This window comes from Bombina bombina, chromosome 3, assembly GCF_027579735.1.
Source record: "Bombina bombina isolate aBomBom1 chromosome 3, aBomBom1.pri, whole genome shotgun sequence".
Lineage (NCBI taxonomy): Eukaryota > Metazoa > Chordata > Amphibia > Anura > Bombinatoridae > Bombina > Bombina bombina.
The window spans coordinates 1,281,849,968-1,281,922,056 of record NC_069501.1 but is presented as its reverse complement, the minus strand read 5'-3'; positions in this window follow the sequence as shown (position 1 = coordinate 1,281,922,056).

Sequence of the window (72,089 nt, the reverse complement as noted above, 5' to 3'; positions counted from 1 at the left end):
GTACTGTTCTCTATAGTATAGTATATAACTAAAGATGCATGTGCTGGTCTCTACAGTATAGTATATAACTGATTATGTATGTGCTGGTCTCTATAGTATAGTATATAACTGAAGATGTATGTGCTGGTCTCTATAGTATAGTATATAACTGAAGATGTATGTGCTGGTCTCTATAGTATAGTATATAACTGAAGATGTATGTGCTGGTCTCTATAGTATAGTATATAACTGAAGATGTATGTGCTGGTCTCTATAGTATAGTATATAACTGAAGATGTATGTGCTGGTCTCTATAGTATAGTATATAACTGAAGATGTATGTGCTGGTCTCTATAGTATAGTATATAACTGAAGATATATGTGCTGGTCTCTATAGTATAGTATATAACTGATTATGTATGTGCTGGTCTCTATAGTATAGTATATAACTGATTATGTATGTGCTGGTCTCTATAGTATAGTATATAACTGAAGATATATGTGCTGGTCTCTATAGTATAGTATATAACTGATTATGTATGTGCTGGTCCCTATAGTATAGTATATAACTGATTATGTATGTGCTGGTCTCTATAGTATAGTATATAACTGAAGATGTATGTGCTGGTCTCTATAGTATAGTATATAACTGATTATGTATGTGCTGGTCTCTATAGTATAGTATATAACTGAAGATGTATGTGCTGGTCTCTATAGTATAGTATATAACTGATTATGTATGTGCTGGTCTCTATAGTATAGTATATAACTGAAGATGTATGTGCTGGTCTCTATAGTATAGTATATAACTGAAGATGTATGTGCTGGTCTCTAAAGTATAGTATATAACTGATTATGTATGTGCTGGTCTCTATAGTATAGTATATAACAGGAGATGTATGTACTGGTCTCTATAGTATAGTATATAACTGATTATGTATGTGCTGGTCTCTATAGTATAATATATAACTGATTATGTATGTGCTGGTCCCTATAATATAGCATATAACTGATTATGTATGTGCTGGTCTCTATAGTATAGTATATAACTGAAGATGTATGTGCTGGTCTCTATAGTATAGTATATAACTGAAGATGTATGTGCTGGTCTCTATAGTATAGTATATAAATGAAGATGTATGTGCTGGTCTCTATAGTATAGTATATAACTGAAGATGTATGTGCTGGTCTCTATAGTATAGTATATAACTGATTATGTATGTGCTGGTCTCTATAGTATAGTATATAACTGATTATGTATGTGCTGGTCTCTATAGTATAGTATATAACTGATTATGTATGTGCTGGTCTCTATAGTATAGTATATAACTGATTATGTATGTACTGGTCTCGATAGTATAGTATATAACTGATTATGATATAAAGAGTAAATAGAAAGGAGCGCCAAAAATAGGCAGGGTCTAATATGAATGATGCTAGATCCTAGGTTGGTATAGCATATGCTGGGTGTTTAGAAAAGTCTCTATGTGTGTGTATCATAAGAACAAATCTAGAAGTTGGGTATGGTGTGTATAATACAAAATATTTATTACAATTAGCACAAAAAATCGTATAAAATATCGCACAGTAAAACAAATGTTATATAGTTAAAACAATTAAATACAATTTCACAGAATAAAAAAGACAGTTAGGTACATGGATCCATGTGGCCAAAGTCCTAAATTAGTATGGCCTAAAACAATCTAAAAACAAATATGGCTGTCTGAATGTGGAATATTTCTAATCCTCACTAATAGTATAATGGTGAGGTCGTATTGATAAGTGGTCTCTCTAGTGTAATTTGCACAGTAATTTGTGGTGCAAGTACAGAAATGCCAATCTAACATCACATGGGTTGGAAAAAGGGGGGTTGGTGTGATGTACAAATGAGTGAACTTCGTGATGAAATAAATATACAAAGTTACATAAAAAATATATATAAAAACGGTCTCAAATGAGATTCACAAAAGTATTGGGGTGAGCACTTAGAATAAACACAAATACGAATGTGATCCACAAAAACATATGTGCATATAAAAATAAAGCAAATCTCAAAAAAAAACTTCCTTACACAAGTGAAAATGTTAAGAAAGACTCTTGTGAACAACGAGTGTGTGCAAATGGATTGGTGTGATCTATAAAAACATATTGGAAGGTGTAAACGTCCCTGAAATTCAGTCCATATGATGAAATGATCCTTTGAAGATCCTTAGTTTGGAATCCTAAAAATACATATATGGAAGTCCTAAAAATGTATTGAAGATCCAAATGTGAGAATATGAAAAATATAAAAAATAAAAATATAAAATATGAAAATTGTGTGAAAGTGTGGTCGTGTAGAAAAAATGATGAATTGAAAGGTGAAAAAATGATGAAAAAGTAAAAACAAAAAAATTAAAAATAATGATACTCTGGAAATTCCTCAAGACCTATAAGGAAAAAAATACTGACATAGTGTGATACTGTTTAGGTATTTTAGAATTAATAGGAATATAACTCACCATCTATTTTGTCCACGCGTTTCGGCCTGCCAAGGAGGCCTTTCTCAAGAAAGTCTTGAGAAAGTCTTGAGAAAGGCCTCCTTGGCAGGCCGAAACGCGTTGACAAAATAGATGGTGAGTTATATTCCTATTAATTCTAAAATACCTAAACAGTATCACACTATGTCAGTATTTTTTTCCTTATAGGTCTTGAGGAATTTCCAGAGTATCATTATTTTTAATTTTTTTGTTTTTACTTTTTCATCATTTTTTCACCTTTCAATTCATCATTTTTTCTACACGACCACACTTTCACACAATTTTCATATTTTATATTTTTATTTTTTATATTTTTCATATTCTCACATTTGGATCTTCAATACATTTTTAGGACTTCCATATATGTATTTTTAGGATTCCAAACTAAGGATCTTCAAAGGATCATTTCATCATATGGACTGAATTTCAGGGACGTTTACACCTTCCAATATGTTTTTATAGATCACACCAATCCATTTGCACACACTCGTTGTTCACAAGAGTCTTTCTTAACATTTTCACTTGTGTAAGGAAGTTTTTTTTTTGAGATTTGCTTTATTTTTATATACACATATGTTTTTGTGGATCACATTCGTATTTGTGTTTATTCTAAGTGCTCACCCCAATACTTTTGTGAATCTCATTTGAGACCGTTTTTATATATATTTTTTATGTAACTTTGTATATTTATTTCACCACGAAGTTCACTCATTTGTACATCACACCAACCCCCCTTTTTCCAACCCATGTGATGTTAGATTGGCATTTCTGTACTTGCACCACAAATTACTGTGCAAATTACACTAGAGAGACCACTTATCAATACGACCTCACCATTATACTATTAGTGAGGATTAGAAATATTCCACATTCAGACAGCCATATTTGTTTTTAGATTGTTTTAGGCCATACTAATTTAGGACTTTGGCCACATGGATCCATGTACCTAACTGTCTTTTTTATTCTGTGAAATTGTATTTAATTGTTTTAACTATATAACATTTGTTTTACTGTGCGATATTTTATACGATTTTTTGTGCTAATTGTAATAAATATTTTGTGTTATACACACCATACCCAACTTCTAGATTTGTTCTTATGATACACACACATAGAGACTTTTCTAAACACCCAGCATATGCTATACCAACCTAGGATCTAGCATCATTCATATTAGACCCTGCCTATTTTTGGCGCTCCTTTCTATTTACTCTTTATATCCTATTAACCTAGTGGGTACTTGGGGGACCCACTACAGACAGGAGCAAGAGGTCACCAAACGCAGCGCTGTAAGATATCAATATTTCTATAACTGATTATGTATGTACTGGTCTCTATAGTATAGTATATAACTGAAGATGTATGTGCTGGTCTCTATAGTACAGTATATAACTGATTATGTATGTGCTGGTCTCTATAGTATAGTATATGACAGGAGATGTATGTACTGGTCTCTATAGTATAGTATATAACTGAAGATATATGTGCTGGTCTCTATAGTATAATATATAACTGAAGATGTATGTGCTGGTCTCTATAGTATAGTATATAACTGAAGATGTATGTACTTGTCTCTAAAGTACAGGTATACACCTCTCATACAGCGGGTTAGGGACCGGAACCCCGCTGTAAATTGGAAACCGCCTTAAAGTGAAACAATGCGGTTTTAGCTTTCTTTTCACTTGCCACTGTATTTAAAAACTTTAAAACATGTTTGAACTTATATATATTAAGTGTGCAATAGCACTAAGTTTAGTTTAATACTAACACAGTACAGTATTCAATAAATACTGTACCTGTAAAATAGTGACAATGACTGTAGTAAAATGTGCCAGTCTATAACACTGAGACACAGATTGCACTGAAATGCTGTAAACAGAGTGAACTGTGCATAACAAAATGGTGCCAGTCACTTTTCTCACAATCTCACAATGATTACAGCACTATTTCAAAATCCTTGGAGGTTGAACTTCAGCTCCACAAAGCGCTGTATTATCGAAGCGCTGTAAAGTGAAGCGCTGTAAAGTCAGGTATACCTGTATAGTATATAACTGATTATGTATGTGCTGGTCTATATAGTATAGTATATAACTGAAGATGTATGTGCTGGTCTATATAGTATAGTATATAACTGATTATGTATGTGCTGGTCCCTATAGTATAGTATATAACTGATTATGTATGTACTGGTCTCTATAGTATAGTATATAACTGAAGATATATGTGCTGGTCTATATAGTATAGTATATAACTGATTATGTATGTACTGGTCTCTATAGTATAGTATATAACTGAAGGTGTATGTGCTGGTCTATATAGTATAGTATATAACTGATTATGTATGTACTGGTCTATATAGTATAGTATATAACTGATTATGTATGTGCTGGTCTATATAGTATAGTATATAACTGAAGATGTATGTGCTGGTCTATATAGTATAGTATATAACTGATTATGTATGTACTGGTCTCTATAGTATAGTATATAACTGAAGGTGTATGTGCTGGTCTATATAGTATAGTATATAACTGAAGATGTATGTACTGGTCTCTATAGTATAGTATATAACTGAAGGTGTATGTGCTGGTCTATATAGTATAGTATATAACTGAAGATGTATGTGCTGGTCTATATAGTATAGTATATAACTGAAGATGTATGTACTGGTCTCTATAGTATAGTATATAACTGAAGATGTATGCACTGGTCTCTATAGTTTAGTATATAACTTAAGATGCATGTGCTGGTCTCTATAGTATAGTATATAACTAAAGATGTATGTAGTGGTCTCTATAGTATAGTATATAACTGAAGATGTATGTACTGGTCTCTATAGTATAGTATATAACTGAAGATGTATGCGCTGGTCTCTATAGTTTAGTATATAACTTAAGATGCATGTGCTGGTCTCTATAGTATAGTATATAACGGATTATGTATGTTTTATCGAAGCGCTGTAAAGTGAAGCGCTGTAAAGTCAGGTATACCTGTATAGTATATAACTGATTATGTATGTGCTGGTCTCTATAGTATAGTATACAACTGAAGATATATGTGCTGGTCTCTATAGTATAGTATATAACTGAAGATGTATGTGCTGGTCTCTATAGTACAGTATATAACTGGAGATATATGTGCTGGTCTCTATAGTATAGTATATAACTGATTATGTATGTGCTGGTCTCTATAGTATAGTATATAACTGATTATGTATGTGCTGGTCTCTATAGTATAGTATATAACTGATTATGTATGTGCTGGTCTCTATAGTATAGTATATAACTGATTATGTATGTGCTGGTCTCTATAGTATAGTATATAACTAAAGATGTATGTGCTGGTCTCTATTGTATAGTATATAACTGATTATGTATGTGCTGGAATCTATAGTATAGTATATAACTGATTATGTATGTACTGGTCTCTATAGTAAAGTATATAACTAAAGATGTATGTGCTGGTCTCTATAGTATAGTATATAACTGAAGATGTATGTGCTGGTCTCTATAGTATAGTTTATAACAGGAGATGTATGTACTGGTCTCATTAGTATAGTATATAACTGATTATGTATGTGCTGGTCTCTATAGTATAGTATATAACTGATTATGTATGTGCTGGTCTCTATAGTATAGTATATAACTGATTATGTATGTGCTGGTCTCTATAGTATAGTATATAACTGAAGATATATGTGCTGGTCTCTATAGTATAGTATATAACTGAAGATGTATGTGCTGGTCTCTATAGTATAGTATATAACTAAAGATGTATGTGCTGGTCTCTATAGTATAGTATATAACTGATTATGTATGTGCTGGTCTCTATAGTATAGTATATAACTGATTATGTATGTGCTGGTCTCTATAGTATAGTATATATCTGAAGATGTATGTGCTGGTCTCTATAGTATAGTATATAACTGATTATGTATGTGCTGGTCTCTATAGTATAGTATATAACTGAAGATGTATGTGCTGGTCTCTATAGTATAGTATATAACTGATTATGTATGTGCTGGTCTCTATAGTATAGTATATAACTGAAGATGTATGTGCTGGTCTCTATAGTATAGTATATAACTGAAGGTGTATGTGTTGGTCTCTATAGTATAGTATATAACTAAAGATGTATGTGCTGGTCTCTATAGTATAGTATATAACTGAAGATATATGTACTGGTCTCTATAGTATAGTATATAACTAAAGATGTTTGTGCTGGTCTCTATAGTATAGTATATAACTGATTATGTATGTGCTGGTCTCTATAGTATAGTATATAACTGATTATGTATGTGCTGGTCTCTATAGTATAGTATATAACTGAAGATATATGTACTGGTCTCTATAGTATAGTATATAACTGAAGATGTTTGTGCTGGTCTCTATAGTATAGTATATAACTGATTATGTATGTACTGGTCTCTATAGTATAGTATATAACTGATTATGTATGTGCTGGTCTCTATAGTATAGTATATAACTGAAGGTGCATGTGCTGGTCTCTACAGTATAGTATATAACTGAAGATGTATGTGCTGGTCTCTATAGTATAGTATATAACTGAAGATGTTTGTGCTGGTCTCTATAGTATAGTATATAACTGATTATGTATGTACTGGTCTCTATAGTATAGTATATAACTGATTATGTATGTGCTGGAATCTATAGTATAGTATATAACTGAAGATGTATGTGCTGGTCTCTATAGTATAGTATATAACTGAAGATGTATGTGCTGGTCTCTATAGTATAGTATATAACTGAAGATGTATGTGCTGGAATCTATAGTATAGTATATAACTGAAGATGTATGTGCTGGAATCTATAGTATAGTATATAACTGAAGATGTATGTGCTGGAATCTATAGTATAGTATATAACTGATTATGTATGTGCTGGAATCTATAGTATAGTATATAACTGAAGATGTATGTGCTGGTCTCTATAGTATAGTATATAACTGAAGATGTATGTGCTGGTCTCTATAGTATAGTATATAACTGATTATGTATGTGCTGGTCTCTATAGTATAGTATATAACTGATTATGTATGTACTGGTCTCTATAGTATAGTATATAACTGATTATGTATGTTCTGGTCTCTATAGTATAGTATATAACTAAAGATGTATGTGCTGGTCTCTATAGTATAGTATATAACTGATTATGTATGTGCTGGTCTCTATAGTATAGTATATAACTGATTATGTATGTGCTGGTCTCTATAGTATAGTATATAACTGATTATGTATGTGCTGGTCTCTATAGTATAGTATATAACTGAAGATGTATGTGCTGGTCTCTATAGTATAGTATATAACTGAAGATGTATGTACTGGTCTCTATAGTATAGTATATAACTGATTATGTATGTGCTGGTCTCTATAGTATAGTATATAACTGAAGGTGTATGTACTGGTCTCTATAGTAAAGTATATAACTGAAGATGTTTGTGCTGGTCTCTATAGTATAGTATATAACTGATTATGTATTGTTACGGTTGCCTCCAGGCTGGCTGGAAGTTGGACCGTAGAAAAGGATGCTCCTAGCGCTCACCAAAGGAGCAGCAGCACCGTAGACTCTATAACTGCTGCGTAGCCACCATAAGTAATGCAGACTCTATGAACCACCGCTGCTGGGCTGGTATGTCGCCGTCTGCTCTGCGCCCTGGACCTATGACCAGGCTCCAGTAGGTGAACCTCTTCCTTCTGTAGCAATCCCTGTAGCTAAGGGAGTATTAAGAGCTTAGAAATCCCTGTAGTGATTATAGCTGAAGCTGTCCCCTACAAACATGAGTCAAAGCTGCAAGTTAGAGGGACAGAAATAGGTCTGATGTGCTGGAGCACACAGCCTGCTTTTTATTGATTAGACAATGGGAAAGTTTATCACTAAACTTAATTAGAGCTGATCCCAGCAAACTTGTATTTAGAATGCTTCTTGAAGCTGAACAAAGTTATCTCTGTAGTTCTGACCGAAGGGTCTGTCACATAGCACTTAATGGCACACAATGAAACTGAACCAAGTGGGAGAAAGCCAGGGACAAGTCATTTCACAGGTCTGGGGACATAGTCTTAAAGGGGCATTGTTCACCAAAGTCACAATATGTCCCCAGACGGTTCTTAAAGGGCCACACACACCCAACAAAAGTCAATATGTCCTCAGGGGCACAATCTTCCAGGGGCCATAGTCATGTGGAAGGGGGCTGGCAAATAGGCTTCTCCAAAATCCAGGGAAGCAGGGCAATTTTCCATTTAAAGGGCCAGTTACAAACAGCAGTTTGTAACATATCTCCCCTTTTGGAGGGAGACTAACCAGGCACCTGACCTTCTGCCGGTCAGTGCCTAAGTTAGTCTCGCAACCCACCCACAAATAATCGTTAGCAGCAAAGTAGCCCCCCCACAATACGTAGTACTGGCCTGTAAGTTCCAGGTTGTAGGATGAAAGTGTAGCATCCTCGGCCTTCCTGGCGCAGCTGGGCAAATAGCTGATGGTACTTGGGGGGCAGAGGCCAGCGGCACTCTGCCCTGGTGCCAGCGCTTCTGCTGGGGTGAGGGGTTTGCAGGCCAGTTCTGTAACAAGGACAAGGTCTGTAGGGCAGAGGCCAGCAGCGCTCTGTCCTGATGCCAGCTCTTCTGCTGGGGGAATTGGGGCATAGTCCTGCCCGGTGGCAAAGGGAACGTGGGGGTCAGTGGGGGTTAACATCTCCACTGTTAACCCTGGGCCCAAGTTAGGAGTTAGCTGGGGAGGGGGAGATTGGCTTACCTCCTCCTCCTGATACTCCGGCGGCCGTTGGGAAGGGAGGTCGATGCTCTCCGCTTCCTGTGGAACATGCTGCGGCTGGGGAGAGAGACCGGTTGTCTCCTCTCCCTGGAAGGCACACTCCGGCTGGGGAGGGAGGTCGATGCTCTCCCCTCCCTGTAGCTGGGTCTGTCGCTGGGGATCTGGGCCGCCTGCCCAGCATCCCTGTAGGGCCGGTAGAGAGACTGCGGTCCCATCTCCACCTGCCTGCTGGGGGTCCTCCCAGGACCAGTCTATGAGGCCTGCTGCCTCTGGTATCTCTGGTTGGGGTTGGGGAAGGAGACCGGTTGTCTCTTCCCTCTGCACAGTATACTGCCGCTGGGGAGGGAGGTCGCTGCTCTCCTCTCCCTGTGGAACATGCTGCGGCTGGGGAGAGAGACCAGGTGTCCATACCCTCAAACTCCACAGTTGGCGCTCAAAGGCTCGTGCCGCTTCGTTCTCAGTAGCCAATTCCCGGATGAGGCGACTGACTACCTCCTGTGCAGGGTCTGGACCATATCGGACTAGCCGCCTCTTTACCTCTGGAACGAAATCAGCGCCCTCATAGCGACGGATCAGGTTGAGGTGCTCTTCACAGGGTTCTGACCAGTGTCTTGTCAGCTCCATGCTGCTGTAGGTAGGGACGCTGCGCAGTGGCTAGCGTTGCCCTCAATTACTCTCCTACGATACCAGTGCTGTTGTAGTGCTGCTCCTTGCGCTAGGACGCGATCCCACCGCTGCCGCCAAATGTTACGGTTGCCTCCAGGCTGGCTGGAAGTTGGACCGTAGAAAAGGATGCTCCTAGCGCTCACCAAAGGAGCAGCAGCACCGTAGACTCTATAACTGTTGCGTAGCCACCATAAGTAATGCAGACTCTATGAACCACCGCTGCTGGGCTGGTATCTCGCCGTCTGCTCTGCGCCCTGGACCTATGACCAGGCTCCAGTAGGTGAACCTCTTCCTTCTGTAGCAATCCCTGTAGCTAAGGGAGTATGAAGAGCATAGCAATCCCTGTAGTGATTATAGCTGAAGCTGTCCCCTACAAACATGAGTCAAAGCTGCAAGTTAGAGGGTCAGAAATAGGTCTCTTGTGCTGGAGCACACAGCCTGCTTTTTATTGAGGTTACATGCAAACAGGACACTCTCAGGGGGAGGCATAAAATCCCCCATCACACATTTGATATTAGATAGAGAGACACTCCCTTTGACAGGCCACAACATTACTTCAGCAGATAACATTTTACACACAATAAAACAATGCAGTCCACCTTATCACTACTAGAAGTCTGATTAGACAATGGGAAAGTTTATCACTAAACTTAATTAGAGCTGATCCCAGCAAACTTGTATTTAGAATGCTTCTTAAAGCTGAACAAAGTTATCTCTGTAGTTCTGACCGAAGGGTCTGTCACATAGCACTTAATGGCACACAATGAAACTGAACCAAGTAGGAGAAAGCCAGGGACAAGTCATTTCACAGGTCTTGGGACATAGTCTTAAAGGGGCATTGTTCACCAAAGTCACAATATGTCCCCAGACGGTTCTTAAAGGGCCACACACACCCAACAAAAGTCAATATGTCCTCAGGGGCACAATCTTCCAGGGGCCATAGTCATGTGGAAGGGGGCTGGCAAATAGGCTTCTCCAAAATCCAGGGAAGCAGGGCAATTTTCCATTTAAAGGGCCAGTTACAAACAGCAGTTTGTAACATGTATGTACTGGTCTCTATAGTATAGTATATAACTGATTATGTATGTGCTGGTCTCTATAGTATAGTATATAACTGAAGATGTATGTGCTGTTCTCTATAGTATAGTATATAACAGGAGATGTATGTACTGGTCTCTATAGTATAGTATATAACTGATTATGTATGTACTGGTCTCTATAGTATAGTATATAACTGATTATGTATGTGCTGGTCTCTATAGTATAGTATATAACTGATTATGTATGTTCTGGTCTCTATAGTATAGTATATAACTGATTATGTATGTGCTGGTCTCTATAGTATAGTATATAACTGATTATGTATGTGTTGGTCTCTATAGTATAGTATATAACTGATTATGTATGTGCTGGTCTCTATAGTATAGTATATAACTGAAGATATATGTGCTGGTCTCTATAGTATAGTATATAACTGATTATGTATGTGCTGGACTCTATAGTATAGTATATAACTGATTATGTATGTGCTGGTCTCTATAGTATAGTATATAACTGATTATGTATGTGCTGGTCTCTATAGTATAGTATATAACTGATTATGTATGTGCTGGTCTCTATAGTATAGTATATAACTGAAGATATATGTGCTGGTCTCTATAGTATAGTATATAACTGAAGATGTATGTGCTGGTCTCTATAATATAGTATATAACTGAAGATGCATGTGCTGGTCTCTATAGTATAGTATATAATTGAAGATGTATGTGCTGGTCTCTATAGTATAGTATATAACTAAAGATGTATGTGCTGGTCTCTATAGTATACTATATAACTGATTATGTATGTACTGGTCTCTATAGTATAGTATATAACTGAAGATGTATGTGCTGGTCTCTATAGTATAGTATATAACTGATTATGTATGTTCTGGTCTCTATAGTATAGTATATAACTGAAGATGTATGTGCTGGTCTCTAAAGTATAGTATATAACTGATTATGTATGTGCTGGTCTCTATAGTATAGTATATAACTGAAGATGTATGTGCTGGTCTCTAAAGTATAGTATATAACTGAAGATGTATGTGCTGGTCTCTATAGTATAGTATATAACTGATTATGTATGCGCTGGTCTCTATAGTATAGTATATAACTGAAGATGCATGTGCTGGTCTCTATAGTATAGTATATAACTGATTATGTATGCGCTGGTCTCTATAGTATAGTATATAACTGATTATGTATGTGCTGGTCCCTATAGTATAGCATATAACTGATTATGTATGTGCTGGTCTCTATAGTATAGTATATAACTGAAGATGTATGTGCTGGTCTCTATAGTATAGTATATAACTGATTATGTATGTGCTGGTCTCTATAGTATAGTATATAACTGATTATGTATGTGCTGGTCTCTATAGTATAGTATATAACTGATTATGTATGTGCTGGTCTCTATAGTATAGTATATAACTGATTATGTATGTGCTGGTCTCTATAGTATAGTATATAACTGAAGATGTATGTGCTGGTCTCTATAGTATAGTATATAACTGATTATGTATGTGCTGGTCTCTATAGTATAGTATATAACTGAAGGTGTATGCGATGGTCTCTATAGTATAGTATATAACTGAAGGTGTATGTACTGGTCTCTATAGTACAGTATATAACTGAAGGTGTATGCGATGGTCTCTATAGTATAGTATATAACTGAAGATGTATGTGCTGGTCTCTATAGTATAGTATATAACTGAAGATGTTTGTGCTAGTCTCTATAGTATAGTATATAACGGAAGATGTATGTGCTGGTCTCTATAGTATAGTATATAACTGAAGATGTATGTGCTGGTCTCTATAGTATAGTATATAACTGAAGATGTATGTGCTGGTCTCTATAGTATAGTATATAACTGAAGATGTATGTGCTGGTCTCTATAGTATAGTATATAACTGAAGATGTATGTGCTGGTCTCTATAGTATAGTATATAACTGATTATGTATGTGCTGGTCTCTATAGTATAGTATATAACTGAAGATGTATGTGCTGGTCTCTATAGTATAGTATATAACTGAAGATGTATGTGCTGGTCTCTAAAGTATAGTATATAACTGATTATGTATGTGCTGGTCTCTACAGGGAGTGCAGAATTATTAGGCAAGTTGTATTTTTGAGGATTAATTTTATTATTGAACAACAACCATGTTCTCAATGAACCCAAAAAACTCATTAATATCAAAGCTGAATAGTTTTGGAAGTAGTTTTTAGTTTGTTTTTAGTTATAGCTATTTTAGGGGGATATCTGTGTGTGCAGGTGACTATTACTGTGCATAATTATTAGGCAACTTAACAAAAAACAAATATATACCCATTTCAATTATTTATTTTTACCAGTGAAACCAATATAACATCTCAACATTCACAAATATACATTTCTGACATTCAAAAACAAAACAAAAACAAATCAGTGACCAATATAGCCACCTTTCTTTGCAAGGACACTCAAAAGCCTGCCATCCATGGATTCTGTCAGTGTTTTGATCTGTTCACCATCAACATTGCGTGCAGCAGCAACCACAGCCTCCCAGACACTGTTCAGAGAGGTGTACTGTTTTCCCTCCTTGTAAATCTCACATTTGATGATGGACCACAGGTTCTCAATGGGGTTCAGATCAGGTGAACAAGGAGGTCATGTCATTAGATTTTCTTCTTTTATACCCTTTCTTGCCAGCCACGCTGTGGAGTACTTGGACGCGTGTGATGGAGCATTGTCCTGCATGAAAATCATGTTTTTCTTGAAGGATGCAGACTTCTTCCTGTACCACTGCTTGAAGAAGGTGTCTTCCAGAAACTGGCAGTAGGACTGGGAGTTGAGCTTGACTCCATCCTCAACCCGAAAAGGCCCCACAAGCTCATCTTTGATGATACCAGCCCAAACCAGTACTCCACCTCCACCTTGCTGGCGTCTGAGTCGGACTGGAGCTCTCTGCCCTTTACCAATCCAGCCACGGGCCCATCCATCTGGCCCATCAAGACTCACGCTCATTTCATCAGTCCATAAAACCTTAGAAAAATCAGTCTTGAGATATTTCTTGGCCCAGTCTTGACGTTTCAGCTTGTGTGTCTTGTTCAGTGGTGGTCGTCTTTCAGCCTTTCTTACCTTGGCCATGTCTCTGAGTATTGCACACCTTGTGCTTTTGGGCACTCCAGTGATGTTGCAGCTCTGAAATATGGCCAAACTGGTGGCAAGTGGCATCTTGGCAGCTGCACGCTTGACTTTTCTCAGTTCATGGGCAGTTATTTTGCGCCTTGGTTTTTCCACACGCTTCTTGCGACCCTGTTGACTATTTTGAATGAAACGCTTGATTGTTCAATGATCACGCTTCAGAAGCTTTGCAATTTTAAGAGTGCTGCATCCCTCTGCAAGATATCTCACTATTTTTGACTTTTCTGAGCCTGTCAAGTCCTTCTTTTGACCCATTTTGCCAAAGGAAAGGAAGTTGCCTAATAATTATGCACACCTGATATAGGGTGTTGATGTCATTAGACCACACCCCTTCTCATTACAGAGATGCACATCACCTAATATGCTTAATTGGTAGTAGGCTTTCGAGCCTATACAGCTTGGAGTAAGACAACATGCATAAAGAGGATGATGTGGTCAAAATACTCATTTGCCTAATCATTCTGCACTCCCTGTATAGTATAGTATATAACTGATTATGTATGTGCTGGTCTCTATAGTATAATATATAACTGATTATGTATGTGCTGGTCCCTATAGTATAGCATATAACTGATTATGTATGTGCTGGTCTCTATAGTATAGTATAAAACTGAAGATGTATGTGCTGGTCTCTATAGTATAGTATATAACTGATTATGTATGTGCTGGTCTCTATAGTATAGTATATAACTGATTATGTATGTGCTGGTCTCTATAGTATAGTATATAACTGATTATGTATGTACTGGTCTCTATAGTATAGTATATAACTGATTATGTATGTACTGGTCTCTATAGTATAGTATATAACAGGAGATGTATGTACTGGTCTCTATAGTATAATATATAACTGAAGATGTATGTGCTGGTCTCTATAGTATAGTATATAACTGAAGATGTATGTGCTGGTCTCTATAATATAGTATATAACTGAAGATGCATGTGCTGGTCTCTATAGTATAGTATATAACTGAAGATGTATGTGCTGGTCTCTATAGTATAGTATATAACTGAAGATATATGTGCTGGTCTCTATAGTATAATATATAACTGAAGATGTATGTGCTGGTCTCTATAGTATAGTATATAACTGAAGATGTATGTACTGGTCTCTAAAGTACAGGTATACACCTCTCATACAGCGGGTTAGGGACCGGAACCCCGCTGTAAATTGGAAACCGCCTTAAAGTGAAACAATGCGGTTTTAGCTTTCTTTTCACTTGCCACTGTATTTAAAAACTTTAAAACATGTTTGAACTTATATATATTAAGTGTGCAATAGCACTAAGTTTAGTTTAATACTAACACAGTACAGTATTCAATAAATACTGTACCTGTAAAATAGTGACAATGACTGTAGTAAAATGTGCCAGTCTATAACACTGAGACACAGATTGCACTGAAATGCTGTAAACAGAGTGAACTGTGCATAACAAAATGGTGCCAGTCACTTTTCTCACAATCTCACAATGATTACAGCACTATTTCAAAATCCTTGGAGGTTGAACTTCAGCTCCACAAAGCGCTGTATTATCGAAGCGCTGTAAAGTGAAGCGCTGTAAAAACAGGTATACCTGTTGTTACAGAAGCATTAGTTATTTTGTTGTGAAGAAACTTATTTCCCAGCAGCAATGCCTGAACCAGCCAAGCCAGCGCCTAAGAAGGGCTCCAAGAAAACTGTAACAAGTATCATTTCATAAAGGGTTAACTCTGTTCAGTTTTGAGAAAACTATTTTCTGAGGCAGGTTTCCTAGCATATTGTGTACTGTAATTAAGTTTGTGATAAGCATTCACTGCTAGGTGATAAGAAGGACTCAATTGTTTTCTTGTGTGTACTTGTTATCTGCGGTGGCCTGTCCAAGGGCTTTGTCTAAATGTGTGATGGGGGATTTTATGCTTCCCCCCCTGGGAGTGCCCTGTGTGCATGTAACCTAAATAAAAAGCAGGCTGGGCATCCCAGTCCTCAGTTCTTGGTTGTCCCTCAATCGCAGCGTTGACTCGTTTTTGTGGGCAGAAGGGTATCCTAGCTGTACTACAGCTAAGGGGGATTATTCTACATTTGCGAGACTCATATAGAATACTATGGAAAGCAGTTTCTCCCCTCTTCAGCAATAGGAATCCAGGCTACTAAGCGGTCCATCTCTCAGCGAGACTAAGGGTAACCGTAACATTTGGCGGCAGCGGTGGGATTTTTCCTGGATTTCCTAGGAGAGGTACAGAACGGATGGAGAGCGCTTACGAAAAATTGAAGCGTACAACCCTAAAGGATTTACTTGAAAGCAGAGGGGGGTACGCCAGCAACCGGCCGAGGAGAGAGCTGATCGCAGAATTGACCGAACTGGATCAGAGCTTCACAATGGCGGAAACACCGACCACGATTAGTGACGAAAAAACCAGGATTGTTCGGGAGAGGCTCTCACTGTACGGGCCGAACCCCTCCATGGAATTGGTACAGCAGTTGATGGCGGAAGCGGACAAGGATATACGAGAGACTCGAGCCCACGAACTCAACCTAGCGAACGCACACCGCAATGCTGAAGCCCCGCAGGTAATCATCCCTGTCGAAAATGCTGGGAGGCCCAAGATACCCTATGCGGCATTTCGACCCTTCCTAGAGAGCGAGACAGGGATTGATGAATATTTGGCGGACTTCGAAAGGCAATGTGCCCTGCACCAGATTCCCAACAGGGAGTGGCCCACGATATTGTCTGGGAAACTATCCGGGCGAGCCCTGGAAGCCTTTCGTACTCTGGGTGCTGAGGAAGTGACACAGTATGAGCTAGTTAAGGAGACACTGTTGCGACGGTACGCAGTAACTCCGGACGCGTATCGCCGACAGTTTCGGGGCACGAAAAAGAAGCCTAACGATACCCATATGGAATGGGCGCACCGAATGCGGAGAGCGGCAAATCACTGGATGAGCGGAAGTAAAGCGGTGACTGGTGAGGAAATTTTACAATTGTTTCTCTTAGAACATTTTTATAATGGCATGGAACAGCAAGGGAAGGAATGGCTGCGAGACAGGCGACCTTCTACCTTAGAAGAAGCAGCCAAATTGGCCGATGAACATTATGACTCCCGTCTTCACGAACCCAGAGAGGTTTACCGTGCACCCCCTCGTGCTGAATTCCGAGCCCCGGTGCCCGCAGGGCCCGCCCGACACTCAGGACCACCCAATAACAGCTCTGAGCGTCCCAGACCGACTTGCCACCGATGCAAGCAACCAGGGCATTTCATGGCTAGCTGCCCCCTTAATACGCACCAGACACCCAGGAATTACAATTACCCCTCTGGGGCATATCGTCCGGCCCGGACCCTCTGTGTTAACCAAGAGGCCCCTATGGAGGAATATTTGGGGCCGCTTCACGAGGCGGACCCTGTATATGCTGCCTCAGATAACCGCCAGCACCATCGGCAGAAGGTATGGCTCGAGGGGCGATCTATCGAGGGATTGAGAGACACAGGGGCTACTATCACGCTCGTACAGAGTCATTTGGTGCCGGAGCACAAGCGATCTGGACAGACTGTGGCCGTTAGAGTGGCGGGGGGGGGATGTGTACAAAATTCCAACAGCTAAAGTGCATCTTGATTGGGGAGCGGGAAAGGGGGCTGTGAACGTGGGCATAATGGATAATTTACCTGCCGAAGTACTACTGGGCAATGATTTGGGCCCCATGACTTCTGCCTATGCTCCAGTATGCAACAATGAGGCGGACCCAGTGACTACACGGGCCCAAGCCCGGACGGAGCGAGAACTCTCACCAGTGCGGGAGACACAGGTAAGACCTACCCCGACATTGCCTGACATGTTAGGCCCCATACCCTGGGACACCCCAGATGCTTTCGAGACAGAGTCTAAGACTGACCCGACCTTACAAAAGTACCGGGAACGAGCAGAGACCGGAGGGGGCGGGGCAGATAATGAAACATTCTTATGGGAAAAAGGGAAACTATACCGCTGGACAGAGAAAAGGGGACAGCGTAGGCGACAGCTGGTAGTGCCCCACAAATACCGTCAAGAAATCCTCAAGATAGGCCATGACATCCCCTTAGCAGGCCACCTAGCTGTAACCCGTACCCTACACCGCATTACTCACACGTTCTTTTGGCCAGGGGTACACGCTGACGTTAGAACTTACTGTAACACCTGCGATGTGTGTCAACGAGTAGGAAGGCGAGGCGATCACCCTAAAGCCCATCTAGTAAATATGCCCATTGTAGAGGAACCCTTCAGCCGGGTTGCTATTGACCTAGTGGGACCACTGGCTACCCCTAGTCCCTCCGGTAAGCGCTACATTCTTACCGTAGTGGACTACGCTACCAGGTACCCAGAGGCTGTCGCCCTATCCAACATACAAGCGGATACGGTAGCGAATGCACTAGTACAGGTGTTCTCCCGGGTAGGATTTCCAAAAGAAATCCTATCCGACCGAGGCACCCAATTTACGGCTGAATTGACCCAACAACTCTGGCAGGTTTGCAAAATTAAGTCCCTCCTGAGCTCCCCATACCACCCCCAGACGAACGGGCTGTGTGAGAGGTTCAATGGGACCCTCAAGCAAATGCTCAAGACGTTCACTCAGGAATACCGAGACTGGGAACGCTTCCTGCCGCACCTCCTTTTTGCTTATCGGGAGGTGCCCCAGGAAACGACAGGGTTCTCTCCCTTCGAGTTGCTCTACGGAAGAAAGGTACGGGGACCCCTAAACCTGATCCGGGAGCACTGGGAGGGAGAGATGGAGACTGACGGTGTCCCCATTGTGCCATACGTGCTGGAACTCAGGGACCGAATGGAGCAATTAGCCAAATCCGTGCGGGCTAATCTCCAGTCGGCCCAGAGAAGACAGAAAGTATGGTACGATCGGGGGGCCCGAAAGAGAATCATTACCATAGGACAAAAGGTGTTAGTACTTAAGCCGGTGAAGACAGACAAATTGCAGGCGTCCTGGCAGGGCCCCTACCAGATCGTAGAGAAAAGGGGAGACACCACTTATGTGATAGCTAGCTGCCACGACAACAATCTTAGAAAGACATTCCATGTAAACATGCTCAAGGAATATTTTGAGCGACCAGAGAACGTGACGGCCGTATGTTGTTCCCCTCAGGAAGGCCCCGACAGTCTACCCATTCCAGACCTATTAGAAAAGAGTCTCCCCACAGGTATAGTGGCTCAGGTTCAGATAGGAGACCGACTTAGCCCCACTGAAAGGGAGCAGCTCAACCAACTCCTACAGTCCAAACACCTCACCTTCTCCCCGAAGCCAGGGTACACTACTTTAACCACCCACCAGGTAGATACTCCGGGACAAGCTCCCTTGCGCCAGGCTCCGTACCGAATCCCCGAAGCAGTTAGGATAGGAATGAAGAAGGAGATCGATGAGATGCTCCAACTCAGGGTAATTGAGCCCTCCGATAGTCCCTGGGCCTCCCCAGTTGTCTTGGTGCCCAAGAAAGATGGGACCACCCGGTTCTGCGTAGACTATCGGAGGCTCAATGAAAAGACTGTGACGGACGCTTACCCTATGCCCAGGGTAGACGAGCTACTCGATCGTATAGCCAGGGGAAATTACCTGACCACTATTGACCTCTGCAAAGGTTACTGGCAGATTCCCCTGGCCCCGGAGGCTATCCCCAAGTCGGCATTCGTCACCCCATTCGGCTTATATCAGTTTAGGGTAATGCCATTTGGGATGAAGAATGCCCCAGCTACATTCCAGCGCTTGGTGGATAGGCTCCTGGATGGCTTCCAGAGTTTTGCTTGCGCCTACCTGGACGACATAGCGATCCACAGTGAGTCATGGGATGACCACTTAGCTCACATAGGAATGGTTCTGGATCAGATCCGGGCTGCTGGCCTGACTCTGAAGCCAGAAAAATGCCACTTTGGGATGGCCGAGGTACAGTACCTGGGTCACCGGGTGGGGTGTGGAAAGCAGCGACCAGAGCCGGCCAAGATAGAAGCTGTCACCAATTGGCCCACCCCCATCACTAAGACTCAGGTCCTAGCCTTCCTGGGCACGGCAGGGTACTATAGACAGTTCGTACCAGACTACAGCACACTTGCCAAACCCCTGACTGACTTGACCAAGAAGAACTTACCTCGACAGGTCCTGTGGTCTCCCCACTGTGAAACGGCTTTCCAGGCTCTCAAAAATGCTCTAATTAACGCTCCTGTCTTGGCGGCTCCAGCCCTTAACAAACGTTTTATCGTCCACACAGATGCTTCCATGTTCGGGCTGGGAGCCGTCCTCAGCCAAGTAGGCGAAGATGGAGGGGAGCATCCAGTTGCCTACATCAGCCGGAAGCTCCTGCCCCGCGAAGTCAGCTATGCAGCGGTCGAAAAGGAGTGTTTGGCTTTGGTGTGGGCATTAAAGAAATTGACTCCCTATTTATATGGGCAGGAGTTCACTCTGGTCACCGACCATAACCCGTTGGTGTGGCTGAACCGGGTCTCTGGAGATAATGGCAGGCTATTACGTTGGAGTTTATCGTTGCAACCCTTCAATTTCACCATTACTTACAGACCTGGGAAACAGAATGGCAACGCCGACGGGTTGTCCAGACAAACCGACCTCAGCCCCGCATAACCAGCGGTCTGGACAGCCTTAGTCTGCCCCGAAAAGGGGTCAGACCGTGTCTGCCAGAGTGTTCCACAGAAAGGGAGCACTGTTACAGAAGCATTAGTTATTTTGTTGTGAAGAAACTTATTTCCCAGCAGCAATGCCTGAACCAGCCAAGCCAGCGCCTAAGAAGGGCTCCAAGAAAACTGTAACAAGTATCATTTCATAAAGGGTTAACTCTGTTCAGTTTTGAGAAAACTATTTTCTGAGGCAGGTTTCCTAGCATATTGTGTTCTGTAATTAAGTTTGTGATAAGCATTCACTGCTAGGTGATAAGAAGGACTCAATTGTTTTCTTGTGTGTACTTGTTATCTGCGGTGGCCTGTCCAAGGGCTTTGTCTAAATGTGTGATGGGGGATTTTATGCTTCCCCCCCTGGGAGTGCCCTGTGTGCATGTAACCTAAATAAAAAGCAGGCTGGGCATCCCAGTCCTCAGTTCTTGGTTGTCCCTCAATCGCAGCGTTGACTCGTTTTTGTGGGCAGAAGGGTATCTTAGCTGTACTACAGCTAAGGGGGATTATTCTACATTTGCGAGACTCATATAGAATACTATGGAAAGCAGTTTCTCCCCTCTTCAGCAATAGGAATCCAGGCTACTAAGCGGTCCATCTCTCAGCGAGACTAAGGGTAACCGTAACACCTGTATAGTATATAACTGATTATGTATGTGCTGGTCTATATAGTATAGTATATAACTGAAGATGTATGTGCTGGTCTATATAGTATAGTATATAACTGATTATGTATGTGCTGGTCCCTATAGTATAGTATATAACTGATTATGTATGTGCTGGTCTATATAGTATAGTATATAACTGAAGATGTATGTACTGGTCTCTATAGTATAGTATATAACTGATTATGTATGTACTGGTCTCTATAGTATAGTATATAACTGATTATGTGTGTGCTGGTCTCTATAGTATAGTATATAACTGAAGATGTATGTGCTGGTCTATATAGTATAGTATATAACTGAAGATGTATGTACTGGTCTCTATAGTATAGTATATAACTGAAGATGTATGCACTGGTCTCTATAGTTTAGTATATAACTTAAGATGCATGTGCTGGTCTCTATAGTATAGTATATAACTAAAGATGTATGTACTGGTCTCTATAGTATAGTATATAACTGAAGATGTATGTACTGGTCTCTATAGTATAGTATATAACTGAAGATGTATGCGCTGGTCTCTATAGTATAGTATATAACTGAAGATATATGTGCTGGTCTCTATAGTATAGTATATAACTGAAGATGTATGTGCTGGTCTCTATAGTACAGTATATAACTGAAGATATATGTGCTGGTCTCTATAGTATAGTATATAACTGATTATGTATGTGCTGGTCTCTATAGTATAGTATATAACTGATTATGTATGTGCTGGTCTCTATAGTATAGTATATAACTGAAGATATATGTGCTGGTTTCTATAGTATAATATATAACTGAAGATGTATGTGCTGGTCTCTATAATATAGTATATAACTGAAGATGCATGTGCTGGTCTCTATAGTATAGTATATAACTGAAGATGTATGTGCTGGTCTCTATAGTATAGTATATAACTAAAGATGTATGTGCTGGTCTCTATAGTATAATATATAACTGATTATGTATGTGCTGGAATCTATAGTATGGTATATAACTGATTATGTATGTACTGGTCTCTATAGTATAGTATATAACTGAAGCTGTATGTGCTGGTATCTATAGTATAGTATATAACAGGAGATGTATGTACTGGTCTCTATAGTATAGTATATAACTGATTATGTATGTGCTGGTCTCTATAGTATAGTATATAACTGATTATGTATGTGCTGGTCTCTATAGTATAGTTTATAACTGATTATGTATGTGCTGGTCTCTATAGTATAGTATATAACTGAAGATATATGTGCTGGTCTCTATAGTATAGTATATAACTGAAGATGTATGTGCTGGTCTCTATAATATAGTATATAACTGAAGATGTATGTGCTGGTCTCTATAGTATAGTATATAACTAAAGATGTATGTGCTGGTCTCTATAGTATAGTATATAACTGATTATGTATGTGCTGGATTCTATAGTATAGTATATAACTGATTATGTATGTGCTGGTCTCTATAGTATAGTATATAACTGATTATGTATGTACTGGTCTCTATAGTATAGTATATAACTGAAGATGTATGTGCTGGTCTCTATAGTATAGTATATAACTGAAGGTGTATGTACTGGTCTCTATAGTATAGTATATAACTGAAGATGTTTGTGCTGGTCTCTATAGTATAGTATATAACTGATTATGTATGTACTGGTTTCTATAGTATAGTATATAACTGATTATGTATGTGCTGGTCTCTATAGTATAGTATATAACTGAAGATGTATGTGTTGTTCTCTATAGTATAGTATATAACAGGAGATGTATGTACTGGTCTCTATAGTATAGTATATAACTGATTATGTATGTACTGGTCTCTATAGTATAGTATATAACTGATTATGTATGTGCTGGTCTCTATAGTATAGTATATAACTGATTATGTATGTTCTGGTCTCTATAGTATAGTATATAACTGATTATGTATGTGCTGGTCTCTATAGTATAGTATATAACTGATTATGTATGTGTTGGTCTCTATAGTATAGTATATAACTGATTATGTATGTGCTGGTCTCTATAGTATAGTATATATCTGAAGATATATGTGCTGGTCTCTATAGTATAGTATATAACTGAAGATGTATGTGCTGGTCTCTATAGTATAGTATATAACTGATTATGTATGTGCTGGTCTCTATAGTATAGTATATAACTGATTATGTATGTGCTGGTCTCTATAGTATAGTATATAACTGATTATGTATGTGCTGGTCTCTATAGTATAGTATATAACTGAAGATGTATGTGCTGGTCTCTATAGTATAGTATATAACTGAAGGTGTATGTACTGGTCTCTATAGTATAGTATATAACTGAAGATGTTTGTGCTGGTCTCTATAGTATAGTATATAATTGATTATGTATGTACTGGTCTCTATAGTATAGTATATAACTGATTATGTATGTGCTGGTCTCTATAGTATAGTATATAACTGATTATGTATGTTCTGGTCTCTATAGTATAGTATATAACTGATTATGTATGTGCTGGTCTCTATAGTATAGTATATAACTGATTATGTATGTGCTGGTCTCTATAGTATAGTATATAACTGAAGATATATGTGCTGGTCTCTATAGTATAGTATATAACTGAAGATGTATGTGCTGGTCTCTATAGTATAGTATATAACTGATTATGTATGTGCTGGTCTCTATAGTATAGTATATAACTGATTATGTATGTGCTGGTCTCTATAGTATAGTATATAACTGATTATGTATGTGCTGGTCTCTATAGTATAGTATATAACTGAAGATATATGTACTGGTCTCTATAGTATAGTATATAACTGAAGATGTATGTGCTGGTCTCTATAATATAGTATATAACTGAAGATGCATGTGCTGGTCTCTATAGTATAGTATATAACTGAAGATGTATGTGCTGGTCTCTATAGTATAGTATATAACTGATTATGTATGTACTGGTCTCTATAGTATAGTATATAACTGATTATGTATGTACTGGTCTCTATAGTATAGTATATAACAGGAGATGTATGTGCTGGTCTCTATAGTATAGTATATAACTGAAGGTGTATGTGCTGGTCTCTATAATATAGTATATAACTGAAGATGCATGTGCTGGTCTCTATAGTATAGTATATAACTGAAGATGTATGTGCTGGTCTCTATAGTATAGTATATAACTAAAGATGTATGTGCTGGTCTCTATAGTATAATATATAACTGAAGATGTATGTGCTGGTCTCTATAGTATAGTATATAACTGAAGATGTATGTACTTGTCTCTAAAGTACAGGTATACACCTCTCATACAGCGGGTTAGGGACCGGAACCCCGCTGTAAATTGGAAACCGCCTTAAAGTGAAACAATGCGGTTTTAGCTTTCTTTTCACTTGCCACTGTATTTAAAAACTTTAAAACATGTTTGAACTTATATATATTAAGTGTGCAATAGCACTAAGTTTAGTTTAATACTAACACAGTACAGTATTCAATAAATACTGTACCTGTAAAATAGTGACAATGACTGTAGTAAAATGTGCCAGTCTATAACACTGAGACACAGATTGCACTGAAATGCTGTAAACAGAGTGAACTGTGCATAACAAAATGGTGCCAGTCACTTTTCTCACAATCTCACAATGATTACAGCACTATTTCAAAATCCTTGGAGGTTGAACTTCAGCTCCACAAAGCGCTGTATTATCGAAGCGCTGTAAAGTGAAGCGCTGTAAAGTCAGGTATACCTGTATAGTATATAACTGATTATGTATGTGCTGGTCTCTATAGTATAGTATATAACTGAAGATATATGTGCTGGTCTATATAGTATAGTATATAACTGATTATGTATGTACTGGTCTCTATAGTATAGTATATAACTGAAGGTGTATGTGCTGGTCTATATAGTATAGTATATAACTGATTATGTATGTGCTGGTCCCTATAGTATAGTATATAACTGATTATGTATGTGCTGGTCCCTATAGTATAGTATATAACTGAAGATGTATGTGCTGGTCTCTATAGTATAGTATATAACTGAAGATGTATGTGCTGGTCTATATAGTATAGTATATAACTGAAGATGTATGTGCTGGTCTCTATAGTATAGTATATAACTGATTATGTATGTGCTGGTCCCTATAGTATAGTATATAACTGAAGATGTATGTGCTGGTCTCTATAGTATAGTATATAACTGAAGATGTATGTGCTGGTCTATATAGTATAGTATATAACTGAAGATGTATGTGCTGGTCTCTATAGTATAGTATATAACTGATTATGTATGTACTGGTCTCTATAGTATAGTATATAACTGAAGGTGTATGTGCTGGTCTATATAGTATAGTATATAACTGAAGATGTATGTACTGGTCTCTATAGTATAGTATATAACTGATTATGTATGTGCTGGTCTCTATAGTATAGTATATAACTGATTATGTATGTGCTGGTCTATATAGTATAGTATATAACTGAAGATGTATGTGCTGGTCTATATAGTATAGTATATAACTGATTATGTATGTGCTGGTCTCTATAGTATAGTATATAACAGGAGATGTATGTACTGGTCTCTATAATATAGTATATAACTGAAGATGTATGTGCTGGTCTCTATAGTATAGTATATAACTGATTATGTATGTGCTGGTTTCTATAGTATAGTATATAACTGAAGATGTATGTGCTGGTCTCTATAGTATAGTATATAACTGAAGATGTATGTGCTGGTCTCTAAAGTATAGTATATAACTGATTATGTATGTGCTGGTCTCTATAGTATAGTATATAACTGATTATGTATGTGCTGGTCTCTATAGTATAATATATAACTGATTATGTATGTGCTGGTCCCTATAGTATAGTATATAACTGATTATGTATGTGCTGGTCTCTATAGTATAGTATATAACTGAAGATGTATGTGCTGGTCTCTATAGTATAGTATATAACTGAAGATGTATGTGCTGGTCTCTATAGTATAGTATATAACTGATTATGTATGTGCTGGTCTCTATAGTATAGTATATAACTGATTATGTATGTGCTGGTCTCTATAGTATAGTATATAACTGATTATGTATGTGCTGGTCTCTATAGTATAGTATATAACTGATTATGTATGTACTGGTCTCTATAATATAGTATATAACTGATTATGTATGTGCTGGTCTCTATAGTATAGTATATAACTGATTATGTATGTGCTGGTCTCTATAGTATAGTATATAACTGATTATGTATGTACTGGTCTCTATAGTATAGTATATAACTGATTATGTATGTGCTTGTCTCTATAGTATAGTATATAACTGATTATGTATGTGCTGGTCCCTATAGTATAGCATATAACTGATTATGTATGTGCTGGTCTCTATAGTATAGCATATAACTGAAGATGTATGTGCTGGTCTCTATAGTATAGTATATAACTGATTATGTATGTGCTGGTCTCTATAGTATAGCATATAACTGAAGATGTATGTACTGGTCTCTATAGTATAGTATATAACTAAAGATGTATGTGCTGGACTCTATAGTATAGTATATAACTGATTATGTATGTGCTGGTCTCTATAGTATAGTATATAACTGATTATGTATGTGCTGGTCTCTATAGTATAGTATATAACTGATTATGTATGTACTGGTCTCTATATTATAGTATATAACTGAAGGTGTATGTGCTGGTCTCTATAGTATAGTATATAACTGATTATGTATGTACTGGTCTCTATAGTATAGTATATAACTGATTATGTATGTACTGGTCTCTATAGTATAGTATATAACAGGAGATGTATGTGCTGGTCTCTATAGTATAGTATATAACTGAAGATGTATGTGCTGGTCTCTATAATATAGTATATAACTGAAGATGCATGTGCTGGTCTCTATAGTATAGTATATAACTGAAGATGTATGTGCTGGTCTCTATAGTAAAGTATATAACTAAAGATGTATGTGCTGGTCTCTATAGTATAATATATAACTGAAGATGTATGTGCTGGTCTCTATAGTATAGTATATAACTGAAGATGTATGTACTGGTCTCTATAGTATAGTATATAACTGAAGATGTATGTGCTGGTCTCTATAGTACAGTATATAACTGATTATGTATGTGCTGGTCTCTATAGTATAGTATATGACAGGAGATGTATGTACTGGTCTCTATAGTATAGTATATAACTGAAGATATATGTGCTGGTCTCTATAGTATAATATATAACTGAAGATGTATGTACTGGTCTCTATAGTATAGTATATAACTAAAGATGTATGTACTGGTCTCTATAGTATAGTATATAACTGAAGATGTATGTGCTGGTCTCTATAGTATAGTATATAACTGAAGATGTATGTACTGGTCTCTATAGTATAGTATATAACTAAAGATGTATGTACTGGTCTCTATAGTATAGTATATAACTGAAGATGTATGTGCTGGTCTCTATAGTATAATATATAACTGAAGATGTATGTGCTGGTCTCTATAGTATAGTATATAACTAAAGATGTATGTACTGGTCTCTATAGTATAGTATATAACTGAAGATGTATGTGCTGGTCTCTATAGTATAATATATAACTGAAGATGTATGTGCTGGTCTCTATAGTATAGTATATAACTGAAGATGTATGTACTTGTCTCTAAAGTACAGGTATACACCTCTCATACAGCGGGTTAGGGACCGGAACCCCGCTGTAAATTGGAAACCGCCTTAAAGTGAAACAATGCGGTTTTAGCTTTCTTTTCACTTGCCACTGTATTTAAAAACTTTAAAACATGTTTGAACTTATATATATTAAGTGTGCAATAGCACTAAGTTTAGTTTAATACTAACACAGTACAGTATTCAATAAATACTGTACCTGTAAAATAGTGACAATGACTGTAGTAAAATGTGCCAGTCTATAACACTGAGACACAGATTGCACTGAAATGCTGTAAACAGAGTGAACTGTGCATAACAAAATGGTGCCAGTCACTTTTCTCACAATCTCACAATGATTACAGCACTGTTTCAAAATCCTTGGAGGTTGAACTTCAGCTCCACAAAGCGCTGTATTATCGAAGCGCTGTAAAGTGAAGCGCTGTAAAGTCAGGTATACCTGTATAGTATATAACTGATTATGTATGTGCTGGTCTATATAGTATAGTATATAACTGAAGATGTATGTGCTGGTCTATATAGTATAGTATATAACTGATTATGTATGTACTGGTCTATATAGTATAGTATATAACTGATTATGTATGTGCTGGTCTATATAGTATAGTATATAACTGATTATGTATGTGCTGGTCTATATAGTATAGTATATAACTGATTATGTATGTGCTGGTCCCTATAGTATAGTATATAACTGATTATGTATGTACTGGTCTCTATAGTATAGTATATAACAGGAGATGTATGTACTGGTCTCTATAGTATAGTATATAACTGATTATGTATGTGCTGGTCTCTATAGTATAGTATATAACTGAAGGTGTATGTACTGGTCTCTATAGTATAGTATATAACTGAAGATGTATGTGCTGGTCTCTATAGTATAGTATATAACTGATTATGTATGTGCTGGTTTCTATAGTATAGTATATAACTGATTATGTATGTGCTGGCCTCTATAGTATAGTATATAACTGAAGGTTTATGTGCTGGTCTCTATAGTATAGTATATAACTGAAGATGTATGTGCTGGTCTCTATAGTATATTATATAACTGATTATGTATGTGCTGGTCCCTATAGTATAGTATATAACTGAAGGTGTATGTGCTGGTCTCTATAGTATAGTATATAACTGAAGATATATGTGCTGGTCTCTATAGTATAGTATATAACTGATTATGTATGTGCTGGTCCCTATAGTATAGTATATAACTGAAGGTGTATGTATTGGTCTCTATAGTATAGTATATAACTGAAGGTGTATGTATTGGTCTCTATAGTATAGTATATAACTGATTATGTATGCGCTGGTCTCTATAGTATAGTATATAACTGATTATGTATGTGCTGGTCTCTATAGTATAGTATATAACTGATTATGTATGTGCTGGCCTCTATAGTATAGTATATAACTGAAGGTTTATGTGCTGGTCTCTTTAGTATAGTATATAACTGAAGATGTATGTGCTGGTCTCTATAGTATAGCATATAACTGAAGGTGTATGTGCTGTTCTCTATAGTATAGTATATAACTGATTATGTATGTGCTGGTCCCTATAGTATAGTATATAACTGAAGGTGTATGTGCTGGTCTCTATAGTATAGTATATAACTGAAGGTGTATGTGCTGGTCTCTATAGTATAGTATATAACTGATTATGTATGTGCTGGTCCCTATAGTAAAGTAGAAACATAGAAACATAGAAACATAGATATTGACGGCAGATAAGAGCCATAGGCCCAGCAAGTCTGCCCCACCTTACCTAACAGTATAAACTTATCTAGTTCGTAGGATAGCCCTATGCTTGTCCCATGCATTTTTAAAGTCCCCCACAGTGTTTGTTGCTACTACCTCTTGAGGAAGTTTATTCCATAAATCAATCACTCTTTCTGTAAAGAAGTGCTTCCTCAAATTACTCCTGAATCTACTACCCTTTAGCTTGAGCTCATGACCCCTTGTTCTTGAATTTTCCATTTTATGTAAAATACCCACAGCCTCAGTTTTACTAAACCCTTTAATGTACTTGAAAGTTGCTATCATATCACCTCTTTCCCTTCTCTCCTCTAAGCTATACATATTTAGGTCATTGAGCCTATCCTGGTAAGTTTTATTTTTTAGACCATGTACCATTTTGGTAGCCCTCCTTTGCACAGATTCAAGTTTGTTAATATCCTTCTGAAGATATGGCCTCCAGAACTGCACACAATACTCAAGATGAGGCCTAACTAATGATCTATAAAGTGGCATAAGAACCTTACTATTTCTGCTGCAAATACCTCTACCAATACATCCAAGCATTCTGCTAGCCTTACTCGCTGCCTTACTACATTGTTTACTAAGTTTTAAATCATCTGAAATAATAATTCCCAAGTCCTGTTCCTCGTCTGTAACAGTCAGTAAAGTGTCATTGAGTCTGTAATTAACATTTGGATTTTTCTTCCCTAAATGCATTATTTTACACTTTGCTGTGTTAAACTTTAGATCCCAGTCGTTTGTCCAATCCTCCAATTGTTGTATATCACTTCTCATTTTGTCTACCCCCCCTGGAACATCCACTCTGTTGCAAATTTTTGTATCATCTGCAAAGAGACATACTTTCCCCTGTAGCCCTTTGCTGATATCGCAGATAAATATGTTAAACAAAACAGGCCCCAGAACTGACCCCTGAGGAACACCACTAGTAACAGCCCCCTCTGCTGAATGAACTCCATTTACTAAGACACTTTGTTTTCTGTCCTTAAGCCAGCATTCCACCCAGTTCACAATTTTTGAATCTAGACCAAGGAGATATAGTTTGTGAATAAGTTTATTGTGTGGGACGGTGTCAAATGCTTTGCTGAAATCTAGATATGCTACATCAACTGCTCCTCCCTTGTCTAATACTTTTGTTACATAATCAAAGAAGTCAATTAGATTAGTCTGACATGATCTCCCTGAAGTAAAACCATGCTGATTTTGGTCCTCTAAATTGTTTGTCTTTATGTAAGTCATAATTCTTTCCTTTAAGAGGCTTTCCATTAATTTCCCTACTACTGAAGTTAAACTAACTGGCCTGTAGTTGCCAGATTCTTCTCTACTGCCCTTTTTATGAAGAGGTATTACATTTGCTATTCTCCAATCATCTGGGACAGCTCCTGTTAATAGTGACTGATTAAACAGATCAGTTTATGGGACAGTTAGCACTGAACGAAGTTCTTTTAAAACCCTTGGATGAATATTATCAGGACCCACTGCCTTTGTAACATTTATTTTTGATAATGCTAACAAAACCTCATCCTCTGTAAAAAGATTACTGTTAAGCTTGTTTCTATTTTGCATAGCATCCCTTAATGTAGACATTGTATCTTCACAATCTTTAGTGAAAACAGAACAGAAGTAATCATTGAGACAGTCTGCAATCTGCTTATCTCCTTCTATTATTCTACCATCAACTGATTTCAATTTTATTATTCCTACCTTATTTTTTCTTCTTTCACTGATATATCTAAAGAATGTTTTGTCCCCATGTTTTACTGACTGTGCTATCTTCTCTTCTGCATCAGCTTTAACCTTCCTAATTAACTGCTTAGTCTTTTTTTGTTGGAGTCTCCATATTTTCATATCATCATCTGCTTGTGTGTGTCTGTAATTTTTATAAGCTATCTTTTTTGTCTTTACAGCATGTGCTACTTCTTTGGAAAACCAAATTGGTTTCTGCTTTCTTTTACTTTTACAGACATGTCTAATACAGTGTGCGGTTGCATCTAAAATGGCACCTTTCACAAATTCCCACTGTTCTTGAACCCCTGTAATAAGATTTTTCCCCTTTAAATAGTTTTTTAGGTATTCTCCCATTAATGAAAAATCTGCCGTCCTAAAGTCTAAAACTTTTGTTTTAGTCTGGGTGTACAGTTCCTGAACATGAATACTAAACCAAACAGATTGATGATCACTGGATCCTAAGTTCTCACCTACAGACACATCTGAAACTGTATCACTGTTTGTAAGTATTAGATCTAATATAGCTTCCTTACGAGTTGGTTCCTTGACTAATTGTTCAAGTGATTCCCCTAGCAGAGATTCAAGAATATACCTGCTTCTAGCCGATCTAGCAGAAGGAATCTTCCAGTCTATATCTGGCAAATTAAAGTCCCCCAGTACTATAACCTTACCCTTCATGGTCATTTTGGTTATTTCATCTAATAACAGATTGTCCAGTTTTTCATCCTGCAATGGAGGCCTATATACAACCCCTATTCTAAAAACATTTTTATCTCCAATTTCCAAAGTCACCCAAATACTTTCCACCTCATCATTTGTTCCTACAATTTCAGTAACCTTTATATTTTCATTTACATACAAAGCAACTCCTCCACCTTTCTTTCCTACTCTGTTCTTTTTAAATAACCTGTATCCAGGTATGACTATGTCCCAGTCATGCAAATCATTGTACCATGTTTCTGTTATAGCTACTAAATCCAAGTTGTCCCTAGTCATTATTGAAATGAGTTCAGGTAATTTATTTCCTAAGCTGCGAGCATTTGTGCTCATGGCACGAAGAATTTTTCTACTAGAATTTCTAGAATTGTTACTTGGACTAACAGTTTTGGCATGCTGTGGGGGGCAGGTGGATATATTAATGCTACCCCCCTTTATTAGTTTAAATGATTTCTAATAAAGTATTTAAACTCCTCTCCCAGATACTCTGTTCCTTTAGCATCCAAATGCAAGCCATCTCTCCTAAATAACCTAGTATCTTTCCAAACAGAGCTATAATGGCCAATAAAACCAAATCCTCGTTCCCTGCACCACTTATCTAAGCAAGAATTAAATGTTGTTATCCGCTCCATCTTTCCTGCTTCCTGGCCATACACAGGTAAAATAGCAGAAAATGATAGAGTTGATGCCACAGTCTCTAAATGATTACCTAGGTCACAAAACTCTTTCTGAACAGCAGCAACATGATTACTAGCCAGATCATTTGTTCCTAAATGTACAATCACATCTAACTCACTTCCCTTTCCTGCTGCCTTAACAATTCTCAAAATACGATTCTTATCCCTGTGAGCAGTAGCTCCTGGAAGACATCTAACCTCCCTTGTTTCTCCTTTACTTTCACCTAAATACACATTCCTCAAAATAGAGTCACCCACTAACAGTCTTTTTCTCAAAAAGTATATAACTGAAGGTGTATGTGCTGGTCTCTATAGTATAGTATATAACTGATTATGTATGTACTGGTCTCTATAGTATAGTATATAACTGAAGGTGTATGTGCTGGTCTCTATAGTATAGTATATAACTAAAGATGTATGTGCTGGTCTCTATAGTATAGTATATAACTGATTATGTAAGTGCTGGTCCCTATAGTATAGTATATAACTGAAGGTGTATGTGCTGGTCTCTATAGTATAGTATATAACTAAAGATGTATGTGCTGGTCTCTATAGTATAGTATATAACTGATTATGTATGTGCTGGTCTCTATAGTATAGTATATAACTGATTATCTATGTGCTGGTCTCTATAGTATAGTATATAACTGATTATGTATGTGCTGGTCCCTATAGTATAGTATATAACTGAAGGTGTATGTGCTGGTCTCTATAGTATAGTATATAACTAAAGATGTATGTGCTGGTCTCTATAGTATAGTATATAACTGATTATGTATGTGCTGGTCTCTATAGTATAGTATATAACTGAAGGTGTATGTGCTGGTCTCTATAGTATAGTATATAACTGAAGGTGTATGTACTGGTGGAGAAAGCACCCAAGTCGTGTGCAAATCCGATCACATTTTCTCAAGTTTGCTAACCCAACATAAAAATATGAGGATTTCACATGATTGTAATGTTCTTTACATAGCAGAATATGTTCTATTTATTCATAAATACATATTTCTATATATATATTATGTTTTTTAGGTGAAATATCATCTATACATAGATGATAGATAGATAGATAGATAGATAGATAGATAGATAGATAGATAGATAGATAGATAGATACATAGATAGATGATAGGTAGATAGATAGGTAAATAGATAGATAGGTAGATAGATGATAGATAGATAGATAGATAGATAGATAGATAGATAGATAGATACATAGATAGATGATAGGTAGATAGATAGGTAAATAGATAGGTAGATGATAGATAGATGATAGATAGATAGATAGATAGATGATAGATAGATAGATAGATAGATAGATAGATAGATAGATAGATAGATAGATAGATGATAGATAGATAGATGATAGATGATAGATAGATAGATAGATAGATAGATAGATAGATAGATAGATAGGTAGATAGATAGATAGATAGATAGATAGATAGATAGATAGGTAGATAGATAGGTAGATCGATAGATATAGATAGATATAGATAATTATATATCGGTAATTCGGTATAGATATATACAGATACGCAGGGGCGTATTATGGCCTAGGCCAACAAGGCCCGTGCCTAGAGTGGCAGATTTGGTAGGGTCGGCACTGGGCGGCAAGCAGAATTCACTTAAGACATTGCCTGATAATCCCAGACACGTTCATGCTGCGCACACATTGTTTAATCTGATAGATTCTGCCCTAAAAGTAAAGCAGATGGGACATAGAGAATCTATGGGGCATTACCAAGGGAAAGATGAGAGACATGAGACCGAACAATGCAGAAGAGCTGAAGGCCGCTATTGAAGCATCCTGGTCTTCCATAACACCTCAGCAGTGCCACAGGCTGATAGCTTCCATGCCACGCCGCATTGAGGCAGTAATTGCTGCAAAAGGGGCCCAAACCAAGTACTGAGTACATACAGTATGCATGCTTATACTTTTCAGAGGTCTGATATTGTTCTACCTGTATGTACAATCCTTGTTTTATTGATTGCATGTAATATTCTAATTTTCTGAGATTGTGGACTTGGGGTTTTCATGAGCTGTAAGCCATAATCATCACAATTATGACAAATCACGGCTTGGACTATCTTACTTTGCATGTAATGAGTCTATCTCATATATTAGTTTCACCTTTTAAGTTGCATTAGTGAAATAAATGAACTTTTGCACGATATTCTAATTTTTCGAGGTTCACCTGTATGGTACACTTATCTGAAGTGCCCTTTTTTTGTATAAAATCGTTTTCATTTTGTTTGTTTCCCCTTTGAGTATGGTAGTGGGTATCTTCTCTATGGGAAGTTGCGGCTCCGTCTAAAAAGAAGATCTCTTTTAGCTTGTCTTGGATTTGCAGACTGTAGAAACACAAATAACACAAGAGCACCCTGCTCTAGGTGTAGAATGTTTAGTGATCAAATAAAGTGTGCAGAATTAAAATGACTTACTAGACCTCAAAGTCTTGTGTATCCAGACCAACTTCCGTAGATGCTACGCTGTCAGCGGCGTTCCAACAGAATTGTGTACAGCCCTTGTACACCATTGGACTGCACTGTGACATACATGATATGCTTTTATATCACTTACTTCTAGTAAGTCATTTCAATTCTGCACACTTTATTTGATCATTAAACATTCTACATATACTGTAGGGGCCAATTTATCATAGTGCTATCGGACATGATACGATGCAGTGTATCATGTCCGCCGCACATCGATAAATGTCGACAGCATTACACTGTCGGCATTTATCATTGCACAAGCAGTTCTTGTGAACTGCTGGTGCAATGCCACCCCCTGAGATCCGCGGCCACTAGCAGGGAGTGTCAATCAAACCGATCATATTTGATTGGTTTTATTTCTGTCCACGACCTCAGAGCAGGCGGACAAGTTATGGAGCAGCAGTCTTTAGACAGCTGCTTTAAAACTTCTGTTACCGGCGAGAATGAAGGCTCGCGCGGAAACAGGGGCATCAAGTTCTATTCGAAGCTTTATAATTCGACTCCATAGAGTAGGGTGCGCTTGTGTTGCTTGTGTTTCTACAGATATATATATATCTATATATATACATATATAGATATATACAGGTAAATATATGAATATCTATTTAGAAATATGTAGAACATATTCTGCTATGTGCAGACATTGGAATCTGAAACATTTACAGTAAATACACAGTATATATTTATTTAATCTACTTAACTGCAAAGGGCTCCAATTCAATTATATATATATATACTTGAAAGAAGAAAGTCACAGTCTGTGAGCCCTCTCTTGGAGCAATGAATAACAAATCTCCGTTATACAATATGTATGTACAATCAGGATGCGGTAGCTCGGTAGACTTGAAGGCAAGACTTATGCAGGGCAAAAGGAACGCTTCTACTCCTTAGTCGGAGGAAGCATATAACTCACGGATCTTGCAGGAAAAACAGGTACATGGTAACCGGCTTTTTCTCTCACCACCAAGACATTCATACAGCACCGCCATCGCCGCGTTTGTCGAAGCCAGGGGAAACAGCCTCGTCCTCATTCCATCTGTAGCCGCAAGTCAGCAAGCCGCCCAGCATGTTTGTGACGTGTTCACTACCGCTCCACCAATCCTGAAGTGAATAAGCCGAAAATTGTGCTCCAGCACTTAGGCAGTAAGAACAAACCCAGAAATGCAAAGGGTAATTGGAACACTGCTCCTGAATGAGTCCCAGATTATTTCAAAGGGGAAAATCAATAATATTGAACAAAAAAGGCAAAATAATCTGGTACTATAGGATAATGGTCCAATTAAAAGCATAACAATAATCATAAAAAAGCGTCTGACATGTTTCGGCCAGATGACCTTACTCATAGACTTAAGCTCAGTTTGATTACCGCCATATTTAAGAACAAAATTGACATGCTATTTCAAACAGCCAATAGAAATTTAGAAGCTCTCGTCCTATTGACTGATTTGAATTTGAAGAATCAAATCAGCCAATAGGAATGAAAGGTGCGCCATTTTGAAACCGCTACCTTGCATTCAACTTCAGTGTACGGCGGTGACCATTTGAAGAGGACGCTCCGCACAAGATGTCTTCCAGGATAGCTCCGCTCCACGCAACCGGGATGAAGATAGAACATGCCCCCGAGATGGATGAAGACTTCTCACCGCCTGGATGAAGATGGATGTCCGGACTTCAGGAACTGTGAGTAGATTTAATGGGGTTGGTGTTAGTTAGTTTTTTTCTTTTTGGGGTGTGTTTTTTTTTTAGATTAGGGCTTTGGACAATTGTAAAAGAGCTGAATGCCGTTTTAAGGGCAATGCCCATACAAATGCCCATTTCCGGGCAATGGGTAGCTTAGGTTTTTTTAGAGTTAGTTTTTTTTATTTTGGGGGGTTTGTTGGGTGGTGGGTTTTACTGTTGGGAGGACTTTTTTTAAAGGCAAAAAAGCTGTTTAACTTAGGGCAATGCCCTAGAAAAGGCCCTTTTAAGGGCTATTGGTAGTTTATTGTAAGCTAGGGAGTGTTTTTATTTTGGGGGACTTTTTATTTTTATAGGGCTATTAGATTAGGTGTAATTGTTTTTATTTTTTATAATTTTGTTTATTTTTTTTGTAATCTTAGTGTTTTTTATTTTTTGTAATTTAGTGTTTATTATTTATTGTAATTTTAGATTTTTTTCATAGTGTTAGGTTTTATTAAATTTGTCATTTAGATTTTTTATTTGGTAGTTTTTTTTATTTTATTAGAATAATAATGTTAATTTAGGTTAATTTATAGTTTAAACTTAGGTTTATTTTTATTTCACTGGTAAGTTTTTATTTATTTAAATATAGTTTAATTGTAATTTTAATTTAAAGTTAGGGTTGGTGTTAGTTTTAGGGACTAATAGTTTAATTTAGTGTTTTGCGATGTGGGGGCCCCACAGTTTAGGGGTCCAATAGAATGAGAGCTGCTTAAATCCCATTGGCTGATTTGAACAGCCAATAGGATTTTAGCAGCTCTAATTCCTATTGGATGATTCAAAATTTCCAGCCAATAGGAATACAAGTGACGCCATTTTGAAACAGCTCACTTGCATTGAAGATTCAGTGAACGGCGGTGACCATATAAAGAGGATGTTCCACGCCAGATGTTTTCAGGATGGAACCGCTCCGCGCCACCGGGATCAAGATAGAAGATGTCGCCTGGATAAAGATAGAAGAGGCCGGCTGGATGAAGACTTCTCGCAGCCTGGATGAGGACTTTGCGGCCTGGATGAAGATAGAAGAGGCTGTCTGGATGAAGACTTCTCGCCGCCTGGATGAAGATCGTTCAAGCGGGACTTCAAAAACTGTAAGTGGATCGTCGGGGATTAGGGGTTTTTTTAATGGTTTTTTGGTTGTTTTTTTTATATTAGGGTTTTGGGCAACAAAAGAGCTAATTGCCCTTTTAAGGGCAATGCCCATACAAATGCCCTTTTCAGGGCAATGAGTAGATTAGTTTTTTTTTAGAATTAGGTTTTTATTTTGGGGGGTTGGTTGGGTGGTGGGTTTTACTGTTGGGGGGGTATTTTTTTTTCAGGGAAAAGAGCTGATATTTACAGCAATGCCCCACAAAAGGCCCTTTAAAGGGCTATTGGTAGTTTATTGCAGGCTAGGTTTTTTTTTATTTTGGGTGGATTTTTTTATTTTGATAGGGCTATTAGATTAGGTGTAATTTTATTAGTGTTTGTTATGTTTTGTAATTTAGTATTTTTTATTTTTTGTAATAAGAATAGTGTTAGGATTTTTTAATGTGTAGTTTAGTTTTATTTAATTGATAGTTTAATTTTAGTTTAATAATTATATTAGTTTAATTGTTAGTTTAAACTTAGTTCTTTTAATTTGACAGGTAAGTTTTAATTTAATTTAAGATAGGGAAATTGTAATTTAAATCTAAATGTCTAGATTACGAGTTGTGTGTTAGGGTAAAAAAGCAGTGTTAAGAGGTCCTAACGCTGTTTTTTTACTACCGCTGGTATTACGAGTCTTGAAGGTTTAGGGGCACCGCACACTTTTTTGTCCTTACCGCAAAACGATTTACGTAAACTTTATACAGTCTTTTTTCTATGGGACTTCCATAGCGCCGGTAATACGAGTCAGTCCTGGGAGGCCAAAAAGTGAGCGGTACACCCTACCCTGTCAAGATCCCTAACGCATTTAAAAGTCAGTAGTTAAGAGTTTTATGGTACAACGCCTTAGCATAAAACTCATAACTAAAGTGCTAAAAAGTACACTAACACCCATAAACTACCTATTAACCCCTAAACCGAGGCCCTCCCGCATCGCAAATACTAAAATAAAAATTTTAACCCCTAATCTGCTGCTCCGGACACCGCCGCCACCTACATTATATTTATGAACCCCTAATCTGCTGACCCCAAAATTGCCGACACCTACATTATATTTATTAACCCCTAATCTGCCACTCCTAATGTCTCCGCCACCTACATACACTTATTAACCCCTAATCTGCCGTCCCCAATGTCGCCGCCACTATTTATAAACATATTAACCCCTAAACCGCTGCACTCCCGCCTCGCAAACATTAGTTAAATATTATTAACCCCAAATCTGCTGTCCCTAACATCACCGCCACCTACCTACATTTATTAACCCCTAATCTACTACCCCCAATGTCGCCGCCACTATATTAAAGTTATTAACCCCTAAACATAAGATTAACCCTAAACCTAATACCCACTAACTTATATATAATTTAAATAAAACGAAATAAATATTCCTATCATTAACTAAATAATTCCTTTTTCAAACTATATACTTACCTATAAAATAAACCCTAAGCTAGCTACAATATAACTAACAGTTACATTGTAGCTAGCTTAGGTTTTATTTATTTTTTTACAGGCAAGTTTGTATTTATTTTAACTCGGTAGAATAGTTATTAAATAGTTATTAACTATTTACTAACTACCTAGCTAAAATAAATAGAAATGTACCTGTAAAATAAAACCTAACCTAAGTTACACTAACACCTAACACTACAATATAATTAAATCAATTAACTAAATTAAATACAATTACCTAAATTAAATTAGCTAAAGTACAAAAAAAAACCCCACTAAATTACAGAAAATAATAAACAAATTACAGAAATTTAAGCTAAGTACATCTAATCTAATAGCCCTAATAAAATAAAAAAGCCCCCCCAAAATAAAAAAAAACTAGCCTAAACTAAACTACCAGTAGCCCTTAAAAGGGCCTTTTGCGGGACATTTCCCCAAAGTAATCAGCTCTTTTACCTGTAAAAAAAAACACAACCAACCCCCCAAATAAAATACTATCTTAAAAAAACTAAGCTCCCCATTGCCCTGAAAGGGCATTTAGATGGGCAATGCCCTTAAAAGGGCAGATAGTTATTTTGCCGCCCAAACCCTTATCTAAAAAATAAAACCCACCCAATACACCCTTAAAAAAACCTAATACTAACCCCCTGAAGATTGACTTACCGGGAGACTTCTTCATCCAAGCTGGGAGAAATGGTCCTCCAGATGGGCAGAAGTCTTCATCCAAGCCGGGCAGAAGTGGTTCTCCAGACAGCAGAAGTCTTCATTCAAGCCGGGCAGAAGTGGTCCTCCAGATGGGCAGACGGCATCTTCTATCTTCATCCATCCGGCGTGGAGCGGGACCATCTTCAAGACATCCGACACGGAGCATCCTCTTCTGGCAACAACTAAAACAGAATGAAGGTACCTTTAAGTGACGTCATCCAAGATGGCATCCCTTAGATTCTGATTGGCTGATAGAATTCTATCAGCCAATCGGAATTAAGGTAGAAAAAATCCTATTGGCTGATGCAATCAGCCAGTAGGATTGAAGTTCAATCCTATTGGCTGATCCAATCAGCCAATAGGATTGAGCTTGCATTCTATTGGCTGATTGGAACAGCCAATAGAATGCAAGCTCAATCCTATTGGCTGATTGCATCAGCCAATAGGATTTTTTCTACCTTAATTCCGATAGACTGATAGAATTCTATCAGCCAATTGGAATCTAAGGGACACCATCTTGGATGACGTCACTTAAAGGTACCTTCATTCTGTTTTAGTTGTCGCCAGAAGAGGATGCTCCACGTCGGATGTCTTGAAGGTGGATCCGATCCGCGCTGGATGGATGAAGATAGAAGATGCCATTTGGATGAAGACTTCTGCCCATCTGGAGGACCACTTCTGCCCGACTTGGATGAAAACTTCTGCCCATCTGGAGGACCACTTCTGCCCGGCTTGCAAGAAGACTTCTGTCTGTCTGGAGGACCACTTCTGCCTGGCTTGAATGAAGATGTCTCCCGGTAAGTCGATCTTCAGGGGGTTAGTGTTAGGTTTTTTTTAAGGGAGTATTGGGTGGGTTTTTTTTTTTTAGATTAAGGTTTGGGCGGCAAAAGACCTAACTGCCCTTTTAATGGCAATGCCCATCCAAATGCCCTTTTCAGGGCTATAGGGAGCTTAGGTTTTTAGATAGTATTTTATTTGGGGGGTTGGTTTTGTGGGTGGTGGGTTTTACTGTTTGGGGGGTTGTTTGTATTTTTTTTACAGGTAAAAGAGCTGATTACTTTGGGGCAATGCCCCACAAAACGCCCTCCCTTTTAAGGGCTATTGGTAGTTTAGTTTAGGCTAGGGCTAGGGGGGGGGGGGTTAAAAGGGCTATTAGATTAGGTGTATTTAGTTTAAATTTCTGTAATTTGTTTATTATTTTCTGTAATTTAGTGTTTTTTTGTACTTAAGCTAAATTAATTTATTTTAGGAAATTGTATTTAATTTAGTTAATTTATTTAATTATAGTGTAGTGTTAGGTGTTAGTGTAACTTAGGTTAGGTTTTATTTTACAGGTACATTTTTATTTATTTTAGCTAGGTAGTTAGTAAATAGTTAATAACTATTTAGTAACTATTCTACCTAGTTAAAATAAATACAAACTTGCCTGTAGAATAAAAATAAACCCTAAGCTAGCTACAATGTAACTATTAGTTATATTGTAGCTAGCTTAGGGTTTATTTTATAGGTAAGTATTTCGTTTTAAATAGGAATAATTTAGTTAATGATAGGAATATTTATTTTTATTAATAATAATATTTAAATAGTTTTAATAGTTTGCAATGCGGGAGGGCAGCAGTTTAGGGGTTAATAACTTTATTATAGTGGTGATGATGTCGGGGAGCGACGGAATAGGGGTCAATAATTATTTTAATGGTGGCGATATCAGGAGCGGCAGATTAGGGGTTAATAAGTTTAATGTAGTATTTGCGATGCGGGAGGGCCTCAGTTTAGGGGTTAATAGGTACTTTATAGGTGATTAGTATACTTTGAAACAATATTTTAGTTATGAGTTTTATGTTGCAGTTTTGTAGCGTAAAACTCATAACTACTGCTCTCAGATGGCAGTACGGATCTTATCATTATAGGGTGTAATGCAAGTTTTTTAGCCTCACCGCAAAACTCGTAATGGCAGCGCTATGGAAGTCCCATGAAAAAACGTCCTTTTTAACGTGTGTGGGACTGAAGTTGCGGTGCAGGCTTAAAGGCTTGTGGTACAGCTATACCGACAAGACTTGTAATGGCTGCGGTGCTGTTTTAACACTGAAATGGCCATTTTTTCAGCGTTAAAACAGAAACGCACAACTTGTAATCTACGTGAAAATAGGCAAATGTGTAGTTGTGTACAAGAAAGTGAACGCAATTCAGTCAATCAACAACCTTTTGGAAACTTGTTTTTTTAATAAATATTACAGATTTACATTTAAAATAGTTTATTGCAACATGTTCACCAAAATATTTAAATGGCCATTAAAAACAGTAGAATTGCCTAATCAACAAACGCATACTAAAAGACAATGCTGGAGCACTTAGTTTGAATTTCAAATGAGCATTAAATTATTCTCTCACAAATTTCAGTTAGCTCAATTTTCTTTCCCACTGCATCATGTGACAGCTATCAGCCAATCACAAAATGTATACAAGTATATTCTGTAAATTCTTGCACATGCTCAGTGTGCATAAAAAGGTTGTGCACATTTAGATAATATAAGTGAATTAGAAAGTTGTTTAAAATTGTGTGTTTTATCTAAATCATGAAATATTAAGTTTAATTTTGACTTTAGTGTTCCTTTAAATACACAACAAGAAAAGAAATTAATTGTATTTCCGTGGTCTTTATTCCATGCCATCCACAGACACCTGTTAGTTATGATAATTACACAAACAACTGAGAGGATCAAGACGAGACCTCTCTGATCTGGTTCTTCCTGGTTCTGTGTATCATGAGTGAGGAGATATATTATTGTGACCAGAATATAGATTATTTTCTTCTAAAAGATTTTCTTTTTTGTTTATTAACTAAATCATCTGATGGAGCTACACAAGTTATCGACTTTATTATGTGAGTCATCCAATGTCAAATAAAAAATGACTGGGCATCCCTTTTTTTCTATTATTATTATAATATTCTTCTTCTTCTTATTATTATTATTATTATTATTATTATTATTATTATTAATATTGTTATTAATTATTGTTATTATTGTTATTGTTATTCATTATTATTATTATTGTTATTATTATTATTATTAATTATTGTTATTATTGTTATTAATTATTGTTATTATTAATATTGTTATTGTTATTATTATTATTATTATTAATTATTATTATTATTATTATTATTATTATTATTAATTATTATTATTGTTATTATTATTATTATTATTGTTATTAATTATTGTTATTATTATTAATATTAATAATTATTGTTATTATTATTATTATTATTATTATTATTAATATTATTATTGTTATTAATTATTATTATTATTATTATTATTAATTATTATTATTGTTATTGTTATTATTATTATTATTGTTATTAATTATTGTTATTATTATTAATATTAATAATTATTGTTATTATTATTATTAATAATAATTATTGTTATTATTATTAATTATTGTTATTATTATTATTATTTTTGTTATTATTATTATTAATATTAATAATTATTGTTATTAATATTATTATAATTATTATTATTATTATTATTATTATTATTGTTATTCATTATTATTATTATTAGTAGTAGTAGTAGTAGTAGTATCATTACTATTATTATCTTTATTATTATTATTATTATTATTTATTATGATTATTATTGTTATTATTATTCGGCTAGATTACGAGTTTTGCGTTATGAGGGGTGCGATGTTAAGTTGCACGTTATTGTCACCGCTCACTTCCCTACAGCGCCGGTATTACAGGTTTTTCTAAACCCGGCGTTAAAAGACAAAAAGTGAGCGTAGAGCAAAATTGTGCTCCATACCGCACTCCAATACCAGCGCTGCTTAAGTCAGTGGTGAGCTGGTTGTACGTGCTCGTGCACGATTTCCCCATAAACATCAATGGGGAGAGCAATAATCAGCATAAGGCGCAGTAACGCAGCCCCATTGATTCCTATGGGGAAACAAATTTTATGTTTACACCTAACACCCTAACATGAACCCCAAGTCTAAACACCACTAATCTTATACTTATTAACCCCTAATCTGCTGCCCCCAACATCACCGCCACCTACATTATACTTATAAACCCCTAATCTGCTGCCCCCAACATCGCTGACACCTACATTAAATGTATTAACCCCTAATCTGCTGCCCACAACATCGCCGACGCCTGCATAATGTTATTAACCCCTAATCTGCCGCCCCCAATGTCGCCGCCACTATAATAAACATATTAACCCCTAAACCGCCATACTCCTGCATCGCAAACACTAGTTAAATATTATTAACCCCTAATCTGCCGCCCCTAACATTGCAGCCACCTACATTACTGTTATTAACCCCTAATCTGCCGCCCCCAACGTCGCTGCCACTGTATTATATTTATTAACCCCTAAATCTAAGTCTAACCCTAACCCTAACCCCCCCTAATTTAAATATAATTTAAATAAATCTAAATACAAATAACTATCATTACCTAAATAATTCCTATTTAAAACTAAATACTTACCTATAAAATAAACCCTAAACTAGCTACAATATAACTAATAGTTACATTGTAGTCAGTTTATGATTTATTTTTATTTTACAGGTAAGTTTGTATTTATTTTAACTAGGTAGAATAATTAGTAAATAGTTATTAACTTTTTAATAACTACCTAACTAAAATAAATACAAATTGACCTGTAAAATAAAACCTAACCTAAGTTACACTAACACCTAACACTACACTACAATTAAATACATTACCTAAATTAAATACATTTCTCTAAATTAAATACAATTCACTAAATTACAGAAAATAAAAAACAAATTACAAGATCTTTAACTAAACTAGCAAATAGCCCTTAAAAGGGCCTTTTGTGGGGCATTGCCCCAAAGAAATCAGCTCTTTTACCTGTAAATAAAAATACAAACAGTAAAACCCACCACCCATACAACCAACCCCCCAAATAAAACCCTAACTAAAAAAAAACCTAGAAGAAGAGGATGCTCCGCGCTGCATGTCTTGAAGATGGAGCCACTCCGCATCAAGAGGATGGGTAAAGACTTCTGCCCATCTGGAGGACTACTTCTACTGGCTTCCTTGAGGACATCTTGCTGCTTGGATGAAGACTTTTCCAGGTAAATGGATCTTCGGGAGTTAGTGTTAGGATTTTTTAAGGGTGTATTGGATGGGTTTTTTTTTTTAGGTTAGGGCTTTGGGCCGCAATAGAGCTAAATGCCCTTTTAAGGGCAATGCCCATCAAAATGCCCTTTTCAGGGCAATGGGGATCTTAGGTTTTTTTAGTTAGGGTTTTATTTGGGGGGTTGGTTGTATGGGTGGTGGGTTTTACTGTTGGGGGGGGTATTTGTATTTTTTACATGTAAAATAACTGATTTGTTTGGGGCAATGCCCCAAAAAAGACCCTTTTAAGGGTTATTGGTAGTTTAGTTTAGGCTAGGGTTTTTTTATTTTGGGTGGGCTTTGTTATTTTGATAGGGCTATTAGATTAGGTGTAATTAGTTTAAAGATCTTGTAATTTGTTTATTATTTTCTGTAATTTAGTGTTTTTTTGTAATTTAGCTAATTGTTTTGAATGTAGTTATTTGTATTTAATTTAGGGAATTTATTTAATTGTAGTGTAGTGTTAGGTGTTAGTGTAACTTAGGTTAGGTTTTATTTTACAGGTAAATGTTTATTTATTTTAGCTAGGTAGTTATTAAATAGTTAAAAACTATTTAATAACTATTCTACCTAGTTAAAATAAATACAAAGTTACCTGTGAAAAAAAAAATAAACCCTAAGATAGATACAATGTAAATATTAGTTATATTGTAGCTAGCTTAGGGTTTATTTTACAGATAAGTATTTAGTTTTAAATAGGAATAATTTAGTTAATGATAGGAATTTTTATTTATATTTATTTTAATTATATTTAAGTTAGGGGGTGTTAGGGTTAGACTTAGATTTAGGGGTTAATAACTTTAGTATAGTGGCGATGACGTTGGGGGCGGCAGATTAGGGGTTAATAAATGTAGGTAGGTGTCAGCGATGTTAGGGATGGCAGATTAAGGGTTAATAATATTTAACTAATGTTTGCGAGGCAGGAGTATGGCGGTTTAGGGGTTAATATGTTTATTATGTTTAGGGTTAGACTTAGGTTTAGGGGTCAATAAATATAGTATAGTGGCGACGACGTTGGGGGCGGCAGATTAGGGGTTTATAAGGAGTTAATAAATGTAGGTAGGTGGCAGCGATGTTAGGGACAGCAGATTAGGGGTTAATAATATTGAACTAATGTTTGTGAGGCGGGAGTGCGGCGGTTTAGGGGTTAATATGTTTACTATAGTGGCGGCGATGTCTGGAGCAGCAGATTAGGGGTTAATAATTTTATTTTAGTGTTTGCGATGCCGGAGGGCCTCGGTTTAGGGGTTAATAGGTAGTTTATGGGTGTTAGTGTACTTTTTAGCACTTTAGTTATGAGTTTTATGCTACAGTGTTGTAGTGTAAAACTCATAATTACTGACTTTAGAATGCATTACTAATCTTGATGGGATAGGGTGTACCGCTCACTTTTTGGCCTCCCAGGACAAGCTTGTAATACCGGCGCTATTAAAATCCCATTGAAAATAGGCTATACGCAATTTGCGTAAGTTTATTTGCGGTACGGCCAAAAAAGTGTGCGGTGCCCCTAAACATGCAAGACTTGTAATACCAGCTATAGTAAAAAAGCAGCGTTATGAGGTTTAACGTTGCTTTTTTACTCATAACGCAAGACTCGTAATCTAGCCGATTATTATTATTATTATTATTATTATTATTATTATTATTATTATTATTATTATTATTATATTCAGAATGATCTGTATAGTAGTGGTTTCTAGTGAGACTGACTTATAATCCATAAAAAAATGATTTTCCTGATAATTTGAACTGACATGTTGGGATATTTATGATAGTAACATCGGTGCTTTGTGTGACGTGAGACTACCAGTAAATATAAAATAGCTTGAGACTTCTGAAAGCCAATACTAAAGGCCAAGTGTTGTTTACAAGAAGCTGCTATTATATTTTTCTGCTTGTGCAGATTTGCTGTCAGCATGAACTCTGCCTTAGTCCTGGCTGTATCCACAGAACTGCTTAAGAAGCACAAACCGTACCAACAGAGAAAAAAAGTGTCACATTACTCAAATATTCTTAGTTATCCAGTTAAAGGGATATGAAACCCCAAATTTTGTTTTTAGGATTCAGATAGAGCATGAGATTTTAAACAACTTTCTAATTTACTTCTATAATCAATTTTGCTTTGTTCTTTTGGTATCTTTTGTTGAAAAGCAGGGACGGAAGCTTAGGAGCCAGCCCATTTCTGGAGCTCTATATGGCAGCTGTTTTACAAGAATGTGATACATTTGCAAGAACACTAGAGGGCAGCACTATTTCCTGCCATGCAGTCTCCAGATGCTACCTAGGTATCTCTTCTGCACACAATATCATGGGAACAAAACAATTTTGGTAATCAAAGTAAATTGGAAACTTTCTTAAAATTGTAATCTTTGTCTGAATCATAAAAGAACATTTGGGTTTCATTTCCCTTTTTAAACAAAACCAGCAACATCCTATATTATAAAATGCCAAGTGTGTTTGTCTGAAGCCGTCATGCGCAGTAGAGACAAACACACTTGGCCTTAGATTGACCTCCTCGCACGCGCACCTCCGTGCAGCAGCGCACAGCTGAGAATACACCTCGCACGCGCACCCACACACTTGGCCTCAGTGCACAGCTGACAGGACCTCGCACGCGCACCCACACACTTGGCCGGCACGCGCACCTAGCGCACAGCTGAGAATACAACTCGCACGCACACCCACACACTTGGCACCACACAAGGCCTTAGGCAGCAGCGCGTGAGACAGCTGGATCATCAGCTGTGCAGGGTTTGCGCGAGGAACGGTGGCTGTCGCGAGGCATCTCTCTGCATCCGCTGTGCAGCAGCGCGTGAGACCTGCCTGACCTGTGGAGTTCACCATGACAGTATATATGACACGCGTCTGCTGTTGAGTTAGTATTTGCTGGGGCTGCAAACTCAGGTCATGGCCTGAGATTAGAGTCTAGAGAGTGCGCAGTGACACCTGTCAGGTTAGTTTAGGGCCCTCTCTGCAGCTAACAGGGTGCGTGCATGAGCGGGGGCGTGGCCAGACGCGAAGGGGGCCAATCATGAAGGGGGCGGGCCAGTCACGGTCATCAACACGAGATAGAGGGGAGAGAGATAGAGAGGGGGGAGAGATAGAAAGAGGGGGAGAGAACAAAATATATGAGAGAGGGGGAGAGATGGGAGAGAGATTGAAGAGAGAGATGGGAGAGAGAGAGAGGGGGGGAGAGAGAGAGAGGGGAGAGAGGGGGAGAGGGAGAGATTGGAGAGAGAGATTGGAGAGAGAGATGGGAGAGAGAGGGGGGAGTGAGAGAGGGAGAGATGGGAGAGAGATTGGAGAGAGAGATGGGAGAGAGAGGGGGGAGAGAGAGGGGGGAGAGAGAGAGGGAGAGATGGGAGAGAGATTGGAGAGAGAGGGGAGAGAGAGATGGGAAAGAGAGAGAGAGAGAGAGAGAGAGAGGGGAGAGAGAGAGAGAGAGAGAGAGAGAGAGAGAGAGAGAGAGAGAGAGAGAGAGAGAGAGGGGGAGAGAGAGAGGGAGACATGGGAGAGAGATGGGAGAGAGGAAAGAGAGGGGAGAAAGGGGGAGAGAGAGACAGAGAGAGAGAGGGGGGGAGAGAGAGAGGGGGAGAGAGATAGAGATAGGGTAGAGAGAGAAAAAGGAGAGAGAAAGATAGGGGAGAGAGAGAAATATGAAAGAGAGGAGAGAGAGAGAGAGAGAGAGAGAGAGAGAGAGAGAGAGAGAGAGAGAGAGAGAGAGATAGGAGAGAGAGAGAGAGAGAGAGAGAGAGAGAAAGAGGGGGGAGAGAGAGGAGGGGGGAAAGAGAAGGGGGGAGAGGGAAGGGGGGAGAGGGAGAGAGAGAGAGAGAGAGAGAGAGGAGGGAGAGAGAGAGAGAGAGAATGGGGAGAGAGAGAGGGGGGAGAGAGAGAGAGAGAGAGAGAGAGAGAGGGGAGGGGGGGGAGATAGAGAGAGAGGAGAGAGAGAGAGAGGATAGAGAGAGGGGGGAGGGGGAGAGAGAGAGAGAGAGGGGCGAGAGAGAGAGAGAGGGGGAGAGAGAGATAGGGGAGAGATAGGGGAGAGAGAGAAAGAGGAGAAAGAGGAGAGAGAGATAGGGGAGAGAGAGAGGGGGGGAGAGGGAGGGAGAGAGAGGGGGGAGAGGAGGGGAGAGAGAGAGGGGGGAGGGAGAGAGAGGGGGGAGAGGAGGGAGAGAAAGAGGGGGGGGGAGAAAGAGAGGGGGGAATATAGAGAGGGGGGAGAGAGGGGGGAGAGGGAGAGGTGGGGTAGATAGAGAGGGGGAGAGGGGGGAGAGGGGGGGGAGAGAGGGGGGAGAAAGAGAGAGCAAAAGAGAGGGGGAGGGAGAGAGCGCAAGGGGTAGGACCGCTGTACTGCAAAAAATGGCCCGTGTGAACGGGCTTTAGGACTAGTCAGTTTATAATTTGCTTCTCCATCTCACTGGCTGATTGGTTCTTCCCATGAGCATCAGTAGGAAGTAAACAACACAACTAATACTTTGCGTTTTGGTTTATAATTAAACCGTTTTTATTTTGAGAAACACAACAATTTACTTTTCTTTAGATTGATGATAAAACAAATGTCTATTCAACTATTAAAAGTTTAAAAAAAAAAAAATCTATTAAATTAAGTAACATAAATATTCTCAGAAATGTCATTCACCAGTCAAAATGGTTAACAGATAAATCCTTAGAAAGACTTAAACTAACCTCATTTTATTGTCTTATAGCTGCTAATACCAAACAACGTTTCCAAGTTAGCAAGTTACTTGTGCATTATAAAGCTGGGGTCTGCGTAGGTGGGGTCATTTATGGTGCAGTTTGTTTGTACAATTGACTGCTTTGGCTGAGTTTATTAACTAACTCTCCAGAGGCGCCGCAGCAAGCGCAGATCTTTATACGCTGTTATTTATGCTGCTCACAGCTCTCTAAAAGCTTCAGTTGTGATGGACGACTCGGATCATTGTGAGGTTCAGTCCTGTGACTGCTAAATCTCTGGTTATTAGCACAGCTGGGTTAAAGCACAATTTCCTTTCTCAGACAACAGCAGAAAATTATTGAGTGACATAAGCCACAAGAGTTAAAGGGATAATTGATTTCAAATTTCCTACATCATATAAATGATTTGCACTGGTTAGCTGGACAGGCAGTTTCATATAAATAAACCTCTGCACATAGTGATGGCACAATATACACAATAAGGGGAGAAGTATTGGGCACATCATTTGGAACTTTAAAATGATTGTACTTATTTAAAAGTGACCAAAAAAAGTGACAGCATTCTCGATATTAAGGGGACCCTCAATCAAAATTAAACTTTCATTATTCACATAGAGCAGCCATTTTAAACAGCTTTCCAATTTACTTCCATTTACTAAATGTGCACAGTCTTTTTATATTTAAACTTTTTGAGTCACCAGCTCCTACTGATCATGTGCAAGAATAAGTGTGTATGCATTTGTGAATGGCTGATTGCTGTCACATGGTACGTGTATGCATTTGTGATTGGCTGGTGGCTGTCATATGGTGCAGGGGGAGTGGAAAAAAGACATAACTTTTAAAATTGTCAGAAAAAAATCTACTACTCATTTGAAGTTCAGACTCTGGGGCCTATTTATCAAGCGGTCAATCGCAATAACGCTGGAATTCCACATCGTAATTGTGGCGAGCCTGATTCCCCTTATTTATCAAACCATACAGACCGGCAAAAGTAGAATTTTGTGATGTAACATACAATCCGTCGGTCAAAGTCTGACACAGACCGATGCTTACGTCATTACAGATGTTCTGAATGCAAATTCGGCACTATCTGACTAATTTTGCTACTTAACAAATAACTAGCAGGTACGCTCGCCACTATTCCGGCCCAGCGTACCTGGTTTTCAATCCGCCGCCCTGGATGCGGCGGATGCCATAGGAATTAATTAGAGTGTGAAAGCAGCGAAAGCTCATGTTCGCTGCTGCCCGATATCCCATTGATTCCTATGGGAGAATAAAGTTATGTTTACACCTAACACCCTAGCATGTACCCCGAATCTAAACACCCCTAATCTGCCGCCCCCGAAACTGCCACCACCTACATAATATTATTAACCCATAATCTGCCGTTCCCAACACCGCCGCCACCTACATTATGTTATTAACCCCTAATCTGCCCCCCCTACACCGCCGCCACCTACATATTGTTATTAACAACTAATCTGCTGTTTCCTACACCGCCGCCACCTACATTATGTTATTAACCCCTAATCTGCCGTCCCCAACGTCGCCGCCACTACATTACATTTATTAACCCCTAAACCTAAGTCTAACCCTAACACCCCCTAACAAATCTAATTTAAATAAATATAAATAACATTACTATAATTAACTAAATTATTCCTATTTAAAACTAAATACTTACCTATAAAATAAACCTTAACTAGCTACAATATAACCAATAGTTACATTGTATTTATCTTTATTTTTATTTTATAGGCAAGTTTGTATTTATTTTAACTAGGTAGAATAGATTCTATCAGCCAATCGAAATGAAGGTAGAAAAAATCCTATTGGCTGATGCAATCAGCCAATAGGATTGAACTTCAATCCTATTGGCTGATTGGAACAGCCAATAGGATTGAGCTGGCATTCTATTGGCTGTTCCAATCAGCCAATAGGATAGAAGTTCAATCCTATTGGCTGATTGCCTCAGCCAACAGGATTTTTTCTACCTTAATTCCGATTCCGATTAATTCCGATTGGCTGATCAGCCAATCGGAATATAAGGGGCGCCATCTTTGATGACGTCACTTAAAGGAACCTTCATTCATCGGGTAGTCATCAGCCGAAGAGGATGCTCCGCGTCGGATGTCTTGAAGATGGACCCGCTCTGCGCCATCTGGATGAAGATAGACAATGCCGTCTGGATGAAGACTTCTGCCGTCTGGAGGACCACTTCTGCCCGGGTTGGATTAAGACTTCTGCCCGTCTGGAGGACCACTTCTGCCTGGCTTGGATGAAGATGTCTCCCGGTAAGTCGATCTTCAGGGGGTTAGTGTTTTTAAGGGTGTATTGGGTGGGTTTTATTTTTAGGTTAGGGCTTTGGGCCGCAAAAGAGCTAACTGCCCTTTTAAGGGCAATGCCCATCCACATGCCCTTTTCAGGGCTATGGGGAGCTAAGGTTTTTTTAGTTAGGATTTTTTTTGGAGGGTTGGTTGTGTGGGTGGTGGGTTTTACTGTTGGGGGGGGGGTTGTTTGTATTTTTTTTTACAGGTAAAAGAGCTGATTACTTTGGGGCAATGCCCCGCAAAAGGTCCTTTTAAGGGCTATTGGTAGTTTAGTTTCGGCTAGTTTTTTATTTTTATTTTGGGGGGCTTTTTATTTTGATAGGGCTATTAGATTAGGTGTAATTAGTTTAAATTTATGTAATTGTTTATTATTTTCTGTAATTTAGTGTTTGTTTGTTTTTGTACTTTAGATAATTGTATATAATTTAGTTAGTAATTTATTTAATTGTAGGGTTAGCTTAGGTGTAATTGTAACTTAGGTTAGGTTTTATTTTACAGGTAAATATGTATTATTTTAGCTAGGTAGTTAGTAAATAGTTAATAACTATTTAGTAACTATTCTACCTAGTTAAAATAAATACAAACTTGCCTGTAAAATAAAAGTAAACCCTAAGCTAGCTACAATGTAACTATTAGTTATATTGTAGCTAGCCTAGGGTTTATTTTACGGGTAAGTAGTTTTAAATAGGAATAATGTAGTTAATGATAGGAATTTTATTTATATTTATTTAAATTAGATTTAAGTTAGGGGGTGTTAGGGTTAGACTTAGGTTTAGGGGTTAATAAATTTAATATAGTGGCAGCGACGTTGAGGACAGCAGATTAGGGATAATAGGTATTATGTAGGTGGCGGCAGTGTAGGGGGTCAGATTAGGGGTTAATAACATAATGTAGGTGGCGGCGGTGTAGGGGCGGCAGATTAGGGGTTAATAAGTATAATGTAGGTGGCGGTGGGCTCTGGGAGCAGCAGTTTAGGGGTTAATAACTTTTTTTAGTTGCGGCCGGGTCCGGGAGCGGCGGTATAGGGGTAAAACAGTATAGTATAGTGTGGGTGCTTAGTGACAGTATACCAATAAAGCTGGAAAAAAGCCGAAGAGCAGCGAGATCGATGACTGTTAGTTAACAACAGTCCGCTGCTCATCGCCCCTTACATGGTGCGCGGCTTTTTGACAGCTTTTTTAGTAACTTTGGAGAACGTATTCAGGTCTGCGGCCGCGATATTAGGCGATCTTAGGCGAGCGTATTGGTGCCGGCGAATGCAAGTAAGTTGACGGGTTGATAAATAGGGGCCTCTGTGCTATTGCATTGTCTTGTTATCTTGCATTTGTTGATTATGCAAATCTACTGTGTTGACTGGTCCTTTAATGGCTTGTCAGAGCTGTGTTTGGTGCTAAAGACTGAAGCCAAGTCAAGCACAGCATTACGAAGGTGTTAGTGTAGCCATTTTAATAGACTGTGATTAATTGTAACGTGTTTGAGATGACTGTGAAAGTTCCTTTTGTATGTCACATAAAAATACAGACAGCTGCTACAGCCAGCAAGGTGATGTGGGTATTTGTCATTTATAAAAGTTATCACTTATAAGACAATACCTTTACTGACAATACTGTCGATAAGTTGATAACTCAATTACAATTTTGCACTTACTATGCACATTTCTAGGTTTCTATAAGTCTCTTCCCCAGAAGCATCTTTAGCTTTATTGACTGATGAAGGGGTTAACTGTGTAGCAGCCACATTCATTACATCTTCTGCAGAGTGCAGTATTGATCGCACCATTGATCCTTGTGGAAAATCAATTTAGTCTCTGAAGAAACACAATTTATTTACAAACAACCTGTGATATATGTGCTGAGCTTTTAAGCCCCTGGAATGTGCCCCTGTACTGAGGATAAGTGGGGGGTTTATCACAAAAAGCACCAATGCTCGGTATTATTTATTTGCCATTGATATTATGCCAGAAACATTGCTGTAGTCTATGGCTACTGGTACTGATGCCAACTGCTATAAGTCAGCCTCTGTATTATAGTTCCTACCCTTGCACTCCGGTGTACAAGTTTTATGCAGCCACATTCAATTCTACATTTAAAAGCCTAAAGTAGATATCAGCACATAATATATGTATGATATTAATATAGAAATGTAAGAAAAATAAACAAAATTAGGGCAAACATTTTTTCCTGAAAACGAGGAGAAAAAAAGAAAACAATGTCAATATATTGTAAAGAAATAATAACAATCTGCCTCTAATGCCTGACACGTGTATATTATATCACACCAGACTCGCTCTGTACTAATATAAGAGACTAAAGAGAAGTCTAGGGGGCTGAATTATCAAGCTCCGAATGGAGCTTGACGCCCCTGTTTCCGCACGAGCCTTCAGGGTCGCCGGAAACAGCAGTTATGAAGCAGCGGTCTTTAGACAGCTGCTCCATAACTTGTCTGCCTGCTCTGAGGCTGCGGACATCAATCCGCCCAATCCTATACAATCTGGCTAATTGACACCCCCTACTAGCGCCCGAAAATATGCATGGGGCGGCATTGCACAAGCAGTTAACAAGAACTGCTTGTGCAATGATAAATGCCGACAGCATACGCTTGTCGATGTGCAGCGGACATGACACGCTACATTGTATCATGTCCGCTCGCACTATAATAAATCGGCCCCTAGTTCCCTTCCTACTCTCTGATGCTATTGTCACAATGAACAAGTAACATCTGGGAAAAAAAGACTAATAATCTGAGCTTTTACTAATTTCCATTAGAGATTATCCTTGTTGCAGGGTCACAGTTAACTCACTGTATTTGTCTGGCAAGAAGAGTGTGAAAATTAAAGAAAAACAAAAAGAGCACAAAAAACCTTATTGTAGGATCTGAGATTCTTTTTTTTTAAATTAAACATAAATGGACAGTAAAATAATTTTGTGTTTGTTACATCTAACTTGGAAGAAGGGAGTTATAACGTACTAGAGACTTTTATTAAAACCCATGAGGTCTATGCGACAGTGCGGACCTGATGCGACAGTGCGGACCTGATGCCGCAGTGTGGACCTGATGCAACAGTGCGGACCTGATGCGACAGTGCGGACCTGATGCAACAGTGCGGACCTGATGTGATAGTGCGGACCTGATGCAACAGTGCGGACCTGATGCGACAGTGCGGACCTGATGCGACAGTGCGGACCTGATGCGACAGTGCGGACCTGATGCAACAGTTCGGACCTGATGTGATAGTGCGGACCTGATGCGACAATGCGGACCTGATGCGACAGTGCAGACCTGATGCAACAGTGCGGACCTGATGCGACAGTGCGGACCTGATGCGACAGTGCGGACCTGATGCGACAGTGCGGACCTGATGCGACAGTGCGGACCTGATGCGACAGTGCGGACCTTATGCGACAATGTGGACCTGATGCGACAGTGCGGACCTGATGCGACAGTGCGGACCTGATGCGACAGTGCGGACCTGATGCGACAATGCGGACCTGATGCGACAGTGCGGACCTGATGCGACAGTGCGGACCTGATGCGACAGTGCGTATCAGGTCCTCAAGACCTCGCTGAATGCGGAGAGCAATGCGCTCTCCATATTCAGCATTGCACCAGCAGCTCACAAGAGCTGCTGGTGCAATGCCGCCCCCTGCAGGGGGTGTCAATCAACCCGATCGTACTCATCAGAGCAAGCAGACAGGGTTATGGAGCAGCAGTCTTTAGACCACTGCTACATAACCGCTGTTTCTGGCGAGCCTGCAGGCTCGCCAGAAACACGGGGCGTCAAGCTCCATTGGGAGCTTGGTAGATAGGCCCCTATGTTGTGTGTTTTTAACATTCTTTTTACTTTCGGGGGCTTGGTTCATTTTAAGACGACCACCAAGTGCAGCCGATTCTCTTTCAAATGAGGGGGCTTTATCGTCTGTAGCTGCTGAGGGAGCTGAGATTGACAGGGTTAATAACCTCCTCTTATAGGTGTCAGATCCCAGGACCTGCACTATAGGACCGTATCCTTTAAAGGGACATTAAACACCAACATTTTTATTGTTTAAATAGGATAGGTAATCCCTTTAGTACCCATTCACCAGTTTTGCATAACCAACACAGTTATAATAATACACTTTTTACCTCTGTGATTACCTTGTATCTAAGCCTCTGCAAACTGCCCCCTTATCTCAGTTCTTTTGACAGACTTGCATTTAGCCAATCAGTGCATACTCATAAATAACTCCATGGGAGTGAGCACAATCAGGTAGATTATGAGTTTTGCGTTACGACTTTTAATGCTGAAAAATGGCGATTTCAGCATAATGGTAGTAACACAGCTATTGCGAGTCGTGTCGGTATAGCTATACTGCAAGCATTTTAGCCTGTAATGCAATGTCCATTCCGCACTCAAAACAATTACGTTTTTGATTAGGATTTTCATAGCGCCGGTATTACAGGTTGTACAGTGAGGTTACAGCCTATACCGACATGATATATCGACTTCTGAAAGCAGTAGTTATGAGTTTTGCGTCACTACACTACAAGAAAAATTTAAAAATCTAAAATTACAAAAAATAATAAACACTAAATTATGAAAAATAAAAAAAAACACTAAGCTTACAAAATAATAAACAAAATGATCAAAAATAAAAACAATTAGACCTAAAATAAAAAATAAAAAGTCTGAACATCCAGGTGGCGAGAAGTCTTCTTCCAGGCAGTGACATCTTCACCCATTGCGGGGGCGTCTTCTATCTTCATCAAGGCAGCGCGGAGTGGCGAAGACATTCAGCACGGAGCATCGTCTTCATATGGTCCCCGGAGAACACTAAAGCTTCAATGCAAGGTAGCCGTTTCAAAATGGCGTACCTTGCTTTTCTTTTAGCTGATTTGATTCTTCAAATTCAAATCAGCCTATAGGATGAGAGCTTCTTAAAGGGGTGCACAGGTTCAGAGGTACAAAGAAGATATCTGGAGCCGCAGGGGCTTCAGGAGGCTTTCTAGACTGGGCACTTTGCAGTCTTTTAAGAAGTTGAGCAACCACACAGGAGGGGGGGTATGATGTGTTCAATAGGAGCTTCAGAGGAATCACTAGACTGAAGAAACTGACGGGAAAGGGTGTCTGCCTTTTCATTTTTGGTCCCAGGAAGATAAGAGACCACAAAGTTAAAATGGGAAAAGAACAAGGCCTATCTGGCCTGTTGAGGATTGAGTCAATGAGAAGTCTCGAGGTACTTCAGATTCTTGTGGTCAGAGAATTTGAATGGGGTTGGCAGAACACTCTAGCCAATGAGGCCACTCTGTCAAGGCCATCTTAATGGCTAAGAGTTCATGATTACCCATATTGTCATTCCTGTCTGCTGGATTAAAGCATCTGGAGAAAAAGGCTACAAGGATGCAACTTGGAGGTTGAAGAATCCCTTTGGGTTAAGACTGCTCTTGCTTCAACCTCTAAAGTGAACTGCAGGTCAGGATCAGGATGGCGGAGTACAGGAGCAGATCGAAAGGCCTTTTTCAGATCAGAGAAAGCATCCATGGCTCCAGGAGGCCAATTTTTGCAGTCCTTGTTCCGTTTAGTCAACTTAGTGAGTGGAGAAACTATCTGGGAAAAGTTCTTTATAAATTTGCGGTAATAATTGGAGAACCCCAATAATTTCTGTAGTTCCTTTAATAAAGTGGGTTGAGGCCATTCCAGAGCTGCGGTGAGCTTAGAAGGATCCATAGCAAAACCTTCTTTAAAGATGACATAGCCAAGGAACTGGATCTGAACTTGATCAAACTCACTTTTCTCCAGTTTGGCTACCAGAGAATTGTCTCTGAGGTGAAGAAGTACCTGTCTCATGTGTTCATGATGCTCCTCAAGGGTGGAGGAGAAAATAAGGATATCATCCAGGTAGAAGATGACAGTGCAATTGAGGAGGTCACGGAAGACATAGTTGAAAAATGCTTGAAAGACTACAGGGGCATTACACATCCCACAAGACATTACGTGGTATTCATAATACCCTGATCTCATGTTGAAGGCAGTCTTCCATTAATGCCCTGGGAAGATACGAATAAGATTGTACGCCCCACGTAGATCCAACTTAGTGAAGTAGTGAGCATTTTTGAGCGAATCATAAATGTAGCAGAGAGGCAGTAGGATCTGCAATATCTTTTAGTTAGGCAGAGACATCTTCATCTTAAAAATGTCGTCTAAATAATTCAGTCCAAGTTTAAGTCTAAATCAGCTATTTATTTTGCTTCTAGCCACAGCTTAAAACTGGTGCAACAACAACAACTGCTAACAACAACTGTCTAAGACAATACAGTTACTCAAAACTAACAGTTACTCAAAACTGAAGTTAACCCCTCCAGTTCTGTTGGATTTGCACCCTGTACCTATAATGGGCACAGGGTGATTAAACATAATGCCTGAATCCATAATCCGTAGGGAGGTTGACAGAGGGGTCTGTCACATGGCCCCCTCCTTGTGGGACACTCCAGCAGACCCGGCTTGACCCTTTGGCGGGTCAACTTGGGGATGACCGGACTAGGAGGTGGAAAGAATATCAGTTTGCCGGGACAATCCATCGGCATTCCCGTTCTGCTTACCAGGCCGGTATCTGATGGTGAAGTTATAGGGTTGGAGGGCTAAACTCCATTGCAGCAATCTACCATTGTCTCCTGAGACCCGATTAAGCAAGACTAAGGGATTGTGGTCCGTTATGAGAGAGCATTCCTGTCCGTATAAATAAGGGTTCAACTTCTTCAGTGCCCAGACCAGGGCTAAACATTCCTTCTCTACTGCTGCATAACTTACTTCTCGAGGTAACAACTTTCTGCTTATGTATGCAACAGGGTGCTCTCCTCCATCCTCCCCGACTTGGCTCAGCACAGCCCCCAATCCATACATGGAAGCATCTGTATGAATGAGAAAACGTTTGTTAGGGACTGGGGCAGCCAAGACAGAGGCATTCACAAGAGCCTGCTTCAGTGCCTGAAACACGGCTTCACAAGCTGGAGACCACAGGACCTGTTTAGGAAGGTTCTTTTTAGTAAGGTCAATCAGGGGCTTGGCGATAGTACTGTAGTCCGGGACAAAACATCAGTAATAACCAGCCATCCCCAGGAAGGCTAGCACTTGGGTCTTAGTGATAGGTGTGGGCCAGTTAGCCACAGCCTCTACCTTGGCTGGCTCCGGTCTCTGGCTCCCACACCCCACTCGGTGACCCAAGTACTGTACTTCAGCCATACCTAGATGGCACTTGTCTGGTTTCAAGGTCAGGCCAGTGGCCCGAATCTTGTCCAGAACCACCCCTACATGGATTAGGTGTTCCTCCCAGGACTCACTGTAGACCGCAATGTCGTCCAGGTATGCACAAGCAAATTCCTGGAAGCCATCGAGGAGTCTATCCACCATGCGCTGGAAGGTAGGCGGAGCATTCTTCATCCCAAAGGGCATGACCTTAAACTGGTACAGGCCAAATGGGGTGACGAATGCTGACTTGGGGATAGCATCCTCGGCCAGGGGAATCTGCCAATAGCCCTTACACAGGTCTATGGTGGTCAGATAGCGTCCCCTAGCAATACGGTCTAGTAATTCGTCTACCCGGGGCATCGGGTAGGCGTCAGTGGTGGTTCTTTCGTTGAGCCGTCTGTAGTCAACACAGAACCGGGTGGTCCCATCTTTCTTAGGTACCAGGACTACAGGCGAAGCCCAAGGGCAATTGGAGGGCTTGATGACTCCCAGCTGAGCCATCTCCTGTATCTCCTTCCTCATTCATTCTCGGACTGCTTCGGGGATACGGTAGGGGGCTGTTGCAGGGAATTCTGTCCAGGGGTCTCTACCTTATGTACAGCTAGGGTAGTGTAGCCGGGCTCTTGGGAGAACGTCGCCTGCTTCTCCCACAGAAGCTGTCTGGCCTGTACCTTCTCTGTAGGGTTTAACCGGTCCCCTAGCTGCACAAGACTAGTGAGGTCAGTCTGGGGGTCCTTCTCTAGTAAGTCGGGCAGGGGTAAATTCTATGGGTCGTCTGCAGCAGGGGCACACACTGCAGTGACATCCTCTGGCCTCTCCTGATACTCCTTCAGCATGTTCACATGAAAGGATCGCTGGATCCTATCATCTGCACAGCTGGCTATAAGGTAGTATCACACACCTGAGCTAACACCTTATACGGGCCCTGCCAAGATGCTTGCATCTTGTTGGTCCTCACAGGCTTGAGCACCACAACTTTCTGTCCAACCCTCCAGTACTGTTGGATTTGCACCCTGTACCTATAATGGGCACAGGGTGATTTAGCATAATGCCTGAATCCATAATTCGTAGGGAGGTTGACAGAGGGGTCTGTCACAATAAAGTTCAGTGATTAAAGGGATAGGATAGTGATTCTTGATAGTGATGTTGTTTAGAGCTCTGTAGTCGATACAGGGTCTGAATCCACCATTCTTCTTACTGACGAAAAAGAAGCTAGCCCCAGCAGGAGAAGAGGAAGGGTGAATAAAACCTTTAGCTAGGTTCTCTTGAATATAGTCCTCTATGGCCTTAGTTTCATCTTTGGAGAGTGGATAAGTCCTCCCTTTAGGAAGTGGTGCTCTAGGAAAGAGGTACATTTTGCAGTCATAAGGACAGTGGGGTGGCAATACATCAGCTGCTTTCTTTTCAAACACATCTGTAAAATATGCGTATACTGAGGGAAGACTTGAAGGGGTCAGTAGACTGGCTTGAAGGCTTGAGTGTTAACAGAATTCTGAAGGAAGGCAAGGGTAAAGGTACCAAAATCTGAGAGAAGTGAGGGGATTTAGTAGAGACCACGCTTAGAGGAACCCCAGTTTTATCCTCTAAGCATTGGCTTTTCCTGACAGAATATCACAATTCTTTATTTGGTGTGAGTTAAACCCACAGTAGAAACACAGTCTCAATCTCCTTCTTCTCTGTCTTTCAGATTCTGTGGGCTTGAGGGAGAGATCCATGGGTTCCTCTACAGAGGTAACTGGAGGTGCTGAAAGGGAAGATGATAGTCTAGAGACCAGGTGAGAAGGAGGACGAGAGGGAAGGGTTCTACGAGTTCTGTCTCTCAGCTTGTCTTCCTGAAAGCAAGAATCTAGACTGATACAAAGTTTTATGAATTCATCAAGGGACGAAAGAACATCACAATAAGTAAGCTCGTCCTTGATGCGCTCATACAAACCTCTTCTAAACGCAGCCTTGAGAGCACTGCCACTGATCTCAAGTGCCAAGGTGCGAAACTCAATGGCGTATTGTGTAAACAGATCTAATGCTCTGGTGGAGATCCAAGAGAGAAGCGCGGCCGGAGGTCCCAAACACAGAAGATAAAGCAGAAATGAAGGCATCAGCATCATTCAGGAGTTGAGCACTCTGTTCCAAAAGGGGAGAGACCCAGGCTAGGGCCTTGTCTTTCAATAAAGAAATTATAAAAGTGACCTTTGATTGATGAGACTGGAAGCTGTGAGGATCATTGCTAAAGTGCAGCCTGCACTGATTGAGAAATCCCCTACAGTCGGTAGTACCATCATACTTGTCAGGTAATGGTATCCGGGGGTATACTTCCAGAAGCAGGAGAAGAAGCTGCAGCACTAACAGCAGGGACCGGCTGTGTAACAACAGGAGCAGCATTCTTCTCTGCAACCAGTGAGGAGAGCATAGTGGTTATAGCTTCTAGTTTAGAATCCAAATTCTGCAAGTGCATGGTAAGGGTTCCCAGCATATGTCCCTGAAGAGAGACTGCTCTTGCTACCCCATTTGGGTCCATGGCCCAAGTATAATGTAATGCTCGTGGGATATTCCTCTATTAGACCAAACTTGGCCAGTAGTCTTCTTATCCCAGCGTCAATTTGAATGATAGCAAATATCCAAGAGCAGAGAGACACCTAGATTATGAGTTGTGCATTAAGGTAAAAAAGCAGCATTAACAGGTCCTAGCGCTGCTTTTTTACGCCTGATGCTATTACGAGTCTTGCAGGTTTAGGGTCCCCGCACACTTTTTTGGCCTTACTGCAAAACGACTTATGTAAACTTTGTAAACACTTTTTTCTATGGGACTTCCATAGCGCCGGTATTATGAGTCTGTCCTGGGAGGCCAAAAAGTGAGCAGTACACCCTCTACCTCCAAGATCCGTAACGCATTCTAAAGTCAGTAGTTATGAGTTTTACACTACAACGCCGTAGCATAAAACTCATAACTAAAGTGCTAAAAAGTACACTAACACCCATAAACTACCTATTAACCCCTAAACCGAGGCCCTGCCGCATCGCAAACACTAAAATAAAAATTATAACCCCTAATCTGCCGCTCCGGACATCGCCACAACTATAATAAACATAATAACCTCGCAAACGCCTCGCAAACATTAGTTAAATAATATTAACCCCTTATCTGCCGTCCCTAACATCGCCGCCACCTACCTAAACTTATTAACCCCTAATCTGCCGCCCCCAACGTCGCCGCCACCACTATACTAAATGTATTAACCCCTAAACCTAAGTCTAACCCTAACCCTAACACCCCCTAACTTAAATATAATTACAATAAATCTAAATAAAAATTACTATCATTACCTAAATAATTCCTATTTAAAACTAAATACTTACCTATAAAATAAACCCTAAGCTAGCTACAATATAACTATTAGTTACATTGTAGCTAGCTTGGGGTTTATTTTTATTTTACAGGCAACTTTGTATTTATTTTAACTAGGTACAATAGTTATTAAATAGTTATAAACTATTTATTAACTACCTAGCTAAAATAAATACAAATTGACCTGTAAAATAAAACCTAACCTAAGTTACAATAAAACCTAACACTACACTACAATTAAATAAATTTACTAAATTAAATACAATTAAATAAATTAACAACAATTAAATAAATTAAATTAAATTAGCTAAAGTACAAAAACCCCCATTAAATTACAGAAAATAGTCTTCATCCAGATGGCATCTTCTATCTTCATCTATCCGACGCGGAGCGGGTCCATCTTCAAGACATCCGACGCGGAGCATCCTCTTCAAACAAAGTCTTCTTACTGAATGATGGTTCCTTTAAGTGACATCATCCAAGATGGCTTCCCTTAGATTCCGATTGTCTTGAAGATGGACCCGCTCCACGCCGGAAGAATGAAGATAGAAGATGCTGTCTGGCTGAAGACTTCTGCCCATCTGGAGGACCAGTTCGCCCGGCTTGGATGAAGACTTCTCCCAGCTTCGTTGAGGACTTCAGCCTGATTGGATGAAGACTTCTGCTGCTTCCTTGAGGATGGATGTCCGGTCTTTAGAACAGTAAGTCGATCTTCAGGGGTGTAGTGTTAGGTTTTTTTAAGGGTGTATTGGGTGGGTTTTATTTTTTTAGATTAGGGTTTGGGCCGCAAAAGAGCTAACTGCCCTTTTAAGGGCAATGCCCATCCAAATGCCCTTTTCAGGGCAATGGGAAGCTTAGGTTTTTTTAGTTAGTATTTTATTTGGGGGGTTGGTTGTGTGGGTGGTGGGTTTTACTGTTGGGGGGTTGTTTGTATTTTTTTTTTTTTTACAGTTAAAAGAGCTGATTACTTTTGGGCAATGCCCCACAAAAGGCCCTTTTAAGGGCTATTGATAGTTTAGTTTAGGCTAGGGTTTTTTTTATTTCAGGGGGTCTTTTTTATTTTGATATGGCTATTAGATTAGGTGTAATTAGTTTAAAGATCTGTAATTTGTGTATTATTTTCTGTAATTTAGTGAGGTTTTTTTTACTTTAGCTAATTTATTGAATTTATTTAATTGTTGTTAATTTAGTTAATTTATTTAATTATAGTGTAGTGTTAGGTGTTATTGTAACTTAGGTTAGGTTTTATTTTACAGGTACCTTTGTATTTATTTTAGCTAGGTAGTTATTAAATAGTTAATAACTATTTAATAACTATTCTACCTAGTTAAAATAAATACAAACTTGCCTGTAAAATAAAAATAAACCCCAAGCTAGCTACAATGTAACTATTAGTTATATTGTAGCTAACTTAGGGTTTATTTTATAGGTAAGTATTTAATTTTAAATAGTAATTATTTAGTTAGGGGTTGTTAGAGTTAGACTTAGTTTTAGGGGTTAATACATTTAGTATAGTGGCAGCGACATTGGGGGCGGCAGATTAGGGGTTAATAAATGTAGGTAGGTGGTGTTGATGTTAGGGACGGCAGATTAGGGGTTAATAATATTTAACTAATGTTTGTGAGGCAGGAGTGTGGCAGTTTAGGGGTTAATATGTTTATCATAATGGCGGCGACTTTGGGGGCGGCAGATTAGGGGTTAATAGGTGTAGGTAGGTTGCGGCGATGTTGGGCGCAGCAGATTAGGGGTTCATAAGTATAATGTAGGTGGTGGCAGTGTCCTGAGCGGCAGATTAGGGGTTAATAAATATAACAGAAGATAGAGAAGATTAGGAGTGCCACACAGAAAGGCTATAGTACTTATATTGCGATTAAGAAAAACAACTTGGCGAAATATTTATAAATCGCAATTGATCTGTACTGTGGGAATAGACTTTCCTCTATGGATTGTGCAAATGACAGATTATGCTTTATATTCAGTAGATACCTTTTGAATTAGCTAATCCCTTGCTGAATATATGTAAGAAGTTAATGACTCAAAGCCGTATATTCAAAAATCTATTTAATACAATTATAGATAGCTCTGATAAAAATATGTCATGTTAAAATAACAAATTATTAAAACAGATATAAATAAAAAACACTTTGTGCATAACACAATTTACGCAAAACACAGTACAAGAATACTTAATAATATCTATTATACTAGTAGATCCGCTCAGAGGGCATATGTGAGAGCAATAACTCGGATTAGGAGAGTATAAGCAACACTCTGTGTTATATTTATATTATACTATTGAATATACAGGAAGGTTAATAAATATAATGCAGGTGTCGGCGATGTCGGGGGCGGCAGATTAGGGGTTAATAAGTGTAAGATTAGGGTGTTTAGTCTCTGGGTTTTTTCCCCATAGACATCAATGGGGTTGCGTTGCAGAGAATTTTCATTGCGCACTTCAGAAGTTAGGTTTCTTTCTAACACTCTCGCCCCATTGATGTCTATGGGGGAAAGCGTGCATGAGCATGTCAAAGCAGCCCTAGGATTGTGTGCGGTATGGAGCTTAACGCCACCATATTGCATGCACAAGGAAGCTTTTCAGTAACTCATAATGGCAGCACTTTGGAGGGTGAAATAACACAACTTTTTAGCACCCTGATACTGTTCCCATATCCTGATACTGTTCTCATATCCTGATACTGTTTCCATATCCTGATACTGTTCCCATATACTGATACTGTTCTCATATCCTGATACTGTTCTCATATCCTGATACAGTTTCCATATCCTGATACTGTTCCCATATCCTGATACTGTTCTCATATCCTGATACTGTTCTCATATCCTGATACTGTTCCCATATTCTGATACTGTTCTCATATCCTGATACTGTTCCCATATCCTGATACTGTCCCCATATCCTGATACTGTTCTCATATCCTGATACTGTTCCCATATCCTCCTGATACTGTTCTCATATCCTGATACTGTTCCCATATCCTGATACTGTTCTCATATCCTGATACTGTTCCCATATCCTGATACTGTTCTCATATCCTGATACTGTTCCCATATCCTGATACTGTTCTTATTTCCTGATACTGTCCCCATAGCCTAATACTGTTCTCATATCCTGATACTGTTCCCATATCCTGATACTGTTCTCATATCCTGATACTGTTCCCATATCCTGATACTGTTCCCATATCCTGATACTGTTCTAATATCCTGATACTGTTCCCATATCCTGATACTGTTCTAATATCTTGATACTGTTCTCATATCCTGATACTGTTCCCATATCCTGATACTGTTCTCATATCCTGATACTGTTCCCATATCCTGATACTGTTCCCATATCCTGATACTGTTGTCATATCCTGATACTGTTGTCATATCCTGATACTGTTCTAATATCCTGATACTGTTCTCATATTCTGATACTGTTCTCATATCCTGATACTGTTCTCATATCCTGATACTGTTCTAATATCCTGATACTGTTCTCATATCCTGATACTGTTCTCATATCCTGATACTGTTCCCATATCCTGATACTGTTGTCATATCCTGATACTGTTCTAATATCCTGATACTGTTCTCATATCCTGATACTGTTCTCATATCCTGATTCTGTTCCCATAGCTGTCATTTTGGGCTCTGGCCATAAAAATACTTTACAACTGGATGTTGTGGCTTCCCCCATTTGAGTTCATTTAGTTTGGTGTTATCCTTGTTTGATATTGCACAATACCACAATAAGTTGGAGAACTGGTAGAATTACTTCTGCCCGGCCTTTGTTAGTTTGATGTATTACCGGCGAGTGCCAATCACAGTGTCCTGAAATCAATCCCTTAGTGGTAAAGAGACTTTTGTGATGTTTTTTTGAAAAAGGGAGCAGATCAGTTTCCTCCCACGCCTCAATATGATCGTCCGATCATTCTAGTTTTATTGTATCCGGGTGCCTTTTTCTCAAGACGTCTGACTACAGCTGAAGAGAATTATGATGTGGGAGATCCTGAATTGCCTTGCAGGAGCAGATGTATTTATTAGAGGGCCAATTCTATTACAATTTTATCATTCACCATAATTTAAAATATAACTTTGCTGTGCTAAAAGGCTCCATCCCAGACAGTTTCACTGGGCTTTATTTAACTTTGTTATTAAGTATCATCCATGGTCTAAGAATAAGAAGGCGTTAGCTTTGTCTAGAATTCCAGATGTTCTACCAAATTAATCTGTTACGCCTGATGCCATCCTTCAGAAACTACCTTCTCTTGTGACGAATCGTTCTTTTATTGACAAGACTAGTCATAAAGCTTGTGTACATGGGCCATTTTTTGCAATACAGCGGTCCCACCCCTTGCTCTCTCTCCCCCTCTCGTTTGCTCTCTTTCTCCCCCGTCTATTTTGCGCTCTTTCCCCCTCTCTTTTATGCTCTCTATCTCTCCCCCTCTCTTTTGCGTTCTTTCTCTCTCCACTTCTCTTTAGCTCTCCCCCTCTATTTTGCTCTTTCTCCCCTCTCTCTTTTGCTCTCTTTCTCCACCCCTCTCTTTTGTTCTCTCTCTCTCCCCCTTTCTTGTTCTCTCTCTATCTCCCCCTCTCTTTTGCTCTCTCTTCCCCTCCTCTCGTTTGCTCTCTCCCCCTCTCTTTGGCTCTCTCTCTCCCCTTTTACTTGCTCTCTCTCTCCCCCCCTCTCATTTGCTCTCTCTTTCCCCCTCTCTTGCTCTCTCTCTCCCCCATCTTGCTCTCTCTCTACCCCTCTCTTTTGCTCTCTCTCTCTCCCCTTCTCTTTCGCTCTCTCCCCTTGATCTTTTGCTCTCTCTCTTTCCCCCTCTCATTTGCTCTCTCTCCCCTCTCTTTTGCTTGCTCTACCTCTCCCTCTCTTCAACTCTTCCTCTCCCTCTCTCTCCCCCTCTATTTTGCTCTCTCTCCCCCCACACTTTTGATCTCTCTTCCCTCTCTCTTTTGCTCTCTCTTCCTCCCTCTCTTTTGCTCTCTCTTCACCCCTCTCTTTTGCTCTCTCTCTCTCTCTCTCTCTCTCCCCCCCCTCTCTTTTGCTCTCTCTCTCTCTCCCCATCTTTTGCTCTCTCTCTCTCTCCCCCCTCTCTTTTGCTCTTGCTCTCCCTCTCTCTTTTGCTCTCGCTCTAGCTCTCTTTGTCTCTCTCTCTCCCTCCCCCTCTCTTTTGCTCTCTCTCTCTTCCCCCCTCGATTTTGCTCTCTCTCTCCCCCCTCTATTTTGCTCTCTCCTCCCCTCTCTTTTGCTCTCTCTCTCTCCCCCCTCTCTTTTGTTCACTCTCTCCCCCACTCTTTTTCTCTCTCCCCCCTCTCTTTTGCTCTTTCTCTCTTCCCAACTCTCTTTTGCTCTCTCTCCCTCCTCTCTTTTGTACTCTCTCTTCTCCCCTCTCTTTTGCTCTCTCTCTCCCCCTCTATTTTGCTCTCTTTCTCCCCCCTCTCTCTCCTCTCTCTCCCCTTCTTGTTTGCTCTCTCTCCCTTCTCTATTTTGCTCTCTCTCACCCTTCCTATTTTTGCTCTCTCTCTCCCCATTCTCTTTTTGCTCTCTCTCTCTCCCCTCTATTCTGCTCTCTCTCTCTGTTCCTCCCTCTCTTTTGCTCTCTCTCCCCCTCTCTTTTGCTCTCTCTCTCTTTCTCTCTCACTTGCCCCCTCTCACGCTCTCTCTCCTCCTCTTTCTCTCTCTCTCTCTCTCTCTCCCCCCGCTCTCTCTCCTCCTCTCTTTTGCTCTCCCCCTCTCTTTTGCTTCCTCTCCCCCCTATATTTTTCTCCCTCTCCCGGCTCTCTTTTAATCTCTCTCTCTTCCCCCCTCCCTTTTGCTGTCTCTCTCTCCCCCTTCTCTTTTGCTATATTTCTCCGCCCTTCACTTTTTCTCTCTTTTTCCCCTCTCTTTTGCTATTTTCCCCCTCTCTCTCTCTATCTCTCTCTCTCTCTCTCTCTCTCTCCCCCCTCTCTTTAGTTCTCTCTCTTCCCCTCTCTTTTGCTCTCTCCCCCCTCTCTTTTGCTCTCTCTCCCCTCTCTCTCTCTCTCTCTCTCTCTCCCCCTCTCTTTTGATCTCTTTCTTTCTCTCTCTCTCCCTCTCTTTTGCTCTCTCTCCCCTCTCTCCTCTCTCTATCCTCTCTTTTGCTCTCTCTCCCCCCATCTATTTTGCTCTCTCTCCCCCCCCTCATTTGCTCTTTCTCTCCCTTCTCTCTTTTGCTTTCTCTTCCCCCTCTCTTTTGCTTTCTGTCTCTCCCTCTCTTTTGCTCTCTCTCTCTCTTGCCCCCTCTCACTATCCTCCCCCTCTCTCTCCATCCCTCCCCCTCTTTCTCTCTCTCTCCCCCCCTCTCTCTCTCTCTCTCTCTCTCTCTCACTCTCTCTCCCCCTCTCTCTCTCCCCCTCACCCTCTCTCTCTCTCCCCCTCTCTTTCGCTCTCTCTCCCCCCTCTCTTTTGCTCTATTCACCTCTCTATTGCTCTCTCTCCCCCTCTCTCTTTTGCTCTCTCTCTCCTTTCCCCCCCTCTCTCTCTCTTTCTCTCCCTCTCCCCCCTCCCTTTTGTTCTCTCCTCCTCTATTGCTCTCTCTCTTCCCCCTCTCTTTTGCTCTCTCTCCGTTCCCCTCTCACTCTTTCTCTCCCCTTTTTTTTGCTCTCTCTCTCTCCCCCACCTCTCACTCTCTCTTTTGCTCTCATCCCCCTCTCTTTCGTTCTCTCTCTCTCTCTCTCCCCCTCTTTTGCTCTCTCTCTTGCCCCCTCTCACTATCCTCCCCCTCTCTCTCCATCCCTCCCCCTCTTTCTCTCTCTCTCCCCCTCTCTCACTCTCTCTCTCACCCTCTCTCTCTCTCCCCCTCACCCTCTCTCTCTCCCCCTCACCCTCTCTCTCTCTCCCCCTCACCCTCTCTCTCTCTCTCCCTCTCTCCCCCTCTCTTTTGCTCTCTCTCCCCCTCTCTTTTGCTCTCTTCACCTCTCTATTGCTCTCTCTCTCCTTCCCCTCTCTCTCTCTCTCTCTCTCTCTCTTTCTCTCCCCCCTCTCTTTTGCTCTCTCTCCCCCCTCCCTTTTGCTCTCTCCTCCTCTCTATTGCTCTCTCTCCCCCTCTCTATCTTCCCCCTCTCTTTTGCTCTCTCTCTGTTCCCCTCTCACACTTTCTCTCCCCTTTTTTTGCTCTCTCTCTCTCCCCCACCTCTCACTCTCTCTTTTGCTCTCATCCCCCTCTCTTTTGTTCTCTCTCTCTCTCCCCCTCTTTTGCTCTCTCTCCCCTCTCTTTTGCTCTCTCCCCCTTTCTTTTGCTCTCTCCCCTCTATTTTTCTCTCTCTTTCTCCCCCCCCTCTCTTTTGCTCTCTCCCCCCCCCTCTCTTTTGCTCTCCCCTCTCTCTCTCCCCCCCCTCTCTTTAGCTCTCTCTCTCCCCCTCTCTTTTGATCTCTCTCTTTCTCTCTCTCTCCCTCTCTTTTGCTCTCTCTCCCCCTCTCTCCTCTCTCTATTCTCTCTTTTGCTCTCTCTCCCCCCATCTATTTTGCTCCCCCCCCTCATTTGCTCTTTCTCTCCCTTCTCTCTTTTGCTTTCTCTTCCCCCTCTCTTTTGCTCTCTGTCTCTCCCTCTCTTGCCCCCTCTCACTATCCTCCCCCCTCTCTCTCCATCCCTCACCCTCTTTCTCTCTCTCTCCCCCCTCCCTCTCTCTCACTCTCTCTCTCACCCTCTCTCTCTCTCTCCCTCACCCTCTCTCTCTCTCCCCCCTCTTTTTCGCTCTCTCTCCCCCCTCTCTTTTGCTCTCTTCATCTCTCTATTGCTCTCTCTCTCCCCCCTCTCTATTGCTCTCTCTCTCCTTCCCCCCCCCTCTCTCTCTCTTTCTCTCCCTCTCCCCCCTCTCTTTTGCTCTCTCTCCCCCCTCCCTTTTTTTCTCTCCTCCTCTATTGCTCTCTCTCTCCCCCTCTCTCTCTTCCCCCTCTCTTATGCTCTCTCTCCGTTCCCTTCTCACTCTTTCTCTCCCTTTTGTTTTTGCTCTCTCTCTCTCCCCCACCTCTCACTCTCTCTTTTGCTTTCATCCCCCTCTCTTTCGTTTTCTCTCTCTCCCCCTCTTTTGCTTTCTCTCTCCCTCTCTTTTGCTCTTTCTCTCTCTTGCCCCCTCTCTCTATCCTCCCCCTCTCTCTCCATTCCTCCCCCTCTTTCTCTCTCTCTCCCTCTCTCTCTCTCACTCTCTCTCTCACCCTCTCTCTCTCTCCCCATCACCCTCTCTCTCTCTCCCTCTCTCCCCCTCTCTTTCGCTCTCTCTCCCCCCTCTCTTTTGCTCTCTTCACCTCTCTATTGCTCTCTCTCTCCCCCCCCCCCCTCTCTCTCTCTCTCTTTCTCTCCCTCTCCCCCTCTCTTTTGCTGTCTCTCCCCCCTCCCTTTTGCTCTCTCTATTGCTCTCTCTCTCCCCCTCTCTCTCTTCCCCCTCTCTTTTGCTCTCTCTCCATTCCCCTCTCACTCTTTCTCTCCCCTTTTTTTTGCTCTCTCTCTCTCTCTCTCTCTCTCTCTCTCTCTCTCTCTCCCACCTCTCACTCTCTCTTTTGCTCTCATCCCCCCTCTCTTTCGTTCTCTCTCTCTCTCCCCCTCTTTTGCTCTCTCTCTCCCCTCTCTTTTGCTCTCTCTCCATTCCCCTCTCACTCTTTCTCTCCCCTTTTTTTTGCTCTCTCTCTCTCTCTCTCTCTCTCTCTCCCACCTCTCACTCTCTCTTTTGCTCTCATCCCCCTCTCTTTCGTTCTCTCTCCCCCTTTTTTGCTCTCTCTCTCCCCTCTCTTTTGCTCTTTCCCCATTGGAATCAATGGATACATGAATTAGGTACCCTGGAACCTGATAGCATGAATAGAGACTGGGA